The sequence below is a fragment of the Salvelinus fontinalis genome, chromosome 3, assembly GCF_029448725.1.
Source record: "Salvelinus fontinalis isolate EN_2023a chromosome 3, ASM2944872v1, whole genome shotgun sequence".
In the NCBI taxonomy this organism is placed as follows: Eukaryota; Metazoa; Chordata; class Actinopteri; order Salmoniformes; family Salmonidae; genus Salvelinus; species Salvelinus fontinalis.
In genome coordinates, this window is record NC_074667.1 from 9,231,597 (window position 1) to 9,302,985 (window position 71,389).

Here is a 71,389-nt window from a genome sequence, read left to right on the forward strand (position 1 = left end):
CACACAAGCCTCTCCCCTATTTGACCTAGATAGTTTGTGTGTATTCATTGATATGTAGGCTACATGTGTCTTTAAAAAAATGTATGTAGTTCTGTCTTTTAGCTGTTCTTGTCTATTGATGTTCTAGTGTCATTCTGTATTATATTTCATGTTTTGTGTGGACCCCAGGAAGAGTAGCTGCTGCTTTTGCAACAGCTAATGGGGAACCTAATAAAATACCAAATGTGTGCTACAGAAACACCTCTAACCAAACAGTGCTAGGTGCCTGACTGAAAGACCAATATGGGCGTGACTGAAAGACCAATATGGGATTGATCATGTTAGGTCATTCAGAGTGTGTCACTGTTTGTCATAGAATTTCTCGCACATGGCGCCTTTCCTTCCGCAGGTCGAGCCAGTTGGGATTCAAACTTTTTTTTATATAATCACTTCTCCAGGCACCATTACACCACTGGGACACCCTATTTCATTGAGCACATAGTACAGGAATTTGGGGTGGCAGTCAGGAAACGTATTACAGATCATCTGGCGGTATATACGGCAGAGCTGATGGCCATACTGGCCTTGCGGCGGGTGGAGGAAGTTAAGCCAGACCGTAGTTATTTACTCTGATTCATGTGCAGTGTTTGAGTCTGCAGTCCTTTAGTACACGTAACAGACAATACCGGCTTTATGCCGTTCTACAAACCCATGGTAGGGTTAGACAGATGGGTATACAGACAAGATTGACTTGGGTCCCAGCCCATGTGTGGGTGAAGGGGAACAAGGCAGTTGATGTACTGCCTAAACAAGAACTTAGTAGTGGGGATGTTGATGTTTAGCTTTCAAATGAGCAAGGCAGAGGCAAAAAGCCTGATGTGTACAGTGGTGGTGCAGAGATGGCAGGAGCAGTGGAATAGAGATACTAAGGGTAGACATTTATTCTAAGTACAGAGGAATGTCGGGAAGGGGAGGACGGCAGGAAGAGACAGGAGGGGGCTATTTTTTACAAGATTAGGGGTGGGACACAGCCGGTTAAATAAGACTTTATGGGAAAGCATCCAACAGGAAAGTATGATTATTGCCAGGAAAAATAAACAGTGGCGCTTGTATTGACATAGTGTGGGCAGTATGAGTGGGGAAGAGGCTGAGATCCAGTATGAGGGAGAAGTGGATACAGGAAATTAGTTTAAAGAGTATACTAAGTAGAACGTCATTATATACAGTCTACATTTTTTGTTGTCTTTAAGAGAAACGGGCTGACAGGTAGAATTTTGTTTCGCCCAGTCTCTGGCCCACACTCCAGTACAGTAGGCGGCGGTAATACACCATAACGTTGGTAGCCAACTGCCGATAAACCCCACCGAAGAAGATTCCATAGGAACGCTCAGCAGAACTCGGATAAATCAGGGGACATACGTAGACTAGTACGGTTGTCAGCTGTCAGTGCACTTTACAGCCTGGTAAGTGTGATTCCGTTGCCCACTTTACTTAAAATATCATGGTTCAGGTACATTTTATTTTAAAAACACTAAAATCATGAATGCCTAATTGTTCACTCAAACTTTTCAAACGGGGAAACGGTAAGGTTAGATTGAAAATAAAGTAGATAATGACTATGCGCAAAGATAGTATCTTCAAAACCCAAATATTCCGTAGCTGCACCACGGAAGCAAAGATTATCAATACGTTTCGTTTTGCTAATGCATTTTGTTTCGCCAGTGACGCACTGAAACTAGATTACCGTTGTACTAGCAGCAGGATTTTTTTCAAAATAAGAGTCTACCTGCAAAGACATGGAAAGCTGTGACTATCCTTTTGTTTAACACTAGTTACGTACAACTGTTTTTCAAAGTATTGCAACCACCTTGGACAAATAACCTATTTTTTATATTTTATACCAGCATTTCATTTGAAAGTTTACACAAATACTGCTATGTTAATACAGTGTTGCTGGCCTTTTACTCCACCCATTCCATTGGCCACAATGCAATTTTTAAAAATGTTCTTTAAAAGAGTAATTGAACCTTTATTTAACTAGGCAAGTCAGTTAAGAACAAATTCTTAATTACAGTGACGGCCTACACTATATGAATTACATACTGGTTTATAGAGAAAAAAAACAATTTGTGCCCGATGTTCACAGTCATTGTAAAGCCCTAGTTGTTGCTTTTGTTAACCTGTGTGAAATGGCTAGGTAGTTAGTCGTTGCTCGCTAGTAGTGTTTCAAATCAGTGACCTCACTCCCTCAGACCTTGAAGTAGTTATTTCCCTTGGAAGTAGTTATTTCCCTTGCTCTGCAAGGGCCGCAGCTTTTATGGAGCGATTGGAGAGGGGCGGGAGCAATACTGTTACACTGACAGTAATTTCTGAAGATTAAATAATGTAATTAGAGACTAATTTGAAGGAATTAAACATCTGTCCAAGATTTAAAGGTCACACTTACGTTAACTAAACTCTCATTTTAATATGGTGAAGCTATTCCTGGAAAAGTTTTAATTGGACATTAATAGTCAAATCAGTGTAAAAGCAGGTGAGCTGGTTCTACTCTTTTTGGCCATTTTCTTGTGCTTTGTGGCGGGAAACTGAGCGGGTCAAGAACAACATGTCAAACCTGCTACTTTATTTACAGTCAACCCTGTTACTTTATGTACGGTCAACCCTGCTACTTATTTGTCACCCCCAAAAATATTGAAGGGATTGGGAAAACTCTTTTTTTTAAATTAGGTTGAACATGTGCGTTTTGACATGTTGAAATTCAGCTAAATAAACTTTCCCCCACAAAGTTGCACTACTCCTAAGGCACCTAATTGGTGGAGCTACGCCAGTATTGTGAGCATACCAATAGCTATACCAATTGGTCTTAATTTTTTTACTTTTTTTACAAAACAAAAAAGACCTTTCATATACGCACCATGTAAATAGCAATTGATTACAATTTAATATCTTTAGAATGAGTTATCAACATCGCAATGTTTTGAAATGTGGGCTTTTATTTTGAAGGTTTCCATAACGGTGATGTCATTTCTGCTGATGTCATTTCTGCTGTTTGTCAGAATAGTAGTTTGAACAGAATACTTACAGACAACACAGCAGCAGACAGTTGTAGTTCCATCATGGCCGACGATATGTTTTCCCTCATGAGCCTCGAAGACGAACTGAGCTGTAGCATCTGCCTATGTCCTTTCGTCTGTCCGGTGACAATTCCATGTGGACACAACTTTTGCCAAGAGTGTCTCCTAGAAACATGGAAAGACAACTACAGCTGTCCACAATGCCGGACCCACTTCACCACCAAACCAGAGCTGAAGAAGAACACCGTCCTCAGCACTGTTGTGGAAACGTTCAAAATGAAGTCGAATAAAAGCGACCTCCCCAATGAGATGGGGGACTTAATCATGTGGGATCCGGTCAAGATGGAGCCCAAAGAGGTGGTTATCTTGTGCGACACCTGTATGGAAGCCAAAGCATTCAAGACCTGCCTCACCTGTATGGCGTCGTTCTGCCTTGAGCACGTGAGGCCTCATCATGAGAACCCAGTGTTTGGCGCGCATCAGCTGAACGAGCCTCTGGGCGACCTGCGCGACCGTATCTGCCCCGACCACCACAAGCTGATGGAGTTCTACTGTGTCCAACATGGCCGCTGTATCTGTGGTGTCTGTCTGCAGCAGGTGCATAAAGGCTGTACCTTCTCCAACCCTGATGAACAACGGGCACTGCAAGAGGTGAGTTTACAATACATTTTAATGCACCCCATCCACGGTCAGGCATAAAGTAGTGTTGTGCCAGCCCATTGCACCCATGTAGTGCATTACAATCTCTGTCTAGAGGTCTGAACCTTTTTATGAGGGAAAGGGGATATACCAGAGCCTGTCGGTTCAATGGGAGCAAATTAATCAGTGGGCAGACCAAGCAAGGAGGTGGGCAGAGCCAAGCACGAGCTAGTGAGATCCTATTGGCTCGTTCTAGCATTTATTTGCATATTTCCATTATGGAACGCCTACTCTGAAGTGTGTGTGTACACTAACTCAATTCCCCCTTGTACTCCTTAACGCAGTTAAGAAACTGTGGCAATAGTTAGTCTACAAAACCCAGTCCACTCTTACAGATTCTAGTTTTGTAAATGGATAAGTGAATGTTGGCCAAAATACTTCTACCACTGGGCTTCCTCTCCTCACCATATTTGGTAGTGAGTAGAAACTAACCTGATGCTTCACATTTATACATCTGGTAAAATACCTAGCATACTGTTCTGTGGGGATACCTAGTAAGTTGCTTGCACAACTGAATGCGTTCAACCAAAATGTATCTTCCGCATTTAACCCAACCCCTCTGAATCGGAGAGGTGCGGGTGGCCGCCTTAATCGATGTCCATGTCATCAGCACCTGGGGAGCAGTTGTTAGGGGTTAACTGCCCTGCTCAAGGGCAGAACGGCAGATTTTTCCACTTTTCCGGCTCGGGATTCAAACCACCTTTCGGTTACTGGCCCAACGCTCTTAACCGCTAGGCTACAGGTGTAAGGTCACAGGTTCAAGCCTCACGACTGACCGTTTACCCTATTTTGCTACAGAAGTCATGTGATTGATCAAATCACTAATCCTAAAAGAAAACGAATTATCCCATCTTAAGAGTTAGAAATGTTTGATTTATTTGGTTGAAGATAATATTCATTCATGTCTCATTCAGTCTGATTTGAGGGGCAAGTTGATTCTGCTGGATGGAAAGATTGACAAGAACCAGATGGTCATCTCTCAGATGAGTGACCAGCAGAGCAAGTTGAAGGTAAGCGATCACTTTTTAAACAAATGACTTAAGAAATTGTCTTGACTACTGTATTCAGTATATAAAGCAGTTTGTAAGCTTTGAGCACCTGGAAAAACTAAATATCGAACAGTCACCGTCAGAGCAGTGTGAGATGCTGTGAGAAATATCAATTTGAGAACTCCACGTACACTTTGTGTCCACCTCCTCCAGGACTCTGCAGCCAGCAGGAAGAGAGCACTAGAGGATGACTACCGTCAAATCCGGGAGCTGCTGGACCGTGACGAGCGCGAGGCTCTGAACACCGTGGACCGCGAGCAGGAGAGCGGTCAGACCAAACTCCAGAACCTCATAAAGAAGTTCAACCAGAACATTGCGAAGCTTAGCGAAGCAAAAGATGGCGTCAACAGCCTGCTCAGTCAGACTCAGACCGTTGCTTTCCTACAGGTGAGTCCAGTGTAGCGGGTTGGCTTCGGTGATCTGCTCTCACTCAGGTGATGAGCAACCTCACCTGGAATCAGAAGACTTGCGTCAGCTCCCGACCTTAGCTCAGTGGGCTAACAGTCTTGAAATTACGATATTGACTATAATGTATCTTATTGTTGGTTTTTACATTTCCTTTGGGACAGGCCTCAGTTGACATGCCGGCAGTGGTGGCCTTTGACCCCTATACCCCGAAGGTGAACCTGGACTCTAAGGCCGTGGCAGCCTGGCATGCCTACTCTGCAGTCCTGAGGGAGCATCTTACACATGTACTGAAACAGCCGGTAGAGGCCAGACTGCAGATACTCAAACCAGGTGTGTGTGTGTATATAAAACATGCTTATGGGCGGCATTTGTATGATGCCTTGTGATATTTAATTCCAAAACTTTGCATGGACATGTTCAACAATGGTGATTTCTATATTGGAGAGCAATAAGGGATCAAACAATGAGTCCAATCAATCAATAATTCACAATCCAACATCTTATCCCTCAAATTGGTTAGCAATCTGGTGGTTTGAGGCGTTTGCGTTCCAGATTCCAATTATTATACTTAGGTATTCTAAGTGAAATAGTCACCACTAGCCGGCCTCCACCCAGTACCCTGCCCTGAACTTTAGTCACTGTTACTACACGGCTACCACCCAGTACTCAACCCTGCACCTTAGAGACTGCCGTCCTATTTACATAGTCATTGAACACCTGCCACTTGAATAATGATTACATACCGTTTTACCCACTTCATATGTATATACTATAAGGCCTATCCTATTTACCTACGGCTTTAAATACAATTTCTATTCATAATGTGTGTGCACGCCATCATATATAGTGTACAAACCATTAAAAACACTTGTTTTTTTTCCATGACATGGACAGACCAGGTGAATCAAGATGAAAGCTATGATCCCTTATTGATGTCACTTGTTAAATCCACTTCAATCAGTGTAGATGAAGAGGAGACATGTAAAAAAAAATGTTGAAGCCTTGACAATTGTGGCTTGTGTATGTGTGCCATTCAGAGGGTGAATGGGCAAGAGAAAATATTTATGTTCTTTTGGTAGTAGGTGCCAGGTGCACCAATTTTAGTGTCAAGAACTGCAATGCTGCTGGGTTTTTCACAGGCAACAGTTTCCCATGTGTATCAAGAATGGTCCACCACCCAAAGGACATCCAGCCAACTTGAAACAACTGTAGGAAGCGTCAGCGTCAACATGGGCCAGGATCCCTGTGGAACGCTTGACAACTTGTTGAGTGGGGATTTGCATGACATCAAATCTCTTATTTTTTTTTAAATACTGTGCTACAAAGTACCAGGCACATCTTTCTCCATGGCGGCAGACAGCAGGTAGCCTAGTGGTTAGAGCGTTGGACTTGTAACCGAAAGGTTGCAAGATTGAATCCTAGAGCTGACAAGGTAAAAATGTGTCGTTCTGCCCCTGAACAAGGCAGTTAACCCACTGTTCCTAATAATTTCTTAACTGACTTGCCTAGTTAAATAAATAAAAATGCTCACTCTCCCGCCAATTCATACGTATTAATTGATTTCATGGTGTGAATAGCCAAGTTTGCCAAGTTTGGTTAGAGTAGCCTAGCTGTCTAGGCGCCAGCCGAACTGAAGCATGCTGACGCCTTAACATAGCCCATAGTTTCCGTTACTGATTCTCAAATAGCAATCTAGGAATTAGAATGTGTCTAATGGTTATGCTCAATTATTCATGGTTGCGCACTGTTGGCATATAGATAAATGCACACATTGTCCAGTGTATTTTAATGATTATAATTTTTTCATTAGAGCCCTCAAATTATGCGAGTACTCATAACAGTGGAAAAAATGTCAAATGCCCATCTCTATTCTAGAGTCCATGCCCCGACGAATTGAGGCTGTTCTGAGGGCAAAGGGGGAGTGCAACTCAATATTAGGAAGGTGTTCTTCATGTTTTGTACTCAGTGTATTCATTTATATTCCGGACTCTGACATCGCTCGTTATTAATTCTGTTTTTTATTGTATTGTTATAACTGCACTGTTGGAGCTAAGAAAATAAGCCTTTCGCTACACCCGCAATAACATATGCTAAATATGTGTAAATAACCAATAAAATGTGATTTCTTCCCAACAGCTGAGAGGTTTGCTCCTCCTCTGCTGCCAAACTTCTATGAAATGGGTGAGTGCCGTTATGCCCCCTTCTTTATAACTACGTAACTCCTGCTGGCATACAGTAACGGTTGTAACTTTCCAGAAACGTAGGGCTAAAAATTGTACAGCCATAATAATTTGTGAAATCAGTAATATACTTGTTGTGGTGGTCACTCATAGCCTAATCACAACCTTGGGCACTGTATTTACTTTGATACAGTGTGACACCAAGTTTCATCTGGTCTTTGTTTCAGGAGGCATGCCACCACAAGGTCATCCGAGAATGCCTAGATCCCACAGCCCAGGAGCTCCCCTCAGGGCAAACCAGAAGAAGCCTCCACAAGATTCAAACCGAGAAAGAAGTAGGCTATTACAAGATGGGTTCGTTGTGACCGAGAGAGAAGTAGGCTATTACAAGATGGGTTCGTTGTGGCCTTGTAGCCTGATAAAGATTCCCTTTTTAGTGTGTCTAGGTACATTTTACCAAGACACTACATAGAATACGATACACCGACTAGGTTTTTCCGTTTCCTTATCAGAGCAGAAAAAACAGGACAAATACAGCTTGTTCTCGTCAGTCAGAAACATCTGTGACATGAATGGTTCATAAACCAGATAGCAGACTGTTATACCGTCAGTAAAGACTTACTGCCAATTCTACCACTCTATTTACACCTTGAAAGGGTCAACTATGACCCTCGGTTACTTTTTTGATCCTACAACTCTCAACCATTTCTCCCTTTCAGAGTCAGACAAGAAACGAGATCACAAGGAATGGAAAGAACATAAGGCTGACAGTGAGAACTGATTTTTCGGTGTTTTTCTGTGTGTTTACTTCAATAACTGCCAAGCTCAGATAACAGGTGTGCTGTGCATGGCATGTGTCAAGTAACATCACAAGTTAAAATGTTATTCGTTTATGATCTAGTTTAACAGGCTTATGGCGGGTTCAGTCTGTTCTGCAAACCTTAGTTGGAGAGGGCGCTTAAAGGGATATTTCGACATTGTCAAATAAGTCAATTTTGGCTAGATGCTTCCATAGACTTCGTCATTGCGCTACTACCAGTTAGTAATCGCATCAGAAACCACCTTCAACTTCCTTCAAACTGCACGCAGAGACAAAAATGGTATCAATGAGTTCATCGGACTCTGAGTAAGTAAAACAATTTATAAAAAGGGGCTTAATTGTCAGTCTATCCCTTTAACCTACATAGTGTAACGACCCTGGGTTTATAAGCGCAGAAATCGACTGCCCCTCGAGCATGCTTTTGGGGCACAGTCGATAGCGCGCTGGACTTCGGGCTAGAAGGTCGAGGGTTCGAGACCTGCTCCCTGCCTGTTTCATTACATTTAGGCAGCAGCTGACTCATACAATATATTGTGTAAAAGAACTGCCTGCCATCATTGGATATGAAAATATAATTGTTTGTCTTCCATCAGAAAATCCCCAAAAGCCACCTAATGCTCGCAGAGAGTCCGCCACTCCTGTTCCACACACACCAAGGGACCACCTCAGAGGACAATCAGCAGAACCCAGACCCAGGAACAGGGAGGACCGAGGTAAATGTTGCTTAAAATTATATTTTCTGCTCATGCAGCTGAATACCAGAAGTGAGCCTCCAATGACAAATTTGAATGCAATTCTGGATACTTGTCACAACTGGGGGGTAATTCTAGCAAGATGGTTTAACATATTTAGGATTCCCTGAACATATCCAGCTTCTCTTAACCAGATGAGGGAGTCTGATTTCTTGGTTCCAGAACGTCTGCCTCTCGTTTAAGTAATTGTGCTAAGCGAATTGCAGATTGGTTGATCCGACAACTGGCGCGTGCACGCAACATTCAAAAAGGGCCTCATGTCGATGACCGAAATAAACTACAATTATGGAGTCAAGACACAGTCCAATATTTCACAAGTCCAGAACAAGAGATTGTAACATACAATGAATATATTCGCATATTTACCAAAAATGTAAGAGGCGCGGGTGCAAAAGCCAGAGAGGTTGCCGGGCAGATAATTGCAGACCGAGTAAATGCTTAAGTGAAGTGGCACAATTCCAATATCCTAATAGGCCTAGCTTACACACATGGGTGATTAGTAATGATGCTTTCACTTCAGAGACCACTGTTATTGCAATGCTGGTGATATTCATGTCAAGGCTATGGCCTATGTCACAATTGCAATGGTAGGCCCATTCCATAGCCTATGTAGGATGAGTAATAATTTGAGTGCTTTTCGTGACAGTGTGTTCTAAGTCGTAACGCCAATGATGTTTGCAAAATCTGCGCTATTTTAATTAGGCTATTTATCATTTATCATGTTGCTTAGGTTTATTCATTTGAGATTAGCAAAGCATCGCAGCCTACTGTACCTGCAATTCTGTAAAAGACCTCCTTGATTATACAGCTTGATGGGCAGGGAATGCAACAAAGACAACAACAAAATCTCTAATGCAAGGCCGACTCTTCTTACGGCTCTCTCGGTCAGCGTCGCCCTCATTGTACGGGAAACTTCCAGTGGCCAAAACATTGCTACGTAATGCAGAGTTTGTAGGCCTATAGCAGTAAAGGAGAAACCACGTTGGATTACATTGCCTATGTACAGGTTGAGTAAGTTGGCCAGATATGAATGATTGTGCGGAAAAACGATAACGTTCCAAAAGACAATCTTCTGAATGATTTAAAGGATATAGTCAAGTTCCAATCATTTATTCCCTTTGTAATGCACGGCAAACAACGAAGGCTCTGATGTCAATTGGATTTTCCGCAGAGGGACAGGCCATAGCCGACGGACACCAATCTTATTGGCGGAGAAGCCCCGTCTTTATTCACCAGGACATGCAAAGATTCGTTGCTATGGTTGATCAGGCTACAGGTCAAGCGCTCTTTCTGGAACCGGAAATTCGGAATTTGCTCAAATTCTAGTTTGACAGATCTCGCCAACTCACTAATCTGGCTTTCAGGAATACCCCTCTGGTTTATCAAAGTCACCTATGCACTATACTAAACTAATGGCATGGTATTTTTCTTACAGGACAAGCAAGTGTTCCCCCAAGTATCACCTCTGCAGTAAAACGAAATGACCTTCTACAATGTAAGTTCACAAGTGTTACGAAACCACGTAGCTAACCGGCTCGATCTAGGGAAGCTAGGAAGTTTGCCAAAAGATACTGACCCTACCGTTACACTTGTTTGCACTACTGGGGGTCGGAGCTCAATCATGGTTACGTTAAGACACCATGGAGCCGGCGTGAGATATGGGACGGAAAACATACCTTGATGCAGGAATGGGATATGCCACTGTACTCCAAATTGTACTTTTCATCCACACTGCTCCATCGGAATCTTCTGGCAAGTCTGTAACCTGAGTGTGCGTTCAACATAAGTCAACAGGGTGTTGTAAGTGTCTCTAGGGGAGACGGCTCATGTTGGTTATTGATGTTCATATGATGACAAGTATAACCATATACAAAAAGGCATGCCAAACAAAAAAGATTGAAACACTCGGCAGGAAATCCCCATTGGCTTGGGATGCTGCTCTTGATCAGCTTCTAAGATTGTTACAGTAATTGCCACCCAATCACTCACACCTGTGAGCAATTACTCAACCCTTAACCCTGCTGGTAGTCCTAGCACCTGGTCTGGCAGCTGCTGCCAGCAGTGGAGGGATGTCTGTAGTGGAAATAGACTGTCTGTGGTCTAACCACTTATCTACCTGTATTCCCAACACTAGCTTGTAAACAAGTACAGCATTCTGAAGGAACTTTTATAAAAGTGTGTGCATGGGTGTGTTTGTGAGAGAGAATCTTACCTCCTGTCTCTCCCTCACCAGATGGCACGGTTCTCACCCTTGACCCCAAAACGGCCCACAAGCGCATCTCCCTCACAGAGAACCTGACCATGGCCTCTGTGTCAGACGAGCCCACCCCTTACCCCGATGGCCCCGCCCGCTTCTCTGTCTGCAGCCAGGTGCTCACTTCCAAGGGCTTCTCCCGCGGCCGTCACTACTGGGAGGTCAAGATGAGCAGCAACAACTTCACCGGCATCGGCCTGGCCTACAACAGCATCGACCGGAAGGGTCCGGCTAGCCGGCTGGGGCGTAACGCCCAGTCCTGGTGCGTCGAGTGGTTCAACGTCAAGCTGTCAGCCTGGCACGCCAGCAGTGAGACTGTACTGCAGAACCCGAATCCGACTCGCGTCGGCGTGCTGTTGGATTGCGAGGAGGGAACGGCCACTTTCTATAACGTTCAGGACCGGGCATACCCTTTCCATACGTTTGTGTTCCAGTTCGCCGAGGCGGTGTACCCGGCGTTCTGGCTCTTCTCCAGCGGCTCGTCTGTTAGCCTGTGCAAGCTGCAGTCTTAAGAAGTTAACACAACACACACACACACACACACACCACACACACATTGTTCTCCCTCACAAATAATTATAATGTACAGCATCTGGGTCAATAAATGACTTAATCATACTGACATTGGGAACTTATATTGGAAATGTACCTTTTAAAGGTTATTATTTGGTTGTAGTCACTAACTTTAGTAATAATGCAGTGTAGGTCATATCATTTTGGACTTTGGTCTCTTGTAACTACAGCAACCTCTAAACAGGCAGCATTTGTTAATCAGTAACTAATGAAAACTAAGCACTTGGATACAGGTAAAGAAACATTACAAATGATTATACAATATTATTGTATTGTCAAAAGCATGATGACATCCTTACTACTTTTGTTTTACAGCTGTTGTGATGTAAGCAGCATGCCGTAAAGGATTTTAAGTTGATTTATTCCTTAATGGTTACTCTGACATAGCGAGTTCCATTGGCTGGATAGAAGGAATTATCTGACATTGTGATCATTCATGTCTGGTTCGCAAATGGTTACGTGTTATAGGCAAACACGGCTACTAAGTGGTATTTGAACCAGGCGAATGAGTTCTTTCTCCTGTTTTGTAGTCCTGGCTTAATGTCTTGATCATCTAGTTTATTTACAGATACATTTAAGTGGTCTGTGGGTAGCTGTTTCTAGCCTGTTTTATCAGAGCTTATGATCTCTTGGCGTGGGTCTTGGTAGTACACAGTAATCACATATAATATACACAAAACAACACGAATAAACGTGTCTAACATGTATGTTATCTACTGTATATGAACAGTACCACACTGTTCAGAAGGCCATGTACTGGCACACCTATGCAATGCTTTTGCTGGTGTCAGGCATTCCGCATTAGGGAATGTCATATCCAATAACACCACTGGATATAGAGACGCAATGAATAGAAGAGAAAAGCATCCACAATATGCTTGATACCCCCAAAGGAAAAGTGGGTATCGTTCACTTTTTTTCTTGATCTAATACATTTTCGCTACAGTGTCTCACGCAGAGCCTGTAAGTGAAGGGGGTTTCCGCATGGTGCAGTGGGAGGATGTGCTGAAAGCACTTCCTGACACTGCTACTACAGGCTTGATAGAACCTAGCCTGGTTGCCAGATCTGCATTTGGTTTAGAATTACAGTGAACAGGGCAGAGGATTTGGTTGATCTGGCAACCAGGCTAGATAGACCCAGCCTGGCCCATAAGAACAAGCAGAGGTCATTTAGACCCTGTGAACAGGAGTTTTTCCAACTCTGGGTTTTGTAAATAGTGATGATTTAGGGCTGGTGTTTTGCCTGTCCATGTGACCAGACAAAGGAAAAACCCTGGGCCCAAGTTATAGCTAATGTAGCTATAGCCCATACCTAGGGCCTTCTCATGTCCTAGAAGGGTACATATGTCTGTTGGTGTTAGTTTGGACATCTGTGGGTGTCACATTGTCTGTGACGTGACTGCATGCTTCTCATAATGTCTCTTGTTGATTGGATCTTTTCCATTTATGGATATACAGCCATCGCTACGATCGGAGAGCAAGTTGAGAATTGCACGTGATAGATTCATTTTACTTTGCAAAGCCTCATGCCAAATGAATAGTTGGTGTCATTGCCTTCTCCCTCTATAGAAACACTAGTTTTCCTGATTTAACGGATTTCTACTGTTAGTGAAATGAAGGCAAGCTGATATTTAAAGGCAAAGATTGATTCATTTGCCAGATTTAAGCCATTATTGCCACTTGCTTTTTAAGAGATCTCGAAAGGTTTGGACAAAGTTTGAACGACTCGCGTACACAACGCCAGATAAAGCGCAAAGATCAGAGGGCCATAGTCATGGTCCTTGTGTGTTAGCATGTTATCCTCTCTGTCCATTCCTTCCATCTAATTAGCATGGTTCTTAATTAATGTGCTAATGGTGTAATTCGTGTTGGTTTGGTTTACTGACTTTCAGTTTGATTGGGTCTTGTGTTTAACTGAAACCAAGATATTTGAAATTGTTGATTGTGTTTTAAAGGGTAAGGTATTGATTCTGTTTGTGTATAAGGGGTTTAATCTTGTTAAAGACAACTTGATAATGTCCCCTCGTGATTTACTATTATAAGCTATCTGTGCTGATATATTCGTCCAAAAATGTATCACATACAAATACATATAGTTAATGAGGTGTTTGTGGCTTATTTGTTCCTCAGACACACACATAGCTATATATATACACATACATACTGCATTTGGTATTCATATTACTTCAAACTGCTCAGGAGTAGACCTATTGCAATATTATATACTTGCAAAACTAACAATGAAATAATATGAACTTATTAGAAAACAATGAAATTCAAAATACATATGAAAATATTTATTATGGGTGTTTTCAAATTCTAATTTACATTGCTTATTACATTCAGTGAAATTTTCCGTTTCAACATCTGTAGTAGCAAATTCAGTAAAGCCAATTATTTTCATATTTGTCTGTTTTTAATTGCTTTAAAGTGATTGTTTGCTTACAATAGTCTTATTTTATCCATCTTTTCTTTTTAAATGGCCAGGAAGAAGATGGTAAATTTCGTACCATTAGATGGAGAATAAAATGGAGTCATATGCGTTCCATTACATTACATCAGTAAAGTGCTGTTATGACTGTTTTCTTTGACACTTTCCACAGCAATCTTGTGCATTTATGTACAGTGGTTTGACTGCAAAAACTAAATGTGTAGCTAAATATATTTCCAAATATACTGTTCCTATTGGTACGCTGTAAATTTCACTCAAAACTTTACAGGAAAATGTATCAGCAATAGACTATCACACGGTCTCCTTCCATCGTTAAGTGTAGACATAAGCTACCAAGACTAAGATGATCCATTACCATTCAATATCTGAAGACAATCTAGTTGAGAACAATCGGTGGCATACAGTACATGCTCTTCTCCAGCAATGCAGTTACATTTCTATAAAACCTTACAGCCAATAGAGTACCACAGTATGAGTCATAATACCCATAAAACCTAGCGGTCAAATCCCATAGGGGATTTTAGAAACACTTAAAATAAGGGTTGTGTTTCGTGTAGACTTACCCTGGCGTGATGTTTTGATAACCATGTAAATCTCTCTAGGAAAAGGTGACCTTTATAAATAGATTTGCCTGTATTTACCCCCCCAAAATGAAATGTTAATTAGCTATTAATGTGGCTATCATAAAGAACTACAAATGCCATGATCTGGACGAGACTGTCGAATTGAAGGACATGTAAGAATCTCTGGTTTCATTTATCTAATTTTAGTTAAATGTAGTAATGAGTAAATTGGCAGAATATATTTAAATGGACAGTTCTGTGAACGGTCTTGTGCAAGTTTTAAATTGACACAATACCTGTTAGCAAAGGTGTCAGCTAGAGATGCCGTGCAGGAGCTTGCAGGGATTTGTAGTTTTGCATGTCTACTTTGACTCTAATTAGCATTTTTGAATCTGAGATTAAATGGAGCTGAATATATTGATGTCACCTTGCCCGAGAGAGATTTACATGATTATCAAAACGTCACGCCTGGGTTAGCCTACAGGAAACACAGCTCTTAAGTGTTTCTAAAATAGCAAAAATGAATGGTGGAAAAACAATTGGAACCATTTCCCTATTTGACCACTAGGTTTTATGGGTATTATGATGCCTCCAGTGTGGGGCTCTATACCCCTTAAACTCAACTCTGGACTTTGAAGCCAGTTCAACTGCATTTTTTCATTGTTCCCCTCTAATCAGGGACTGATTTAGACCTGGGACACCAGGTGTGTGCAATTCATTATCAGGTAGAACAGAAAACCAGCAAGCTCCGGACCTCGTAGGGTAAGAGTTGAATACCCCTGACCTATACAGTTTGAAATAACATTTCTGTCCACAGTTAAGATGCTCAGACCTGTTTCTAGAACATTCAGGTTTGTTGTAAACACAGTAGAAGCGCAGATACACATAAAATGGGTGTCCTCAAGCAACGAGACGATTACCCAACGGCTTAACACACACAAAGGGAATGTAAGCACTTGTATATCACAAGCATTGGCATTATATTAATAACTATGGACCTCCGAAGCTTTAAATGAACATTGACAATCCTCCTGTTATACAGTTGATGCCAATAGTTGGTTCTGGCTTAATATCTTAAGCACCGAGACTTTTAGGAGACGTTCCAGGTCATTTTTTTGCAGTCACGCTGCACAGATGATTAGGAGTGCTGATCTAGGATCACTTTTCCCTTATAGATCACAATGAATAAGAGTATGTGGACAGGGGGAGGGGGGGGGGGGGGGGGCTGATAACCTGGTGGAACCAATCTGATTGCTGTGTTTACCATTCTGTTCTACTGCACGTGATTTGAAATAGAATGGCAAACGCAGTGATCAGACTGTTTCCACAAGCCTAGGGACCTGCAGAAGTGCTTAGGGACAGGTGCGCAGTGTGACTACATAACAGACAACCTGGAATGCCACCTATAACTTTATATTATGGCTGTAACAAACCTGATATCTCAACTTTGACCTCACTAAAATGACATAACAGCATGACATTATTCCTGAAAGGTGACGGAGATTCAGAAAAACCCCAATCACAGATCATTAAAACATTCAGTGGTAACAAACAGACGGTTGACACACCATAGAAATAGAATGGCTAGATGCTAATCTATTTCTATGTGACAAACATAGGGTGTCACCTAGCGGTTTGTCTAGTGCTAAGCAGCATGAAGACAAAGTGTTTGAAATAAACAATCTTTCCATAGTAGACAACAAACAAAATAGATACTGACAGAGTAATATCATAACCATACTTATGAACACTGAGCAGTCGGTTTTGAGGGACGGTACAATTCTAACTACGTCCTACGGTGTAATTCCTACAGTGCAACTAAGTGCCCAACACAAAGAGAGGTCTAATCAAGAAAGGGACAAAATATTGCAACAAAAAAAAAGTAGGAGTACGTTAACAGACTGAGTGGATTATCGTGGTAGACATTTTGTCTCCAAAAATTACAAGGTCGAAATGATCAAACCTGTGAATAAATCCTTCATAAGCAACGGATATTTCACTAGGAACGGTTAACTAGGAGTCCTAATAAACAAATTTTAAGAAATATAGTCAAGTAACATTTTCTTAAGACTTAATAACCACTAACTAGTCTGTCCAACATGGCAATAACAGTGCATCATCATGAAATAGAGTAAACAAAACAAACGTTCAGCGATTGACTTGCTAATATAAATATATATTCTATCGTAGGAGTTGGAGTGTCGAGGTCAATGCTTCCTCCTGAGTCAGGTACACACGGGGTCCATGTTGGGAAACACTGCCAAACTATTAAAACTATAGAACTGTTATAACTATAGAACAAGGGATCAGTGCAAATATACAGCCCATCCTCCACTGAAACATCTCCCTCCCTCCCTTCCTTCCTTTACCACGAGGCGGGAATATGCCTGAGCTCTGGCTTATATCATCATCTGGGGAGTGTGCAAGCGTGGCATTATGTCATCAGCATTTACTACAACGAACAAAGGAGGGGTATGGATGAAACATTGAGGTGGTGGAACTTGGGGGCTCAGGCACGAGCAGAGGCGGGACCTGCTGGCTTGGGAGAGTCATGGGGGGCGGAGCTCTCAGCCTCGGAGGTGCTGGATTCGTCGTCGTCGTCCGTCTGCTCGGCGCTGTGGTAGAGCATGAAGGCCTGGGTCTTGTGGGTGATGGTGATGGTGCACGGGCCCTGGGCCCACGGCTCCCCGTCCACCTGCATTGGCATCCGGGACGTCTTCAGCACCAGCTACAGAGAGATAGGAAGGGAGAGGTGGTGAGAGATGGGCGGAGAAAAGCGAAGAAGGAAAGAGAGAAGGTTCATTAAAAAAAAAAACTTTGGAAGAGCTGAACAGTGATGAGCAGAGTAAAAATTTTAAGTACATTGACATTTACTGTACATGAACTAACCACTTTTAAAAAGACAAAACTAGCAAATGACCCCGTTACTTATAAAAGATGGCCATTCAAACCGGTACTGTATCTATTCAGCTAAGGTCAAAATGACAGAACCAGAATGGACACACAGAATACACAAGTGTGTCCAGTACACCACTGCGGTCCTCTCACACTGTGGAGATAAACAGCAAGTGGTGGTGATGGTGCTGTAACCTCACCCTGACTGTGTGGGCCTGGCCTAGCCGCACCGGGTTGGCCATCTTGACTTGGATCTGAGCACAGTGGAAGGAGCCATACACACCCACCACCTCCAGCAGCCCGTCATCCAGCCTGGGAGAGAGGACAGGAGAAAGAAAAACACTTAGAAAACAACACCTTAGAAAAGCTTTATAGAGCATTCATAAAGGCTTCATAAGGCCTAGATATATGCTTCACCAATCACCCTTTAGATCGCATGACATTAGCTTATGAATGATTTCTGAAGCATCTCTAAAAGGTCTAATATAGAGTATATGAAGGCTTCACAAAAAAGGACAATGTGATCTTGAGTTATGCTTTCAGTGATAATACACAAACAACTTTTCAATGGACATAGTCCGTCTGATGGTAGGGCTTTCGAAGCCTTTATTGTCTCCATTTCTGTATTGTCTAAAGTCCTGTGTGAGCCAGTGGTGCTCACCGAGTAGGGGGGTAGGGCTCGTCCCCCATGCCCTCCCACAGACGACAACCTCCGCCCCAGTAGCCGATGTTACACACGATGATGCCCTCCAGACTGGGCAGGGCCACTCTCTCTCCATCCAACTCCAACTGTGGGAGCACACACACAATATTACTAACTTATAGGAGTATCCGCTAGTTCAAGGAGGCATCCAAGGATTATACAACGCACAAAGAATGCTTGAGTTCATTTTAAGTTTGTGACATTTACCAAGGCAACGGAACATTCTATTCAATTCTTCCAGAGGCATAGAGGTGAAAGAGTGCACAATAGACATGAGAGTCGTTCCCTGAGGCCACTGTGTGTGTCTGCCTGTGTGTTATTTGTGTGTGTCTTTGTGCACACCATACCTCAATCCTCTTATCCAGGTCTTTGCATTCTTGAACTAAGCAATCTTTGGTGCCATACATGAAATATACAGCCTAAAAGGAAAGGTAACAGTTTGACCGTTATAAAGGGGAAAGTAATATGGACAAAGGACACGCGTTATCAAAAGCAGGTCACGTTTGAACGAATTCAAATATTTATTACACTTTCACCCAAATAACCACTCCTAGACTATTCTGAATCAGCCATTTATAGAACAACTAACCACATAATTAATATTCAGTAAGTAAAAGCATTTCCAAATGCATTTGACTAAGAGAGAAAAGTAGCATTAAAGAATTCTTTCCAAATTGATGCGTCGACCATTACACTCAAGCAACCACCCTGTATATTTCCTCTCATACTGTATGTAAATTCAACCACGTGAAGACATTTGCATATGTTTGTGAATATTTTCAGACGCGTCTTTGGCCGACTGACCTTGTTGATGATGCGGCTGGAGAAGAAGGAGGGAGTCTTCTCACGGTGGGTGTGGAAGTTGAGAGCCATCAGGGCATCCGGGCCCACTGAGAAATAGTTATTCATGGACAGGACCTGATGAGAATAGGACACACGAGTTAGGAGGTCCTTTAGTGAGCAAATCAAGGGTATAAACAGTGAATAATCAATCACGTAGGCTATTCCAGTAAGCAGGATTATGAAGTCAACCAGCTAACGTTTGATAAACAACCATAGAACTTGTTTTTCTGGTTAATTAAAAAACGCTGAATTTGTATATTGGTTGTTGTTTGTCGAGTCAATTATACCTCGTCAATTTTAAGTCCTTTTTCATAAAAATAAGTTGTTTCAAGCAATTTTGGACAGTTAGCTGGTTTACTCATTGATACAGCTTTCTGGAACAGCCCCATGATCGCAATGGATCACTTGGTTGCAGCATGGTTCTGGCAGTGGCAACACCAGAGTTATAGGTGTGATTCCTGTATGGTCCACACACTGAATATAGTATGTGTTGCTGAATTATATCAAAATGCAAGGCAAGTGGACAAGATCAAAAGAGGGTCTTAGAGAGGGTGAAATGCAACTCACCTTTGGCTTACGAAAGTAGAGCCCCTTTGAGGCTACCTGAACTTTCCACCTGTTAGGACATGTGGAGATAAAAATGTCATACTATATCATTTACAACCATGTTACAACACAAATGGAACTAGGGATATTGAGCTCTGCAGCATTAGCACAGAAGGCTACGTTACATGAGCTTCGTAGCATTAGCACAGCAGGCTACATGACTTGAGCTTCGTAGCATTAGCACAGCAGGCTACATTACTTGAGCTTCGTAGCATTAGCACAGCAGGCTACATTACTTGAGCTTCGTAGCATTAGCACAGTAGGCTACATGACTTGAGCTTCGTAGCATTAGCACTGCAGGCCACATTACTTAAGCTTCGTAGCATTAGCACAGCAGGCTACATTACTTCCTCTGGCTCGCCACTGACCTGTCCATCTTGACCACCTCTGCTTCCAGGACGTTCCGGAGCACCTGCTCCACAGGGATCTCCCCGGCGTAGCCAGACCCCCAGCCCAGGGAGTTGGACAGGTCGTTCCCCGTACCCAGGGGCAGGATCATCACCCTGGGGATGAACTGATCTTGGCCCTGGAGACCAATACACACATGTGAAACATGGTGCTGCTAAAATATCTTCCTCCGCTGTCCCTGTCCCCATAACGGGATCAAACCAGTGATCCTATTTCGCCTCTATGGCCTATTTATTGCCTTACCTCCCAACTCTTCTACATTTGCACACGCTGTACATTGATTTTTCTATTGTGTTCTTGACTGTACGTTTGTTTATGTGTAACTCTGTGTTGTTGTTTTTGCTTTATCTTGGCCAGGTCGCAGTTGTAAATGAAAACTTGTTCTCAACTGGCCTACCTGGTTAAATAAAAGGTAAATAAATAAATAAAAATCCTCTGCTCACAAACACACGTGACAGCCCTCCTTCACAACGTACCAACCGTTTGAGCTATCAAAAAATATCTAATGCGAGATAGCTCCATCGGAAACATTTCAAGCTAGCTGAAAATGTTAAAACAGGCACGCCATCTACAGACGTCTTATTCAATAATAACCAACAACAACAGTAGGTACGACGGTCTGGCATAGAGCTGCACGACTCATCTGCTCCTGCCACTGTCATGTTACACACACACACACAGCTTTACCTTGAGCTTCATGGTGTCGATGGCATCCAGCACCCAGCCCACAGTTCCGTCCCCCCCACACACCAGCACCCTAACACTACCTGGAGGCAGCAGGGTGCACAGCTGCAGGGCCTTGGAGGGAGGCAGCTCCGACAGGTCAAACACCTGAGAGAGGAGGGGAGGAGAAAGGAAAGGAGACAAGTAGAGGAGAGAGGAAAGGAGAGGAGAGAAGAAAGGAGAGGATAGCAGACAGAAAAGGGATGATATGGGAGGAAACAAAGTGGAAAAGGTGGACGGGAGGGAGATGTTTATGCATCCCACCATCACCGCACCGCCTCCACAATCACTTTAACTCGAAAGATTGCCTAATGTGCACCAGTTCAATTTGACCTAGACATCTTAATAATTCCATAATATGCTCCTACAGGATGCTACACAGAGGACTGACTGACCTGGACAGGGTTGAGGATGGTGCGGAACTCTCCAAGCAGAGCCTCCCCCATGTTGTTCCCACTGCGAGTGTTGGCCAGGACCAGCACTGGAGTCCAGCTGCTCCCGCAGGCAGACGCCAGCTAGACACACAGTTACATTTGTTTAATTTAACCTTTATTTAACTAGGCAAGTCAGTTAAGAACAAATTCGTATTTACAATGACGGCCTACCGGGGAACAGTGGGTTAACTGCCTTGTTCAGGGGCAGAACGACAGATTTTTACCTTGTCAGCTCAGGGATTCGATCCAGCAACCTTTCAGTTAAAATTAAAGTAAACGAAACCTGTTTCAAGCCACAGCCCAGTCTTCTAACCTGACTCTAGAGGGACTGGTAGTCGCTAGTAATGCAACCAAACAGTCGGTCCCGATCCACCATTCGTGACACCCTAACCCCAGACACTGACCCCTCCCTGGGTGTGACCTATGACCTTGCTGTACTCATCGGGGTGCCTGCGGCGGAGCTTGTTGACTTGGTGGAGGTAGTGAGGGGGGATGATGAGGCTGCGGAACTCGCCCAGCTCACAACGCTCCCCGTCCGGCAGGCTGGCCTTGCAGTCGTCGTGCACCATTGTCTGACACCACACACACCTGCCAAGGGACAAACACACACCCATCAGTGGATCAAGCACAATTTATGTGGAGCTCACTGTAATGTCAAGGCAAAAGGTGGACAGAGAGTTGGTTAAGAATTGTACGTGAAAGGAAAAGGACATGATATTAATTCCTGTCAATTTGTAAATAAAGCAATTTCAGCTTCCCCATGATTGAAACATTACAAATAGCACCCTCTCCGTCTTTCGTGCCAAAACCAGACAAAAGTTAACGCCTTCGCATCCCGCTGGGCTTCACTTTGGTTAATGTGGCAGACATTAACTCGCACACAAACGACAGCCTAGAAGCCAAATAATATTACCTGAAGTCACACAGCTTCGGTTGGTTCCCACATTGCTCCTTGCAGACCGCACAGACACTACAGAGAGGGACGTTTCCCCGGACCCAGCGGTGCTCTAGTGTCCCATCCGTTTGGGACGGAGCCATAATCTCTTTGCAAACAAGGCTCCGGTCGGCCCGACGCAGGCATGTCTCGTCGGCGCACACTCCGCAGCAGTCGCAGAACGCCCCTTGTAGAATGTGTTGTTGGCATACACAGCAGTAGATGGGCTTGTTGAACAGGTCGGTGCAGTGCCAACCGTGCTTGCTCTTGCGGAAGAAGTCTTTCATGTGTATTTTCCGTTTGGAGCGTTGGACACTGCACCACAATGTTATGATCACGGGCACTACGACAGCGAGAGAGGTCCAAAACAGGAGTGTCCACTCTTCCCGTGACGATTGGTCACGGTTTCCCTCGTCCCCCTCCATAGACATCCGAGGAAGAGTGGTTGGTATTAACGTGAATAAACTAATCAAATCATAGAATATCACGAGAATTCACCGATATAAACATTGTGCGCAGGGCGCGCGCATCATGATGTCCATGCAATAGCTACCAGAAAATGACAACCTTCTCGTGTTGCGAAATAACCCACAAAATAAGGCTCGAGCGAGATTGTAAACAATGACTGCCGTGATTTTTTGTGTACAAAAGACGTAGCTAGACGACGACCACCAACATTTGAATGATTAGCTTACTGTTGTTGTTATCAGAAGCTATGCTAGATATAGTTACTGGGCACCTGATGTGCTCCGCACCTCTCCAGCAATGACTACATTAAAAGCTAATAATACATAGTCTGTAAAAAAAATAATAATAATTAAACACCGAAACGCATGCACAGGCATTTATAATATTAAAGGTTGCATTGACGTGACAGCTTCATTACTATATCAATAACACGACTAAACAATAGATTCGTCGATAAAACATATGTCCAATTGCAAACAGTGGCCTTCCCACTTAATCGCAGTGTTCAAGCGCGTCAAAACCGTGTTGTATCATGGGTACATTTTGACTGACTGATCTGCAAACAATATTGAGCAGTTATTTACATAGAGATAGATATAGGACTCAAATTTGTATCTGTGCTATTATAGCGTCTGTGCCAACATGGGCAGCGCCATTGAGGCTATCTCCATTTTGAAGTAGTCCATTTTCTTCTTCCCGAATGGCTGATCCCCCCTGATGACCCGGTTGGACATAACTCCAAAAGGGTCACTAGGAGGGATGAGCCAATTAAGTCCCACCCACTTGACTACATTAAAATGGTGGAAGCCCTCAATGGCGCTGCCCATGCTAATAGCTCTTTGCCCACTAGAAGCCTCTATCAGTCTCTATGGTTATTTATGATGCAATGTGATTTGTAGATCAGTCATTATCGAGTCGTCTGTAAAGCGGGCTGCAATGTCGAACGCGCTGATCATTAATAGTGTCGTCAGTTTTAATTGGCCAATATGCTAACGTAAACCATGACGTACGTTTTTACGTGGTGCTCAGCTGACTCTGGCAACTGAATAACAAAAACAGTTTGTTGAGGGGAAAGATTTACAGCTTTTCTTTTTCTTTTTGATTTAGAGCTTTTTGTTCAGTATATTAAAATAGTATTACTAACATTTGCCTTAAAGGCATCAAGACACATCTACATAAAATATTTATATTATAAACGCAGACAGAGCATCACATTCACTGATAGTCCTATTAGGCCTATAGGGTGTTATCCGTCAATTCTTACATCTTAAAATTTAGGAAAAGCAGACACGTTATTTCTGCATTTCTACATGATGATAGAAAGAAGTTGAACAATAACTTTATTACATTACATTTGGCTGGAATGACTGTTAAAAACTAGGTAAACTGTCATAAAATCTTGCAATCCAAACAGTGATAAGGCCAAAACACTATTTTCACGGCACTTCGATACTGAAGCAGGTTTGGATAATTTACGAAGGAGGTTAGGATACTGAGGTTAAGGTTGGGAAAGGGTTATGGTTAGCGAAAATGCTATTCTAACCTGCTACGGAAATCACTTTGTATTGAAGGCACATGGCCTAGTTTCCGAAAAACCAAGGACAAAACAGAAAACAGCCTTTAAAAAACCACTGCCTTGCGAAAAACACATCCATTAATCCTTGACAAGTTATCTCTGTATAAAATGAGTTTTGCGCGCCATCTAGTGGATAGAATCAGCCTTGCAAATTTGAAATCATGACGCTAAAACTGCAACGATACAGATGTCATGCTAAAAGAAAAATCTATTTGAGTACGGTATCAAAGTTCAAACTGATGAAAAACAAGAACATTGCATGCTATAATCACCACCAAATAAATATACAAATAAATAAATGTATCATGCCAGAACAGCAGGCACAGTGACACTCAACAGATGTTTTCACAGTTATGTGACCCAGTTTTGTAATATTTGGATTGGGGAGGTGATCGGTGACGTAGAGGAGAATTTACCCCCTCGTCTCCTACGGACTGGGGTCTCAGTGCAGAAGTAGCCGGGCAAGTGAGCTGAGACCAAGATGAAGAAGTTTGTGGCATTTTCCCTCTGTCTGGTCCTCTTGACCATCTACACAGCAGGTAGGCTCATTTTGAAGAGGTAAATTGCCTTTAGAAAAATGTATTCATTAACCTATTGGTGGCTTGTGAGTCTTTTAGAGGTCTCTGATAAAAGTGTATTTTTGCATTTGTCCCTCAATTTTAATGCAATAGAAATGTTGTTTTAAGAAAATGTGAATATGCAGTTGTTATGTAGTAATTAATGCTGTGATTTATATGCTCAAATAATTACATGCATAAAGAAAAGTAATTACTGCATAATTAAACTCACAAAATAAAAATGCAATTCAGTCATGCACAGAAAAGCAAATATTGTGTGGTGTCATTGTAACTAGTAAATATTAAACTAAATACATTTCTGTTGTACGAAGACATTGCATGAAAATATGTAAATAAGCTAAACAAATAATTGTGCATGTAAAACCAAACAAATATGACATCATTGTTTTAACTGCATGCACATAGCTCATTTAAATACTGTATTGATCTGCCCCCTATTACAATATCATGTACTTCCGTTTTTAAGCTATTATCAATGCAGTTTCAAAATCATCGCAATGAGCCCTGGGTGGTGCTTTGCCACGTCGCTGTGTGTGCCTGGCGCTGTTGACAGAGCCAGCCAGGTTCATTTTTAATACCCCCTCGCAGGTTGGCCTTTGGGGGTCACGTGCTCCATGGGCTGGCCTGGCTCTCTGGAGAGTGGGGGAAATGAATGGGTACTTTGTTGCTCCACCAAAAAACAGCCTCCTAATGATATTCTGCTGCTGCTGGGGGACAGACAGAGACAGAGCTCTATGAGACTAGGGCTGCATCTCAAATGGCACCCTATTCCCTATATAGTGCACTACTTTTGACCAGGGCCCAGTGCACTATATAGGGAATAGGGTGCCATTTGGGATGTAGAACAGGGGCTGTTGATCTGCATCCTCAGCCTGGTACATTAGAGAGTACACGGCTCAACATGTACTAGCCAAACAAACAGCAGCTTCTCCCCTATATCCTGCACACGCTGGGTGTGTGATGAGGGGTTTGTTGTTGACTGTTCGAAATCGAATGCAAGTTTTTCTTCCTGTTTAATGGCTGCAACTGAAATGGCAAGTCTGGAAATGTAGGTTAATGTTGTGTTTTGAGTTATAAAAGTCAAGAGCAACCAGATAGATACAGGAGGAAAGACTGGGTGACAAATAATGACTGATTTCAGGAAAATGACAAGAATATTGTTTTTGGTATATTGTGCACAAAGTACCCTATGTCACTGATGGTTGCAATATTTTCGTTTGAGATAGATGTAGCCAAATGAAGGTTGACGCTCATTGTCATGAATCTTGCCCTGGAGGCAGAACTGAGCAATTTTCTGCTAGATGGACCAGCTGCTAAGTCAAAATTGGCTTTAAAGTTAGGGTTAGCGGTGTGGTTAAGGTTATGGTTAAGGTTATGTTTAAAATCCAATTTTGGGGGGTATTTGGAATTTATTAGGATCCCCATTAGCCGCTGTAAAAGCATCAGCTACTCTTCCTGGGGTCCACATGAAACATGACATTATACATAGTACAGAACATTATTCGTCAAGGACTGAAATACATACATTTAAAATGTCACACATAGCCTACACATAGCACTGTATGTGCCTTTGGAAAGTATTCAGACCCCTTGACTTTTTCCACATCCAGAGATGTTTGATCGGGTTCAAGTCCGGGCTCTGGCAAGGCCACTCAAGGACATTCAGAGACTTGTTCCAAAGCCATTTCTGCGTTGTCTTGGCTGTGTGCTTATGGTTGTTGTCCTGTTGGAAGGCGAACCTTCGCCCTAGTCTGAGAAACTGAGCACTCTGGAGCAGGTTTTCATCAAGGATCTCTCTGTACTTTTCTCCGTTCATCTATGCCTCGATCCTGACTATTCTCCCAGTCCCTGCCGCTGAAAAAACATCTCCACAGCATGATGCTGCCACCACCATGCTTCACCGTAGGGAGAGTGCCAGGTTTTCTCCAGACGTGACGCTTGGCATTCAGGCAAAAGAGTTCAATCTTGGTTTCATCAGACCAGAGAATCTTGTTTCTCATGGACTGAGAGTCTTTAGGTGCCTTTTGGCAAACTCCAAGCGGGCTGTCTTGTGCCTTTTACTAAGGAGTACATTTTTTGGTACCCTTCCCCAGATCTGTGCCTCGACACAATCCTGTCTCTGAGCTCTAGGGACAATTCCTTCGACCTCATGGCTTGGTTTTTGCTCTGACAACTGTGAGACATTATATAGATATAGATTTCTCAAAACATGTTTTTGCTTTGTCATTGTGTGGTATGGTGTAGATTGCTGTGGAAAAAAATATTTGATCAACTTTAGAATAAGGCTGTAACGTAACAAAATGTGGAGAAAGTCAAGGGGTCTGAAAACTTTCTGAATGCACTGTATCAGTACATACACACAATATATAGGTCTAATAAATAGTACAGTGCAAATTACAATACAATATATATATATATAAAATGACTGTGTCGATTCACAGTTCCCTTTGTGCAGTAAGGAGTCCTTTTATCTGTTTTTTGAAACGGGTTTATTGCCAGCTTGATTTACCTGGGGTGGCAGAGAGATCCATGTAGTCATGGCTCTATTTAATACTGTGTGTTTCCCAGCCTCTCTTCTGGACCTGGGGACCGTGAAGAGACTTCTGGTTGCATGACTTGTGTTGTACCAATGGGTATTCGAACTGTGTGCCAACTGCTTGAACAGACAGCTCATTACCTTCAACACATCAATATCTCGCACAAAGACCAATAGTGATGCAGTCAATCTCTCCTCAACTTTGAGCCAGGAGAGACTGACATGCATGATACTGACACTTTCCCTCCGTGTACATCTAAGTGCGATACGTGCTGCTTTGTTCTGGACCAACTGCAATTTACCTTTGTCCTTCTTTGCCGCACATGACCACAAAACCATGACTTTGTATGACTTTGTGGCTCTGCCAGCTAGTGACCACTTTGCAGAGCTACCTCCAGGGCAAAACGTATGACAATAAATGCCAACCTGCGTAGGCAAATAGTGATGCTGCACAGTCAGCTCTATGAAAACGAAGGGATATGGATGTCTTGAAATGCTTTCTCTCTCTATCGCCAGATGCAAACCCAATCATCAAAGAGAGCTATGCTAAGCAACTTCTGCGGACCAAGAGGCAGAAGCCCGGCCACCCCGATGAGCCAATGAGGGTAAAGTTCAAAGTGGAAAGGGCACAATTAGAAACCCTCAGCGGTGTGCTCATCCTTCTAAGAATCCATAAAAAATAGTTCACTTAACGGTTACCCTGTAATTTCTTCTGTTTTGATATGATAATGAGAACTGCTTACGGCTTGATAAATGAACGTCTCTCTCTCTCTCCCCCTCTCTCTCTCTCTCTCTCTCTCTCTCTCTCTCTCTCTCTCTCTCTCTCTCTCTCCCTCTCCCTCTCCCTCTCCCTGTACAGGAGCACTTGCTCCACATGCAGGTTCTGGATCAGAGGGCCCAGGAGACCAACCTGGAACACTGGCTGAACCCCCACTGCTACCCCCGCTGTGACAGGAACTACGGACACCCTGTCTAACCCCCAGTGACCTCGCCTTGACTCCTCACAGCCCAGGTCACTGTCTGTCCGGCACAACCATAAAACATGCCTGCTTGGGTCCCCCGGGTCATGTTCAGTAGGGAACAGAGTAGCAAAATGCTGTGTAACAAAAAAAGTACTAGAAAGTACATAATATCACTACATTTCGGACAATATTCTGTTTCCTGCCTATTGAACACAATGTCCATCACCCATAATTAGCCTATAGGATGAAGTTGCCTTTTGGCGCTGATCAGTTTTGTATTTCCCTCCTGATTGGTTATAGTTAGAATTGGGATTAGGGTAAACTGATTCTAGATACATTTTTTTTGTCTACAGGAGAACAACTTGTGGCGGAGGGCGCTGACGGCAAGAATGATGTCGACAATGATGATGATGATGATATGAGGGTGAAGCTCGGAGTGTAACTCTATCACATGCATTTCATGATGAAGCCTCAGCAGGGAATATTAGTGTCCATCAGTAGAGATGTCCACAGCTTATTCCAGCAACATTAGCGTATAGGAAATGTATTAAATGATGTGAACATCATAGAGGATACATGATCCGTTTATATGTTGATACAGTTATGAGACATTATACATTGTATTATGTAAAACAATGTTTAAATAACAATAATTGAATAAATAATCTAATCAAATTTTAAAAATGCTGGAAACGTGGTGTGTTTTTCTTTCTTCAGTTTTGAAGCAGGACTTCAGTTGGACTTCTTTAGATAAAATAAAGACTAAGAAAGAGGAACTGTGAACTGGTCATGTGGGTTGACCCCGCTGCTGACCCGGGGTTACTATCGTAGTTTACTGATGTTTGGGCAATTTAAGACAGTGCCCTTCCCTCGAGTTCACTGTGTGACTCTGCTCTGTGCTGTTACTTTCTCGCGCAGGAGGCTCTACAGATGAACGGCATACTATTGACCACAATGAATAACAACTTGTGAAAGGAAAGAGGGGAATTATTTGATACAAAGTATTCAACGCTTTATCGCAGCTAAACTGAATAACCCGGAGCGCTAGGCTAAATCCTACGCAGTTTTGGACGTGTGAAGGGAGTAAATATATCCAGACAATAACAAATCCAGTTATTCTCCGAAGTGAATGTCGTACAAATTATTTTTAACATTGCGTAATATATCATTAAGCTGATAATATATATGGCGGTATGCGACTGAACCCGCACACATTTTACCCGCAATTTAAGAAATGTGCTATTGATGTTTAGGCTGATTGATTGTCAAAAATATCGAACAATTATTGATGCATTTGGTCAAATTTGTTGGAAACTTTTCTTTTATTGTATTATGTCCCCGTGATTCAATGACAACATCTAACACCCGACGTGTGTTTCATCTGGAGAAATTGCACTGTAGCCTATCAATAGTCAGATTGTTCAATTACTATCTGCATGTGGCATGCGAGCATCATCGAATGATTCTGCAAAACGAATGCACCGATAGGCGTACAAATAGGTCACTGGAACCAACCAAGTCAAATAAACAGAGTAAGCACGCAACAGTCATGCAAATTGATCATACAATTAAACCATCGCCTATACAGAAATGACCAGAGTCTTTTGTCAGGCAGATGCATTCCTGTCAGACATAAGGGTAATAGCAGGTTATAACACATGATATATTTCGTAGGCAATCTATTATAGTTCTGATGACATGTTTGGTAACACAGGCCTACCTACCTTGTGTCCCCACACAACCAGCGTGTCCATTCCGCAGATACCGATGGGCGCTCGATTGCATTGGTTTACGATTTGAGAAAAGTTGAAGGCCAATATCATTTTGCAAAAGTACAATTAAAATCTTCCTGTAGGCCCAATGTCAACCACTTAAAATAATTGTAGGCTGCGATTTTTTCTGTGGAAAGATTACAGGACGACCTCTGAGGACAGCACAATTACATTTAAATAGAATTCAATTTTTAAAAAACTCTTATTAAAATGCTTTATCAGCTGTCTCTGAGTCCCAACTACCCTATTCGTTTAGCAATCTTTGTCATTTTAATAAAAACAAGACAGTGAAGTTAGTATTGTATTTTTAATGAACGCAGATAGGGCTATAGATTTGAGTTGCGTCCTGATTTGTTTTGGAACTATCTGAATCATTACAAAATATATAAATCAAGGTCTAGGCCTTTGTGGACCGTTGCCAAAACACACTAATCTCAATGAAAAATAGGACCTATTTCTCGGCTATAATTGACATTACCATATTGCTAAGAAAATGTCATTACGAACCACGGCAAAGCCTATTCCTGCAGTTGGCCTATAAATCAGAAATATGGTCAAAGTTATTCTTTACACTATTTGAAATTAAGACAACGGAAACATGCAAACTAAAGCAACTTCTTAAATCAAAAAATCCCATGTCACCAAAAGATCTCTGAAACCTGTAATTCCATTAAAGCACATTTGCAATTACCATCAGTCCTTTTCACAGCCAAGGCAAACCATGAATCTGAAAATCGGAAGGAAGAAATCATGACAACCGGAAACAGAGACAATATCAACGAGTTTACTGGAAAGCATCTCAAAAGCAAACTATGACATCAGGTTGTGATCATCCTGTTACATTGAAAGCACTTCATGTACATGTCCAACACAGATGTCAACAGAAAGACCGTATGTATAATATGTCAATATACGTTCTTCGACCAAAGACGGCGTCATAAACATCAAGCACCTTTCCCATTTTTATTAACAGCTTATCAAATCTGGAAACAAGACCCGACATCTGCTGGCCTATAGCATTGTAAAGGCTCCATAGACTCTTATAGAGGACATGTAGGTCAACAAGACAGATTTGATTCACTTTTTATTAAATCTTCCAAAAAAGTGCTTGATAAACGTTTGAAATGAATAGGGTAGAGCTACACCTCAAACTGAAATGGCATGACTTGGAACTAATAGTTCACACTATAAATGGCCTAGGATTTCCCCATATTTATTTGTTCGTCATTGGACATGTGAAATCGAATGACAAATGCGCCCACATTATACCTCTAACATTTAAAAAGGTACTAGCTTGACATAAATATAGCCTGTCTGACAACGTATACTGTTAGTTCAAAAGTGGATCGTTGAAAACTGAAAGCTATTTGTAAACAAGTAAATGCTGTACACAAGTCATGCAACTCTTTCAAATAGCCTATGGGTGGTGATTAGCTTCAATGGACTTCCTTTATTTTGGTCGTTACTTTTAATAGACTTCCAACTATATTATATTTATACACATCTGCACATACAATCCTGCAATTTTCTTTTATACATTACATAAAAAATCTGACTGATAAATGACACTATAAAGTCTGGACTTTTCCAAATAATTTGATAGAAGATTGACAGAGAGAGACAGCTGAAGACAATTCAAATCAGAGCCAATCATCTTTTATCTTTGAAGAATCCTTGATCTGTGCTACTCTCCCGGATAGTCACTGTCAAAAAGTTTGTGGTCACATCAGTCACCAGAACCTTCTCCGCGTTGTTCATGCAAGGCTTCCAAGTCACTTCGTCTGTTTGGCCCAGGATCCGTGACACAGGGATTTTGGCGATGAGTGAAGGCTTCCCCCTCTGTGGAAGCTCTTCGCTGGGTTGATGCACATTCTTTTTGGATAGGTGCTTTAGGTGTGGAGGGGATAAGTAATTTGAGGGGCATTCTTTAGTCCTGCAGGCCTGGGAGTCAGAGCCTATTCTGTGTGAGTGCAACAAGCCCCTGTCTGGGCCGTAGTGCTGCTGTGTGCTCCCACTAGCCACGGGCCTCATCTGCTTGTGGGGATAACCACCCAGCTCCACCTGGTGCCTGTGGGCTAGTTTAATCCCCCTCATCTCAGACCCCCTCTCTTCACCACCAGATAGGCCCAGCTTGGCCAGTTTGAGTGGGCCGTATGTCGCCTGCTCCTCTGCCCTCCTCTTGTGGGGCTCTGTGGCGGCAGAAGTAGCATTGAAGGGATTGTCCTTAAATCGCAGCTTGGGTTTGGGCCCTCTCTTCTTGGGGACAATCACAAAGCCATCGGGGCCTGGGGGCCTCTGGAGGACTGATTGACGGTGCTCTCGGACTGGTTCTGGGGGCCTGACCCGCACACTCTCACCCCTGTTGACGGTGCTGGGTGGAAAGATGGTGGGGACTACGGCCCTCAGCCCCTCTCGGGCTCTGGGGGTGATGACAGGCTCTGGGGTCGGGTAGGTGACGCGTATCCCCCGGACCGCATCGCTCCTGAACTCGTATGATTTGGCTTTAGCTTTAGCTTGAGCCTAAATGGGGAAGGAAACCAGAGAAGAACCACTTTTGAATTGGGGAAAATCTTATCAACAACAAAGATGGAAAATTGAAAGTAGGCTATTGCTGATGGCAATATGGGAAATGTTTTTCCACTGCTCCAATTTCAGTGGGTATAATGTGCTCTTTCATAAGGACAGATTTAAAATGCCAGTTGAGGATACTCTTTATTTGTCATTATAGATCTATAATACGAGTATGCCAGCAGCTTTATAATGGCTTAATAAATAATGTGCACTTGCAATTAGCAAAACAATGTTATAACAAAGAGTATAATTGTAATAATACATGTATACAATTATAAATGAAGACAGTAGACAAAAGACAAAATCTTCACTTGGCATAATATCCCCTGAAGAATTTACATGCTACATCAGTTTGTTAGCATTTTTACATTTTCACAATAATTACTTGTTATAAATGTATTTTCAGCTCAGTTTGAAAACAGCTATTTACAGGCCTGGGAGAGAACCTGCACTCTAAATAAGATGCTGGTATTAAGTCATTTTCATAGTCGGCTCTCGGTAAAGCCTGGTGCATTCGTTTGATGACGTCTTCAGAGTTTAAGATTTCATTCAAAACCAATCTCATACAAACGTTTGGTATTAGCTATAACGATTGCTTTACTGATTATTACACGTCAAAACGTAATAACTTTTAACCGTGCCGAATAATCGATGCACGCCTGAATAGATGAACCCTCGCTTTTATGAGCACATTTTATGTGCCACACGTGTAGGCCTACATTGAGTTCATTTCGAAATATAAACAATTAACCTGGCATGTTTATTGATCAATTTGGCTACATGTCAATCCAAAACAATTTACCATGATTGGGTTCAATTAGGGTAAAACAAAATCGAGGTCCATTAGCACCAGCTTAACTAACTAATTTCCCTAAATACACATTCACACCTCCACAAATACACATCCAGCACTAAATATGATTTTGCCTTAATACCAGTACACAAAAGGTGATTCTCGTGGGAAAACGTGACATGTGGATCCTTCAAACTTGCACATTCACGTGTCAGTGCAACAACAGCTATTTATTAATTAACCAGATGAAGACCCTGTGGATACATAGTGGGTGGAGACTGGTATGTTTACATGCCACATGCTAGAAATCGTGTCCAATCATGCAGCCATAAATTCAGTAGATTTCATTGCGTGTTGGATGGATTATTTTCAACAATGCATGCATATCAACATAGCTACCTTTAACAGGAATGTCTTCGGTTTCGGGCCTCTCTTTTTGGGCCCAAAGAGTTCCCTTTCGCGCTCTCTGAAACAGCAAGACACCCATTTTGAGTATCAAGAGAGCGAAGTGCAATAGGCGACTTGCGTGACGGATGCATTTTATTTTGCTGTGCTGCTAACATTGCATGCAATGAATGTACAACATGAACAGGCCCATATCCATACAATTTACCTCTCTTCGAAAGCGACGAAGAGGCGGGAGTCCAAGATATTTTCCTCCGGTTCCCAAGTGCTGAATCTATGGAGAAAAATACAATTGACAGGGGTTAGTTTTCCACCACATTGGGAAAGCAAGCCTAGATACGGGCTAACGTTAGCTAGCTTGCTAACACTGCAAGCGTGCTGCGCTGACTTTGTCACTAGCATATGGCACCTAGCTAGCAAGCGAACGCTACAGCTAGCAGCCAGCAACATCCATGTAGAAGCAAGGTTCTCTAGCATTAAATTCAACGCAACTTACTTCGGTGACCAGCCCTTCCATTTCACAAGGTATTCCATTCGACCCTGCGTGTCATCAGAAATATAGAAAAGAACGCTTCGTTATGGAACAGCAGTCAAAATAGATTATGCAAGTTAGGAAAATGTGTTTCACATACTCTCCTTATTCGGCGTTTGATGATAGATTCGGCTGCGAAAACCCGTTCCCCAACTGCAGACAGCTCCATGTTTACTTCAATCCAGCTACAGTTAACTAAAGCTTGGTGGTGAACGCTAGATATTTTTCTCCGCTGTCTCGCAGAGTGAATTCCAGACAGCCCATAATACTCCTGCACAGAAAAGACGTCATCAAAGAAATCATGCGTTGCCTAGGAACCGCAGTCAGTGGAACCATTTAGAGAAAGCCCATTGGGTTAGCCGTTGCTACGTACCCGCGGTTGCTAGGTGAGTAGGAGGAGCGTCCACTTCTGAAAATTCTTGAGGGGAAAATGGTGGCTTTAGCGCGGTGGATCAATTACTCGGATTATTCGGTCTTTAAAAACATATGTCGCCAGATATTAAACGCAGAACATGTGCAGAATGAAAATAAATGAACAATGGGAGCAACGTTGCTCAAATGTAATACGCCAAAGAGGTGAAGGAAAGCAGATTGGATGTGTGCACATTTCAGTTATCAGCTGATCTGTCATACAATATTTCAGTGTTAAAGTGCTCTTAATCAATAGCCTAAAGTCATGGTAAGGTAAATTGTATGAGGAGACTAGGAGACAATATAGGCCTAAAGGAAATGTCCTATGTCTAAATAGAACATAGTCTATAGATCACATTCATGTGCAATAGTTTATCCTAGTTATCTTGATCCCTACAGCGTCATGTACGCTTGTTTATTCCATGTGTAACTCTGTGTTGTTGTTTGTGTCGCACCGCTTTGCTTTATCTTGGCCAGGTCTCAGTTGTAAATGAGAACTTGTTCTCAACTAGCTTACCTGGTTAAATAAAGGTGAAATAAATACTAAATAAAATACAAATGGCTGTTTTAGTTTTGTATTTATTTCTCTTGAAATAAATGGTGTCAATTATAGTCTCCATTCAGTAGGCTATTCGTTCAAACCTAAGCTACAGTTTCCATACACGTTTGACTTCATTTAACGAACACAGTCGTAGATGTCTGAATCTGGGATCAGAGAACACATTGCACCGTTAGCCTAGTCATAAGTATTTACCTCATTTATAGCCTTTAAAGTGTTTGAGTCGGCGATTGCCATCAAATTGTTAGGTAGGACCTCAAATAAAATGAATTAACCTGAACATGAACTTTATACTAATCGGAAAATAATGTAATTATAGCCAACCAAAAAGTTGAGCAAAACAGAAATGGACCTATTGTTTAAGTTAGGGTATGGAAGTAGGCCTATGTAGTCTAATTCATTGAGTAGGTCTAGGCTTCATATAGAAAAATAGAAGTTTAGAATAGAGCTTATAGGCCTATGCATGGGCCTCAATTAATCAACATATTTTCATATTTTCAACACTCAACAAGGGATATATTTAGGTCTATAATTTCCACGAGTCTGTCACTTAAAACTAACCGTAAAATATTGTCCTTTGTGGTCTCTAATCATTCAGTCTCGGAAAATGTGGTCGCTGACTTGAAATAGGTGCTTTAAATAATTAGCTTACTTTCATTACGATCTGCTCAAATAATTAGACACGTGTAATAAATCACGCCATCCTGTTGTTTACACATGCAGCATAAATCAGTCAGCTAGGCCTAATGCGTTTATCCACGTTACAGCAAGTGAAGGGGTATGTGGACAATATAGGCCATTTGTAAAAGCAAGAGGTTTGTCAGACCAAAATAGATAAAATAATAATACTAATATCCTTGTATTTATCATTATTGTTAATTGGATAGGCCTAGATATTTATTGTAATTATTTATTTAATTATTAATAATAATAATAATTATCATATCATTATTATTGTTATTATCTGTATTATCATTACTATGCCAATATTATTTCTCTAAAATAAAATGTATATGGCATTGTAGCACAGATTGAAATGAACAGCATACAAAGACTTGTCGGATCAGAAAAAGGTCAATTTCAATAATGTCCCGCGTGTTGGACTATTGTCAAACTTTCCATTCGATTTTTTTTTTGTCAGAGCATTAATTTGTCTATACATGAATTTGCAATGCATTCAACTAAAGGTTAAACTCACAACAACAATTGATTGGCGGCAGGTAGGTAGCCTAGCGGTTAGAGGCGAGCAAGCAACTAGAGGGTTGCCAGTTAGAATCCCGGGTCAGGCGGGAAGTGAGCTAGCAACCGAAGGGTTGCTGGTAGGCCTATCAAATCCTAGATTATATTACCTGCTGTTGTGTCCTTGAGCAAGGCACTTAACCCCCCACAACAACAGCTCCCCGGGCGCCCAGTGTGGCAGTCCCCTGCACCTCTCCACAAAACCTGAAGGCCTATATGAAGGGTTTGAGTTAAAAGCAGAAGTCACATTTCGGTTGGACCTTGTTTGCGATTGACCGATAAACTGATTTTCTTAATCTGACAGCTATTTGGCTGATCACATATCTACAAATCATTCGCAAATATATTTAATTGAGGAATAACAATAAGATAACCATATCCTCTTGAAACGTCATATTAATTCAGACCTCGTCGCCAAGTTCCCTTAAAGAAAACAAACTCCAAAAGTTAAGATTGATTACCCAAAACGTTTATAGGCCTACATTATGAACTAAATTACACGAACAAAAAGGCATTCATTTCACACAAACATTCTTCCATTTAAGAATATAGGCTTAAATGAATGATGAGGTCCTAATTAGGTTGATTTATGCCCATTCACATAAATAAAGCTATATCAGATAGGATAATCAATCGGATAATATTGCTGTTAAGGCCAACACATGAGTTGAGATGGACGCACAACTATTTGACAAAAAGTATATTGATTAAAATATATCTCAGATCTCGGCCTTTATTAGGGTTAAAGTGTATTTGCACATGTGAGGAGCGACAACGTTTCCTACAACTTTGGTATTGGCCTTGTCTCATTTCAATACGTGTACATTGTCAAAGCTTGCAAAGATCACGAAAGCCTTCATCTTATACTTCTAGACTATAGGCTTTTACTCCCTGGGATCATTTGGTCCTCGTGAGCAACTAGTTTAGTTTAGGAGAACTCATATAGGCCTATTACAACATTGTTTCCCTGATAGACCCAGCCATAATATATTTCAAATCACAGATCTTGACTAATAAACAATACTTAAATACCCTTTTCCGATTGCTCGACAGGAAGGGAGAGAAGAGGTAGGCCTAACGTATAATTGAACAACCTAACTGAGACAGCCTAATGGTTGTTCAGTGTAGCATGCATGTCAATTTTAATTCATAGCGGACCACCCCAAAGCATAGAGACATGCAGGTCCATGCAGCCAGTAACACAAAGCAAATCTCAAATGCGGACTGCATGCCTAAACCACGGAACAGACTCCTCATTGCTTAATTAGACGCCTATAGGTCCATCCTGATCCATTGGGAATGACAATAGGCTAATGGCAATATTGCGCTGACAGGCTGCAATGGATAAGCTGCAATGGATTTGGTTGAAACAAAGGATCCCCTCTTTGCCAATCAATGCATGTTATTGCATTGTTTGTTATGATATCAATTAGGCCCATGACGGCATCCATGCAAACACATCAACATCTAGTCAATTACAAGCCATGTCCTAATGTAAATGCTCTCAAAATCCCCGTTGGGATAGAAGCAGTACAGGACAAAGACATGCAGAAAATAGGCTAGATGGGCTATTGAACCGTCCCTCGTGTTATTATTCGTCATATACATTATTATTAGGTTTTCATTTTGTCTCTTGTTTTTTTTCCACAGGCAAACATGATGCCAGGAATGGTTTTTGTGCATCGCTTTACGGGAGGAAAACGGGTTGCGGGACTCTATAGGGTAAGCATTGGTATCCGCGCGACTGGAGTGCAGCAGTGGTTGCAGCCATATATGGGTGCATGGTCGACCTGTTAGAAGATTATTGGTTCGCTCGTATCTGGGCAACCGCCATTACCCGGCGCTCTGCAAAGCTGAAAAAACGAACAACATGCAAAGGCAAGGACATAATGTACAAGGGGAAGAACGAATCTTAATTTCTCGTCTTCTATGCAGACACGCGAACACATACTTGCCACAAGCGCGCACGCACACACGCACTCTCTCTGTCTCTCTGTCTCTCTCTCTCTCTCTCTCACACACAAACACACACACCATCACACACAGGTATCATGCATTTCAAGTCCTCTGCGCGTATCAACTATTTTTGTGAGATTTGCATAACAACACAACTTCTTGGGGCTAGTTGTCTAAAAGCTTGGCCAACAGCTGTCACATTTAGCATCGGACATAATTAAAATGTCACCTTTATTTTCGTCCGGTTGGTCATTAAAGGACGTCACATCTATAACCAAGACCTTCAAGCTCTTTTCATTAGGCCTTTAACCGAGATCACATTTCCGTCCACACAATTGTGCCAACACAAAAGTTCAATGTTACATTTTTTGCTGATAAGGAGGAGGGATGTGGAATATGTGCGCAGAGGGAGGGAACGAGGCATAGGCAACTTCTGTTTGTTTCGATAGAGCTTAATTGTATAAATTACAAGGCCAGCCAGGGTATCTCTGAAAATAATCAATGGTACAAAATGTCACTGAGTTTCATTTGATTTACAAACACATTAACTCCACAAGACCCAGCGCGTTACCATAGACTAGCATATTCACAATGTCAATCCTTTCCAAACATAATTTAGAACAATATAATTCCCATAGGAACAATTTACAGAGAATGGAATGTATAGGCCTAAATTAAGTAACATTGGTTGCAGAAAAACAACACCATGTGTGAACATTTTGAGATGACTGAAATAGACCGCCAAAAGTGATCACCGCTCTCGCGGATAGGGGTGTGGAATTAGAACACTATTATAAAATATATCTATATCTCCATGGTTGAAGGCAACAAGAACATAATTTATCTAATAATGTAATATAATAAAGCAAACGTTCATAGTTTTGTTATATTGCCACATAGCCAACACTTGACAAAATGGGTTGGGTTTGTTCCGTTGGCAGGCTGGTAACATTTTTTACTTTATGGTCTCCAGACAGTTAGGCTACAGATATTAACCTCATAACATTAAGCTGTCTCGTTTATTTAATTGACATCCGTTTCGGTGCTGTCACATGCGCCCATTTTAAAAACTCGATAAAAAAATAAGATGGATAGACTAAAAGAGACAGCCATTTTCTCTCTCGTTCTCCGTGTTTTTTTTATTCGGGGGCTCCGCGGCAATGGAATGAAATAAAATGGTCGAGAATAAAGACTTCTGCACTGCGGTTGTGGTTTATCAAGCCGATGGGTTTTTGCGACACATCATCCCTGAAGTTTCGCAATGAGGCGTAGGGGCTAAGGGCAACTTTTGCTCTCGACTGTGCATCTGCGACGACTCTATTTACACTCAGTCCGCCATGTTGATGATAATTTAACTTGAATTCTTCACACTTTATACTGTCCCTAGTTGCGTTTGTAAATCTACTATCTAAAAAAAACTGCATGACAAATAGGGGAAGACGGATGATAAATCGGCCACAGGATGAGCGCATTTGTCATATTTTCCCACATAAATTAGCTTAGCATTGTGGCAAATGCAGGGCATAGCCTATATAGGCTACCATATAAGCCAAAATGTCAACATTTGTTTGCCAACACTGACAAATATGTAGGGTACACAGAAACATTGGCTTTATAGACAAAACAATTACATTTGAATCATGCATGAACAAACAACCAGGAAATACACAGCAACAGCTGATGGATTTATGAATGAGAAAACTTTTAGTGCCATTGTAAAATAACAAAACAAATATCATCACTCCAATCCAGTACGGAAAATGCTTCTATAATAAATAGATTTCCTGTCAATCTGCAATTTAGCGTGTGTGTGTGTGTGTGTGTGTGCGTGTGTGTGTGTGTGTGTGTGTGTGTGTGCGTGTGTGCGTGTGTGTGTGTGTGTGTGTGTGTGTGTGTGTGAGTGTGTGAGAGAGAGTGTGTGTGTGTGTGTGTGTGTGTGTGTGTGTGTGTGTGTGTGTGTGTGTGTGTGTGTGTGTGTGTGTGTGTGTGTGTGTGTGTGTGTGTGTGCAGGGCGTGCAGGTTAGAGAGAGGACATGCTTTACTTCAAACAAATTGGACCAAAAAGTATACCAAACTTTTTTTTAAATAGACCTAAGGGCAGGGACCCACGTTTTCATTTTCTGGAGAAATGAATGTCAAAGGTGCATGCGAAGTAATTGCAGCAATCTCTGTAATTCGGAAAAATGATTAGACTTACAAAACATGCCATAAAACCCGGTTTTGCAGGTCACTTTGTAGCTAGATACCCTGCTTTTTACAATTTGTTACCACATTGTCCATGTAACATCAAAAGGTTTCAAAATCATTTATGAGAATGGATTGGCAGGGGGGAAGAGCTGGCATGAGGAGGCAGATCAAGTTGGTTAGTTGAAGACCGAGATAGTTGCAACTGTATAATTGTTTCACCCTATTCATTACCATTATTGTGGGCAATGACTGATTTATGAGGATTGGGATTTTTCAGGGTCATATAGCTTTCTTAGGCCTACGTCTGATCAGCTAAACATTGCGTCACCCCCACTTACAAGGTATAATCTATTTGAGCGTAGCCTATAGATCTAATTGTATCTGCATAGTTTCCAAGGTTAAATTAATTTATGAGGAATTATAGGAGGAGTATAAATGTCTTCCTTCAATAGAAATGGTTCAATGACGCACCATGGTAAATCATCTCGATGGAAATAGGCCTGCAGCCTATAATTATATAGCAATTTTAATAGTTCAATAATGCCATCCATTGAATGTTGTTTTTTGGATTATTGTGCCAACTTCTGCAAGTAGGTTACAAGCCCATGGAGCCACCTGATTGCAACAAAACTAATGAATATGCTTGCAAATTAGCCTACATAAGCGACAAAGGCCTCATTGGCCTTACGTGTGTTGATAAATAGGCTTTCTTTCTTCAGTTGCAAATAGACAACCCGTTTTGTTGGACAGCTTCATCCATGTTGTGAATGAAACCATATGCATCCAAGGTGGATTTCATAGGCCTAGGCTAGAAACTCAGTCATTTACTCACATGTGAACAACAACCATGGATTATGGGGTTGTACCCTGTAAGAAGGTAGCTGACTAAACTCAACTCCATGGTGAAGGAAGTCTCTGATTAACTCCAGCAACAGAGTTGAGTAGAGACCAGGCTTTGTGGAATTCAGCTCTGACTACTTCCATTTGCCCAAGGTCAATACAACACTTTTGCAAATGTATAAAACGCTTCCCTTGTACCTATGTTCGTCGTCTGTAGTTGCATGCCTTTTTTTTGTTTGCTGAACTCCATACTTTTTCAATAAACATTAATCATATACAACTGCAGACTTTTTGCTCATTGCTGTTGCTCTAAGATGGGACCTCAGCACAAATGTGCATGTGCCAATTGAATCCCAACAAGGAAACAGTCCGTGGTTGTATTTGATTAATGTTTTATTCAAAAGTATTGATTTCAGCAAACAAAGAAAGGCATGCAACTACAGATGACAAACATATGTACAAGGTAAGTGTTTCATAATTTAAAAATGTTGAAGTATTGACCTTGGGTGAATAGGTGGAGTTGGTGGATTTCATCAGAAACAACCTTCACCGTAGAGTTGAGTTTCGTCAGCTTGGAATAAGGAATTAGATAAGATACTGTCCTTCAACATTTACTGTATATACACTACCGTTCAAAAGTTTGAGGTCACTTAGAGGTCTGAGGTCACTTAAAATTGTCCAGTATTCTTGTTCAGTTTCTTGTGAAACTCGTCAGTCTATTCTTGTTCTGATAAATTAAGGCTATTCCATATGAGAAATTGCCAAGAAACTGAAGATCTCGTACAACGCTGTGTACTACTCCCTTCACAGAACAGCGCAAACTGGCTCTAACCGGAAATAGAAAGATGGGTGGGAGGCCCCGTTGCACAACTGAAGAGAACAAGTACATTAGAGTGTCTAGTTTGAGAAACAGACACCTCACAAGTCCTCAACTGGCAGCTTCATTAAATAGTACACGCAAAACATCAGTCTCAACGTCAACAGTGAAGAGGTGACTCCAGGATGCTGGCCTTCTAGGCAGATTTGCAAAGAAAAAGCCATATCTCAGACTGGCCAATAAAAACATCACACAATCATGCATACAATAGTCATTTACAACATTAAAAACTTATTCGGGATTGGTGTCCCTTCCACGGGACGGTTGAGCTAACGTAGGCTAATGCGATTAGCATAAGGTTGTAAGTAACAATAATTTTTTCCAGGACATAGACATATCTGATATTGGCAGAAAGCTTAAATTCTTGTTAATCTAACTGCTCTGTCCAATTTACAGTAGTTATTACAGTGAACGAATACCATGCTGTTGTTTGAGGAGAGTGCACAATTTTCAAAATGAAAAGTTATTTTAATAAACAAATTAGGTACATTTGGGCAGTCTTGATACAAAAGTGAACAGAAATGCAATGGTTCATTGGATCAGTCTAAAACTTTGCACATACACTGATGCCATCTAGTAGCCAAAATCTAAATTGCAGCTGGGCTGGAATAATACATTATGGCCTTTCTCTTGCATTTCAAAGATGATGGTACAAAAAAATACAGACAGTTGTTTTTTTCTTTGTATTATCTTTAACCAGATCTAATGTGTTACATTCGACTACATTTCTTTCACATTTCCATAAACTTCAAAGTGTTTCCTTTCAAATGGTACCAAGAATATGCATATCCTTGCTTCAGGGCCTGAGCTACAGGCGGTTAGATTTGGGTATGTCATTTTAGGCGAAAATTGAAAAAAAGGGACCAATCCTTAAGAGTAATGTCGACACTGTATTTCTGATCAATTTGATGTCATTTTAATGGACCAAAAACGTGTTTTTCTTTCAAAGACAAGGACATTTCTAATTGACCCCAAACAGTGTATCTATTTGAAACTGACCATGGATGAGATGTCATCTGAAACTAGGAGAGCTTATTGTAAAAGAGCATGAAGTTAGGTTACTGTGATTGTCCTTAGGTCTATATGCATTTGCCCCAACGCCTTTGACACAACTTAAAGCACTATTGTATAATGAGTGTGACCAACACATATGTCTACAGAGTTCTCTAGCCTGCTGCTAACCTTTGTGCATCAAGAAAGAATCTCAACTCAGCAGGCAGGGCCGGCCCTAGGCATAAGCGACACCCCCCCCCCCCCCATACCTCCCCAATTTTTTGTTTGTTTGGTGAATTAGTCTAGACCATGTATCTAAACTTGTAGTAACCATGGTTGAATTACTGACCAGGCACGCAGGGCACGTGCCCAGGGGACCTGACTTCCAGGGGGCCCCCATTTCTATAGTTATTCACAGTGGTGGAAAAAGTACCCAATTGTCATACTTGAGTAAAAGTAAAGATACCTTAATAGAAAATTATTGAAGTAAAAGTGAAAGTCACTCAGTAAAATGCTACTTGAGTAAAAGTCTAAAAGTATTTAGTTTGAAACATACTTAAGTATCAAAAGTAAATGTAATTGCTAAAATATACTTAAGTGTCAAAAGTAAAAGTATGAATAATTTCATATTAATTATATGAAGCAAACCAGACGGCATCATTTTCTTGTTTATTTTAATTTACGGATAGCCAGGGCCATGCTCCAAACAAAGCATGTATTTTGTGAGTCCGTCAGATCAGAGGCAGTAGCAGGGATGTTCTCTTGATAAGTGTATGAATTTAACGATTTTCCTGTCCTGCTATGCATTCAAAATGTAACAAGTACTTTTGGGTGTCCTGGAAAATGTATGAAGTAAAAAGTATATAATTTTCTTTGTGAATGTATGAAGTAAAAGTAAAAGTTGTCAAAAATATAACTAGTCAAGTAAAGTACAGATACCCCAAAAAACTACTTAAGTAGTACTTTCAAGTATTTTTACTTAATTACTTTAAACCACTGGTTAGTCACTCACTCTCACTCACCAAATTACATTGGAATAAGACATGGCAATAAGCCACAAAAATGTTTTGCCCGCAAAGTGGAGGGGGCCCAACAAAATTTTGCTTGGGGTTCCCAAAAGGCTAGGGCCAGCCCTGCAGCAGGCCAGGAAGCGAGGTTAGTACTGCATCTATTTTAACCTCCAGTGCAAGAAGCAAGTCATGCGGTTTCTACAAGATTGTGTTGCAAGACCGCAGTTCATCGTCTTTTGCTCACCCGAAGACACCCTCGAAACAATGTAGATCTGCATCACCCTAACATCTGATCATGCATAGTCACGTAGCCCAAAAAGAAGAGATTCGGCCCATAACTTTCTTACAATTTTATTCTCGCAAAAACACATCAGAAGAAGCCTTTTCAGTTTAGTCTGCTCACATAAACAACAAAGTCCCTCTTAAAAGCAGTTACAATGCATATTTAAAGAACCATGTGCTGAAAGGGGTTTCAAACAGAACACTGAGAAGGTCCCATTAATTCATGTTTTTTGATGATACCAGAATAGGCTACAGACTAGCCTAGGGTACCATATACCATGCCCTTGAAATGAAAACACTGAACGCAATTGAAATATTAACAGTGTTATAAAACTGTTATAGGCTCAAGTTAACAGTGTTATAAGCCCACAAAAGGCCATAGGCCTATCAAACTCATGAGCATTAGAGTGCAGGCTATGAGAACACCGTTCACAATTACTTCTGTACTTCTAGTCATGACGGAGAATGAAGAAAACGGTGTGAACAAAAGAATAGCCGGACATTTCCTTAAATGCATTGAACATTAAAGACCACCTGTGTAAACTGTAATGTTGATTTAATCACCCATAGTTTACATTCTGAATATGACATGTAGGTGAATTCATCATTACTTCAACAAAAGGTCAATGTGATTGTTAGTTGATGTGCAAGACCTTCTAAAGTTAATACGATATAGATCACTTCCAACTTCCCTTCATGTTTCTCATTAATGGTGAATAGCTACAATAAATAGGATCAATTATAAACATAGCATTATTTTTTTTATTAATAATATCCATGTTATGGGTCTTGAAGAAAGAACTAGGCCAATGGGACTTGAATTGATATTTAAAATGCCACATTGTTACAGCACTACAGGGAATGAATGATATTAGTGGGTATTTCACATATTTACAATAATTGAAACCAGTAATATCTATCTTCCTAAACGTTAACCTCAGATAAGAGGCTAAGGCCACCCCCTTCGCAGCAGCCATTCACCCCCCTCAGCCAGCCTACAACAGTGCAAAGTACATGTTAACTCTAAGCTCCTTCATTGACTTGTGCAGTTTGACCCGGGAGGCCCTGTTTGTTTGGCTCTCCTGATCTGTCCAAGCAATGGACTTCTATCTTCCTTGTTTGAATATGTCCATCTTGCAAACACACACATACAGTACCAGTCAAAAGTTTGGACACACCTATTTATTCCAGGGTTTTTCTTTATTTTTCTCTATTTTCTATTTTCTCTATTTTCTCTATTCTCTATTATTCTATTTTGTAGAATAATAGTGAAGACATCAAAACTATGAAACAACACATATGGAATCATGTAGTAACCAAAAAAGTGTTAAACAAATCGAAATATATTTTATATTTGAGATTCTTCAGAGTAGCCACCATTTGCCTCGATGACAGCTTTGCACACTCTTGGCAGTCTCTCAACAAGCTTCATGAGGTAGCCACCTGGAATGCATTTAAATTAACAGGTGTGCCTTGTTAATGTTAATTTGTGGAACTTTTTTCCTTCTTAATGCGTTTGAGCCAATCAATTGTGTTGTGACAAGGTAGGGTTGGTTTACAGAAGATAGCCCTATTTGGTAAAAGACTAAGTCCATATTATGGCAAGAATAGCTCAAATAAGCAAAGAGAAATGACAGTCCATCATTACTTTAAGACATGGAGCTTAGTCAATGCAGAAACCTTTAAAGTTTCTTCAAGTGCAGTCGTAAAAACCATCAAGCACTATGATGAAACTAGCTCTCATGAGGACCGTCACAGGAAAGGAAGATTCAGAGTTACCTCTGCTGTAGAGGATAGGTTCATTAGTTACCAGCTTCAGAAATTGCAGCACAAAAAAAAACTTCACAGAGTTCAAGTAACAGACACATCTCAACATCAACTGTTCAGAGGAGACTGTGTGAGTCAGGCCTTCATGGTCAAATTTCTGCAAAGAAACCACTACTAACGGACACCAATAATAAGAAGAGACTTGCTTGGGCCAAGAGACACGAGCAATGGACATTAGACCGGTGGAAATCTATCCTTTGGTCTGATGAGTCCAAATTTGAGATGTTTAGTTTCTACCACCATGTCTTTGTGAGATGCAGAGTAGGTGAACGGATGATCTCCGCATGTGTGGTTCCCACTGTGAAGCATGGAGGAGGAGGTGTGATGGTGTGGGGGTGCTTTGCTGGTGACACTGTCAGTGATTTATTTAGAATTCCTGGCACACAACTAACCAGTATGGCTACCACAGCATTCTGCAGCGATACGCCAACCCATCTGGTTTGCGCTTAGTGGGACTACCATTTGCTTTTGAACAGAACAATGACCCAAAAACACACCTCCAGGCTGTGTAAGGGCTATTTGACCAAGAAGGAGAGTGCTGCATCAGATGACCTGGCCTCCACAATCACCAGACCTCAACCCAATTGAGATGGGTTGGGATGAGTTGGACCCCAGAGTCGAAGAAAACCTCAGCATATGTGGGAACTCCTTCAAGACTGTTGGAAAATCATTCCTCATGAAGCTGGTTGAGAGAATGCCATGAGTGTGCAAAGCTGTCATCAAGGCAAAGGGTGGCTACTTTGAATAATCTAAAATCTAAAACACTTTTTTGGTTACTACATGATTCAATATGTGCTATTTCATAGTGTTGATGTCTTCACTATTACTCTACAATGTAGAAAATAGTAAAATTAAAGAAAAACCCTTGAATGTGTAGTTGTGTCCAAATTTTGACTAGTACTGCACATGCGCACACACGGCCCATCATTTTGCAACCTCGCTACACATGTACGCACAGACACACACACGTATTTACTTGCGTGCACAAACACCACACACAGGCAAATAAACCGAAAGAGGGTGTCATTTACCAATAATCAATATATAGACTTTTTCTTTCTCAATATATAGACCTTAAACAAAGACTGTAAAGCAAAACGGATATAAAGCCTCTATAAAAAGTAAATAATTATTTACAAGAGTAAGTGCTTTTTCACTGAGCCCTGATACCATTTGTCAAATAGCATATACTAAAGTAGTTTGTAACTCAATTAGAAGCTTACATCATCAAGTATGACAAGAACTCGGGGGCTCATTTAGAGAATGATAGCCAAAGCTACGTACATACAAATTATAGAAGGGTTAGGAACCCGAAACAAAATGAATCTCAACCCCACTAAATGCAAATTGTAAGGGCTCTTATTTACATTCAAACATCTGAAAATACCAATATGTTCCAAAACACATTTGTACATATTCACACATTTGCTATTAGTCCCTCGTCCTCAGATCGTCTTTTTCAGCTTCGTCACACTGTAACGTATTCCTTAAATGTCACCGTGAGACAGTTTGTTGTAATATCCGTGATGACTATATTCCCAAGGAAAGGCTTGAATGAAGCAAAAGGCTCCTCCTCCACAGTATGTTCTGTTGTGATAGCCAATGGCGGTTTTGTCTGTTCTGCAGTCTTCTCCTCCTCAGCAGAAGGAGCCACCTGTGTCTCTGTGGGAACTGGAGCCTCCCCTCTGGACCTCACACAGCTGAGGTCCATGGGCTCGTCCTGGTTAGACTCCAGGAAGTCATAGTCCTGGTGGCCATTGTGGCTATGGTGGCCATTTTGGTCCATGGAGTTGCTCTGAGGCGGTGAGGACACAGTGCAGGGTGCACTGATACTCCGGGAGTTTAGAAACCGTTTACAGCCACCCCGGTCCTCGCCCTTGTCTGCCTCTGAAAGGTGACGTTTCAGGGCTGGAGAGGAGCCGTTTACTGGCTGGGTCCTTCTATGAACTCCCATCTCAAAGGGCCAAGGGGCAAGGTTAGGTTTGGTGGTCAGCCTCAGGGGCTGCTCTGTCGCACTAAGCTCCATTTTGGGTGAGTCGAACTTCTCAGCAGGACACTTAAATACGTTAGATCCGTTAGATCCTGAGTTGAGGACGTGTAACTTAACGTCTTTGTTGCAGTCTTTCGCGAATCCGTTGGTGAGACCCAGTTTCTGGACGAGCCTCATCTTTTCAAGTTGATTTTCTGCAGCATCATCATCATTGCCCGGCTGCGGTTCGTCAAGGGTTTCCACATCTCCGTTTTTAATCCTTGCCGCCTGCATGCCGTTCTCCATGTACTTGCTCATGACAATGACGATGCGTCCATTCTTGTTTTTGTTCTTGACAATCTTCAGCTTGCTGTCGCTGACATCGTTGGCCTTCAACAGCGGTGCGTCCTCTTTGGCCGTGGCCTTGCTCTGCTCCGATTCGCCACTGTGGTCGTTGAGGTGAGCCGGAAGCTTCTTTAGCTCCATGGTAATATCCTTGACTTTGCTCAGGCAGCCAGAGTCCTTGTCCCGGACCCACTTCTGCTGCAGCGCAGGAGGCAGGTTCCAGCTGTGGTTGGTGGGCAGTTCTGGAGCTTTGGTGGCCTCCCTGGGCTTCATGCACTGGGTGCTGTCGTACATCTTGGGGTCAGGCTGGTAGTGGTGATGTTTCTTGCTGTTGAGCTGGTAGTAGAGCTTCTTCTTTCCGTTGGCCTGCTGCTCGGCCTCCCTCTCCTTGGCCAGCAGGGGCTGGTACTGGTGGTGCTTCTTGCTGTTCAACTGGTACTGCTGGGTCTGCGAGCGCAGTGTCTGGATGGGGTCCACTTTCTGCCGGTTGTCCTCGTCCAGGGTGGTCTCCTGAAGGCCTGAGAGAACGCTGGATCTCCGGGCAAAGGATGGGACCTGAGAAAAACACAGCTGTTAGTTAACTGATAGAGCGGACTTGTTGACATGACTATCTGACTGACTTTCTCTCTGTAATGAAGGTTAGAAAAATGCCATCATCAAATGGTGCCCTCTAGATGACCTTTGAGTGAGTCCTGAGCCCTAAACTTGTGTTTAGTTCTAAACTTGTGTTTAGTTCTGTGAGGGCCTTTCATACATATTTTGTCAGCCCTCCCACCCTCCTGGCCACCAGAGTTACATTTCAGAGTGGCTCCTATAGCCACTCTGACCTCAGCTCTGAGGAATGCCATAGACTGCTTTGTGCCCCATCACTGACTTCCTCCTATGTGTTACCACCAACACCGCCCTGAGAGGAAAAAACACTACCTGGAGGGGGTTCCTTTTGCTCTTTCGATTTGTGATTGATGTCTAGATGTACTTTTCAGTCACTGCTTTAAGATTGAAGAGATTTTGGAGACCTAATCTACCCAGTCTATCAACAGCATGTGCCCCTAATCTATGTGACAGTCATTTAGATTTTAACACCTATTCTGTAGTCTTATAAAGGACTTAGAATTCTTATAAAGCCCGTCTCAATTAAAGAATGTGTTGGTCTTAGTGCTGGATGGCAAAGATTTACTCGTAATCTCTTACAGTAACATTAATAGTAACATGTATTTGATCAAATGTATAGTGATCAAGGAGTTAATTGTCACCCTCCAAAATATGTGAAGACTCACCTGGCCGATCAGGTGCTTTGGCTTTGGCCCTCTTTTGCGATATCCCATAAGCTGCTCGTATCTCTCCCTGTGAAAGTCAGAAAACACCAGCATGTCACTCAAACCATCCACAATAATACATGATTTAGTAGTTAACAACATAATGTAACAGAGTTAGGCAGCAGGGGGGGGTTCATTGATATTTCAAATCTTATTGGAATTTAAACTGTATTTAGGTCAGAATCCAGTACTTTAACTACAAAAAGGGGACTACACACACAATAAAGTACTTTCATTGCTAATGCAATGATGCTGTACTAACAATAATGAAATACAGTAATGCAATGCAGTCATTTATGGGAAAATCCCATGCACAATTTAATCCTAATTGGTGACATGAAACATCAGTGGAATACCCCTCAGTCATATCCCCATGTTTACCACTAGATCCTCTAACTGAACCCATGAGACACGAATTACAAATATCATACTTAATGTAGTGTAGCGTCTACAGGCATATAACCTTATTACTTGTTTACCAAGCGTTGCTGCATATCAAAGTCCTTCTCATGTCAAGTAATGTATGGTTTAGGCCGGACTAAATCTGCATTACTCCAAAAATAATTTCCACACGGAATGAATAGTTTTCCAGTTCAACATTCAATCCATATAAGGATGGAATAGATTCAGGGTCTGAATGAACTACACATCTATAGACTAAGTAACTGGTGGATAGGATACTTTTCCTATAGTCCACTGTTTTCCATGCTTTCTCAAGAGCAGTAATTCAATACCCAATGAGTACTGCTGTCAACCCACCCCCCCCCCCTTCCTCCTCGAGCACATCTAATTACCGTGGCGACTCAGTATATTTTCATAGCCTGGTACTCTGCCCGGTGAGGCCCCTGGAGAGTCACGTAATTAGCTACAATAAAAACTCCCCCGTTCAGAGACAGAGATAATGGCGAAAACAGACACCGCCCTCCGTCAACATTTTCCCTACTGATTGACCGGTCTCTGTTAAAAGCTGGTGTGCGCACACGACGGGAGAGAATGACAGCAATCCCGACGACAGGCCGAGTCACTGCATGGTTTTTGCGCCATAGTGCAGTTGTAGTTGTGTGTTCACGTCCAGAAAACCCCCACGGGAGGTTTAGCAATTACCGGTTAACAGTAACGCCTGTCCAGCAAACAAGGCATCTTGGAAAGGCACAACGGCGATTTCAAGCGGATGCTTCTAAGGTTGTTACAGGAATATCGCCTATAATTAGAAGCCTAGGGCGCTTTTTTGTCTAATGTTGTTCTCAGTGCCTTCCTCATCCAATACATGGTGAGCTGAAGCGGGGATGGGGGACAAGACAAAGCATGCTGTCAAGGAATATTTGGCCCTGGTGTCTGCATAAGCACACAGCCTGTGAAAGATGATAGCCTATTGTGGTATGGGCAAACTAAAATCAATCAATCTATTATTATAGGCCTAAGAATATCACATAGGGACAATTCATTGTCCAATATGGTCGACCACGAAACTGTAACAGTCATACGCAATCTTTCCAGAATGTTTTCAATCCGATTTGTGTGGTCACTGTGTAGGCCTACTGCTATTGTAGGCCTACTGCTATTGTAGGCCTATTGAGATAAAAAAAAAAAAAGGTTTTTACTTGTGATTGCATCATGCCCTTTTTAGAGATTTGAAAAGTTTTGACATGGCCATAGGAAAATGTAATTCAATTAGGGCACATTTTACGCACACCACGGGATAGAAGTGGTGCGCTGTGCGCGCACAGGCACAGAGCAGCGCCCCCCACCCCCATTGACTACACAAGGTCGGCACGTCAAATCGAGTCTGTCAAACTCACCTGTTCTGGAAAGCGTCAAGCAGTCGCGGGTCGAGAATGTTTTCTTCTGGTTCCCATGTGTTATATCTATTAAGACAGAAAGTAGGACAGAGAGACAGAGAGAGAGACAGAGACAGAGACAGAGAGAGAGAGAGAGAGAGAGAGAGAGAGAGAGAGAGAGAGACATTAATATCAACAGAGGTCGCCTTCTATCAACCAAACTACAACCATATATCAAATGTGGCCGTCATCTGTTTGGTCGCTGACGGTAAAAGTAGCTAGGCAACTTCTGTAATCAGGTTAGCTGTTAACAGTTAGCAGTCAGTCTTGACCAAATAGGCCTATATCAAAACCTAAACATTATGCATATTATTGATAGATATGTAATAAAGTAAGAGCAAAGTGTAGCCTATACTCTGGAAATAGGCCATTATAAAGTGTTAATAATTGCTAGGAAGTATATTTCAGAGAGTCAACACAAGCAAATAGGTTACTTTATGGGAATCATGAGGGTGATTAGGGTAACGTGGGGTAACAAGCCCCCGGGGTAACTGCCTCCCCATATATAAATTCAAATTACGTTAGATCTATAAACTTTTTATAGATATACCATTAGGGCAATCATATTGCAAGTCCAAATCATCTACAAATAACTTAATTGATTTACAGTCATTTTCTTTATACTGTAGGATGATTTGGGTGTGATTTTGTGTGAAAATAAAGAGAGGAACCTTAAATCAAAACCTCATCATAGTGGATATTAATAGTGAGATGTGCAATGCCATTTTGCTTAATTATTAGATTTATTTAATTTAAATAAGATTTTAAGAGTTAATTACTAGAAAATGTTCTTGGGGGTTAGTTACCCCACGTTACCTTCATTTTCGCTCAACACATAAATTAGTGATGGCATCCTAAGCGGCATCGATCGAATCAAACATTCGCTTCAACGCGCGCAAAGACGCACACGCCACACACACACACAAACACCAACACACACTTGAAAACTTGAAATATTAATTTGCATTACTAAGGTAGTACTAAAGTAGGCTATAGTATTTTCAAAGCTAACTTACTTTGGAGACCATCCTCGCCACTTGACTAGGTATTCCATCCTCCCCTATACGGAGATGAGAGAACATATTGGTTAATTTGATTATAAGCGGTTCTTTGACATTATAGTCTATCTGCAAAATCACAACAACAACATTATTTACTTCCATCAATTACGCAATATATTGCATAGCGATACCAAATGACCCTGTATGTGGATATTGAGCAATCATATATTTCAAGTGTTTTCAAACCTTTCGATTACGCTTCTTCTCGATGCTCTCCACCGCAAAGACGTGCTCTCCCGCGGCGGGTAGCTCCATTTTCAATGCAAGGGGAAGGTTTCTCTTCCAAAGGCTGTAGAAAATGTCACCCTGCCCGCTTTTGTGCTGTTTTTCCGTCGTTCAAATTGATACGGGAGATTTCCCTTCACTCCGATCTTCCCTCTCTTTCCCTCTCGCTCTAGTCGGAATTCGTTGGCAGCGGCAGTGCGATACGTTTTGCTTTGCACACGAGAAGGGGTTGCAGAAAACAGTTCATGCAAAGAGCCATTGATGTGACGTCAGGAGGGGGAGGCGCTTTTGGGGGTTTCATGCTTTTAGCCCATGGGATGTGTAGGGTGAAATGGAACTGCAAGAGGGTGCTATGAAAAGGATAATAATGTGTTATGATATGTCAAATTGGGAATTGTGACTGAATATTTCCCTTTTACGCAATTACTGCCTTTTACGCATGTCATGCAAATCATGAAAAAAGGAATCAAGGCTGCCATTGCCTATGCTCCATGCCCATTTCCTTCGATCTATTTGAATTAATGTAGCCTATTTGTTAATGTATTCATTAACGTTTTCACAATTGTTACAGGTGTATGCTAGATATTTATAAAGGACACAGCCCTGGTTTCTTTAAAGGCTGAGACCGACGGATAAATGAAGGGAATGTCATTGTGTGAGTGACTCATCATCAATAGGCCTACTGAAATGCAACTTTGGGGTCCCACTCCAAAATAAATATATGTAACAGTTCATTATGGATCTGGTAGGCCTAATGTAGCCCACAACTGAATGATACAGATCAATAAATGGTACCTTGAGCATATAACCCCGATAGAAAACAAACATTATGCACACTGAAACACGATGTGCAGCTAATGAAGGTATAGAAGATCTTATTAATCACTCCCCAATCTAATTTACACATTATACTAATAATAACCATCATCCCCCTTATATGACTGTGATGACTGTAATATGGGTTTCCCATATTATTATTCATCTTTTTCCAAAGACTTCACACAGGGATCTTTGAAAGAAAGTCCATAAACGTGAGCTTTCCTATTCGCCTTAGTGACTTGGCTAACATACCCAAATGGATGTGCAAGGATGCGTCGTGCTGGTAGGCATTTTCCATAAAGATCTACCCTTTCCATCCATATTATCTGTCCTTCTTGATACAAGGTCATATGTGGAGCCATTACCGAGCGCCAGTGTCGCGGTACGGGGCATCTATTGAATTTTCTCTGCACATCAAAGGCCCGTGGTTGTGTCAGAGATATGTAGGTCACATCAGTTGGTCTTAAACCCCGTTGGCATTTCTTCCACCTCGTTTCTTTCTGCCATCCGACTCTGACGGGCCCCAGCCGCTGCGTTATCACTTGGGCGAGAGACGCATGGGCCTACCTCTGGCACATATAAAAAAAAGTGCGTTTGCTTTTTTTGCACCTTACAACAGCACAGTTATTTCCGCTGGTGGTGGTTCGTATGTCTCTTATGCCCGCTGTCTCTTTGACACATGAAAACAGGTTGGACATGTTGACAAGTGCGCTATAGTCGCCGCACACGCACGGTTGCACACGCGCGCGCGCGCGTACACACACACATGCACACACGCACGTATATTTGGCTTATCAAATCTGTTATATTGTATAAGCCTACACATTGTAAAAGTATTGGTATTTGTCTATATTGTTAATTATTTCGTTATATGTTTTCGGTATAAAGGCGCAAGCGTCGAGTATCATTTTAAACGTAAATAAAATTCAGCAGCGCAAGGGTTAAAGGAGAACAGTTCATGCAGGCGGTAATGTTCAGCCTATTGCAGACAGGCACGACTTCCTTTCCTTATAAGGCAATGAGCTAAAAACGCCAGAGAAATATCAAATGAACGAGTTGAACGACCAGATTCACCAGAGTATTTGCGCACAAAATCACTCCCATACTCACGCTGGCTATCAAAACATTCATTATTTTTCAGTAGGTTCAAAGGAAAGACCACAAAGCATTCTCATTGTGGCTCGAGGAGCAAGCTTTGAGCGGTCACAATAAAACAGCAATTCTATAACATTCGCAATCTTCTTCGAAATAATGAGCCATACCGTTGACTGCAAGGGCCACAATACTCAAATACACTTATTTTGATGAAAACCATTTGCGTGGTTGAAACGAAGTTTTGCCTTCTATTTTAGTAGATACGGTATTCTCCAATGACACCTGACCCGTGATATGCGCATGGAATTAATTATATTTATATGTCACCAAAAGGCTGTGACTGTCGTATCACCTATCTTGTTTAGGCTTTGCGTAATATAACAAGTTATGAGCCATACCAGTTAAAGATTTAACAATGGATGTGGTTGGAATGATAAAAAATGGACACCACCACACAATTTCCACTTCACTGTCTTTCAAATTGCGCGTGGCACATGTTACAAAGGTTCAAGGGAACGTGATGCACGTGCAGTCCTATTAATATGTTATCGTGTCCATGGGAACTCCATACATGCTCATTCAGATCGGAGAATAACCCCGACATATGAACGGACCCTTTCAGTAACTAAAAGCTCAATGTCACTTAGAAAAAATTCCAGCAAAGGGAACTAAATGACAAATCTGAGGAACAATTATATCATAGACTAGGCCTGCAGCATGTCATAAATGCAACCAGTCATTCCAAAACTACAGTAATTCGATGTTTATTAGGGACATTATGAAGACATCACATGATGAACCTCTAACCCACAGAGATAACACATGATTCATCTTGCCCTATGTGAAACTCAGGTTCAATGTTTTATTGGAGATTTCCATTCTTACATAGATTGATGACCACACATGAGACTGCAAATAGCCTACACAATTTTCGCTTAACTTTAAATTACAGTTTGCATAAAAGGCTTTCAAAGTCATTCATTTGTCTTGATAGAGAATTATGTTCCTGACAGCACAAGGTATACCAAATAGGTTACAATGGACTGAGGGATCTATTTCATTTAAGCTATAGTTGCCATGGTTGTTGGGATGAACAGCCAGATTGTATAAAGAATTTGAGAAGACTTGTAGTGTGATATGCCCTCCTTTCAAGTACATCCTCTATTATATACGTCAAGCTTTTATAAAACAACTAATTGAATCCCTGACATGTACTTCATAGCCTACATATGTCAAATGGGGTTTCAACTAAATGTATTGAGCAAAAAAATGAATGAACAAAAGTAAACATACCCACTAAAAACAAATGGTTCTATATAGTGCCACATAAGGGTTCTTTGGCTTGTAACCAACCTTTTTTTGACGGTTCTATAAAGAACAATGCTCATAAGGTTCTAATTGGAACCTGCATGGTGCTATAAAGAACCCTTTCCTAAGGTTCTAGAAAGAACCATTAAAAAAAGGTTCTATATAGCACCAAAAAAAAGATTTCGCTATGGTTCGAACTCTTTTTGGGGCTATGTAAAACTCTATTTTTATGGTTCTTTATAGAACCTTTATGGAAAATGTTTTTTTATAGAGAACCTTTCTCAATCATCTCAAATGGTCTTTGTAGAACCATACAGGTTTTCTATCCTGGTTTAATAGCCATATTATCTCGATAAAATTCCAGAGGTTTTATTATTGTGTTTATTAACAAGTTGAATCAGGTGTGTTAGCTCTGGCACGGCTGGCGCTCTGGAACGGCTTTTGAGAAACACACAGACATTACATTTACATTAGGTCTACATTAACGGATCCAATGACGTACATTAGGTATGGGAGAGAGAGAGAACGATGATTTATGCCAAGCAATGGGAAGGATAGGGGACATGGTTGGTCAGAAATGAAAATGATGGCCCTCAGAACAAGGGTAGGGGATGGTGCAGGGTAGGTACAAAGAAGAGGGGGGCATTCGGGTCAGGGGTTTTGAAGGGAATCGTTGCTGCGTGTATGAATCTGTTTGAAGGGATGTGGGCAAGAGAGCAGGGAGAGCTAGGCAGTGTACAAAAGGGGCAGTATGTAGTGACAGGATTGTTTATACAACAGGGCGACATCTGAGTAAGATGACATTTAGCCTACACGTAGGAAATAAACTGACTTTATGTGTGTCAGAGAGAAGAAACCTGACAAAGATCAAATGACGAAGAGCTTAAATTACGACCAAGAAACTCCCGGGAAGTGTATGGAGAGAAGACATGAGGGTTTACACAGGAGGAAGGGACCAAGAATGAGGAATTTATTGTCCAAACATGTAATGGTGGAGAATGATAAGAATAATAAAAGGGATTTGGAACTGAAAGGGACTGTACAGACAGGTAAATCAGGAGGAGTCTCAGGTGGATGCGACATATGGGGGAAGGGATGAAGAAATGTTTGAGAGTTGAAGCAGGAGAACAAAGTCTTGGCTTCGGCGTTGACTAACTGAACTGGATAATATAGCATAGTATTTACACAATATTTGCACCATTTATATGCTAATTTAGGTGGAATTAATGACACCTGTTAAACTATTATAAACTATCACAATTTGGAAGATCAAACAAGTAGCTGCCAATGGAGTTCTTTGTCATTCAGATCAGTGACTTTTATTCAAATCTATAATTGTAGTCCTTCACCCACATAGTAATCCTTACTTTCAATTGCGAAATTAATCATTTCCTGGTTGGGGAACATTCTTATGGGAAAAAGACTCAAATGTGCCACTGTGACTGATGAATATCTCTATTGACCCTTCAATATTCTGGTTATTCAAGAAACATCGGCTCTGATATTGAGTCATTCATAATAGGGACCATCACAAAGCTCTCAAATGAATAAACACATATGACTCATTCATAATGGCTTTTATGCCAGACGGCAACAGCAGCCTTCACCAGTCACGACGCAAGTCGTTCACGTCTCTCCACACATCAGGGGAGAGAGCCACGATGACTCAACACTCTCCTTAGAACAGGCAGTGTAATTGGTTGGGAGTCTACGGAGCAGCTCAGGACGTCAGAGGCAGGTAACAGTCATGACTTTTGAACAGTCAGCTGACTCACAGTTGACAATGTTCTATTCGTGTTTTTCTTATTTTTCCCTCCCACTCTCTCCTCTCTCTGCATCTGTCTCTCTCTCTCCGTCTACCTCTCTCATCTCACTCTACTCTCTCTCCCTCTCTGACTACACGGCCACACCAGATTAGACCAGTTCATCAATCTGAATATTGACCGCGCCTTTCGCGGTTTTACGACCCCCTCGCTCTTCGTGGCGTTCAAACGGCTTCTTCTCCTTCCATGGTAGCTCGGATCCTTTAAGCACCAGAACAATACAAGCAGGAAATATTGTGAGCGTCAACTGTCAGAGCAAAAATAAGACTATAAAAAAGCTCCCTTTGGTCTATTGTGTGGACGTATGTGATCGTTTGTGTGATGTATTGGTTCACTGGCAGCCAGGTGGGGTTAGTTGGCAGAAAGGGAGCGACTCCCTGGTCTTGGTACGCTATAATATCGCACCTCTGATGGCGAATGTTAACCACCCCTAATCATGTGTCTGGCAGGGAGCGCCACAGACGCCATTTGTGTTGCCTGTCGGGGTCTGGAAGAGGCCCAGTGAGAGAGTGGTGCTGGTGATAGAGGGCCAGACGGGGTGAGAAGAACAGACCGGGCATGGCTGGGAAGACAGACAGACTGGGCAAGGATGGGCAGACAGGCTGGGTAGGCAGATAGACATGTTGAGTGAGCAGACAAACGGACAGACTGGGAAGGCAGGCACACTCTTCGAAAAAAAGGGTTCAAAAGGGGTTATTCGGCAGACCTTGTATGATAATCCTTTTTTGGTTCGAGGTAGAAGCCATTTGGTTGCAAGAAAAACCATTTCACCTAGCGAAAAACTCCCAAAGACCTCTTTAAGAACCTTTTTCGGACAAGGTGACAAACCATACAGTATCGACAGGAGAATGAGGATTATTGAGCTCTGTGGAGGTTTCTAAAATTATCTACAGAGGCTATTCAAGTTCTGCATGATCTACATGGCAGAAGGTAATCTTGGCCCAGGTAGAACCTTTTTAGAAATAGGAGAATGAACAACTGGAAATGAGTATTACATTAGTACACGAGTGATACTCCAGCCTGGACATATATACAGTTGAAGTCGGAAGTTTACATACACTTAGGTTGGAGTCATTAAAACTCGTTTTTCAACCACTCCACACATTTCTTGTGAACAAACTACAAGTCGGTTAGGACATTTACTTTGTGCATGAGGCAAGTCATTTTTCCAACAATTGTTTACAGACAGATTATTTCACTTATAATTCACTGTATGACAATTCCAGTGGGTCAGAAGTTTACATACACTAAATTGACTGTGCCTTTAATCAGCTTGGAAAATTCCCGAAAATTATGTCATGGCTTTAGAAGCTTCTGATAGGCTAATTGACATCATTTGAGTCAATTGGAGGTGTACTAGGGATGTATTTCAAGGCCTACCTTCAAACTCAGTGCCTCTGTACTTGACATCGTGGGAAAATCTAAAGAAATCAGCCAAGACCTCAGAAAAACAATTGGAGACATCCACAAGTCAGGTTCATCCTTGGGAGCAATTTTCAAACGCCTGAAGGTATCACGTTCATCTGTACAAACAATAGTACGCAAGTATAAACCCCATGGGACCACGCAGCCGCCATACCGCTCAGGAAGGAGACGTGTTCCGTCTCCTAGAGATGAACGTATTTCGGTGCGAAAAGTGCAAATCAATCCCAGAACAACAGCAAAGGACCTTGTGAAGATGTTGGCGGAAACAGGTACAAAAGTATCTATATCCACAGCAAAACGAGTCCTATATCGACATAACCTGAAAGGCCGCTCAGCAAGGAAGAAGCCACTGTTCCAAAACCACCATAAAAAAAAGCCAGACTACGGTTTGCAACTGCACATGGGGACAAAGATCATACTTTTTGGAGAAATGTCCTCTTGTCTGATGAAACAAAAATAGAACTGTTTGGCCATAATGACCATCGTTATGTTTGGACGAAAAACGGGGAGGCTTGCAAGCGGAAGAACACCATCCCAACCGTGAAGCACACGGGTGGCAGCATCATGTTGTGGGGGTGCTTTGCTGCAGGAGGGACTGGTGCACTTCACAAAATAGATTGCATCATGAAGAGGGAAAATTATGTGGATATATTGAAGCAACATGTCAAGACATCAGTCAGGAAGTCAAAGCTTGGTCGCAAGTGGGTTTTCCAAATGGACAATGACCCCAAGCATACTTCCAAAGTTGTGGCAAAAGGTATTAAGGATAACAAAGTCAAGGTATTGGAGTGGCCATCACAAAGCCCTGACCTCAATCCTATAGAAAATTTGTGGGCAGAACTGAAAAAACGTGTGCAAGCAAGGAGGCCTACAAACCTGACTCAGTTACACCAGCTCTGTCAGGAGGAATGGGCCAAAATGCACCCAACTTATTGTGGGAAGCTTTTGGAAGGCTACCCGAAACGTTTAACCCAAGTTAAACAATTTAAGGGCAATGCTACCAAATACTAATTAAGTTAACTTCTGACCCACTGGGAATGTGATGAAAGAAATAAAAGCTGAAATTAATCATTCTCTCTACTATTATTCTGACAATTCTCATTCTTAAAATAAAGTGGTGATCCTAACTGACCTAAGGCTGTCACGCCCTGACCATAGATTGCTTTGTATGTTTCTATGTTTTGTTTGGTCAGGGTGTGATGTGGGTGGGCATTCTATGTTGTATGTCTAGGTTGTCTATTTCTGTGTTTGGCCTGGTGTGGTTCCCAATCAGAGGCAGCTGTCTATCGTTGTCTCTGATTGGGAGCTATACTTAGGTAGCCTGTTTTCCATTGTGTGTTGTGGGTGATTGTTTCCTGTTTTTGTGTTTGTGTCACCATTCAGGACTGTTTCGGTTTTCGTTATATTTCACTTTGTTATTTTTGTATTTTGTAGTGTTCAGTTTATTATTAAAATATGATGAACACTTACCACGCTGCATATTGGTCCGATCCTTCATACTCCTCAGACGAAGAGGACGAGAATCGTTACAAAGGCAGGGAATTTGTACTAGGATTAAATGTCAGGAATTGTGAAAAACTGAGTTTAAATGTATTTGGCTAAGGTGTATGTAAACTTCCGACTTCAACTGTATAGGCTAGACTGAGAGTTTAGACATCCACCATTGGAGATCCCCCAACATCCCTCTAGCCATGATGGCATCCTAGTGAATCCAGAAGTGACAGAAAGAGAATCCAGAAGTGACAGAAAGAGAGAGAGAGAGAAAGTGAGAGCGAGAGAGAGGAAGAAAAACAGAGAGAGAGCGAGAAAGAAAATGAAGAAGAGAGAGACCCCGATAGGCCCCAGTGGTCATTTACGAGTGAGAGAGAGCTAGAGAGAGAGAGAAAGAGAGAGGGAGAAGGAGAAGGGGGGATCTCAAGCCGAGGAGTGAGGGTCTTGGAGTGTGTTCGATGTGCCTGTGAGTGTGTCTAAATGTTAAGAGCGGCCTGCAGCCACCCTGACAGGGCTCGATGGGGGATGATTAGGCTGTGCCATCACACTGGCTACCCAGCCAGGCCCAGCCGAGTGCTGCGGACTGAAACTACTGAGGAAGGATTATTATTAGCCCAACACCATGATTACCATCCGGGTTAACGACATGCTGCTTTCATTTTGGGGGAAACTCATCCAAGATGGATGACCTGGGGCCGATTTGAAATGGAATATCCTTTCGGTTTAGGGAAGCTAACAGGGGAAGGTAGCTTGCTAGCTGGCTAACGTTGGTTACTGAGGTAGAAGGAAATCAACTGAGTCCATTACATGCTGTCCTACCTGGATATGACATTAATGTGAACTTATCCAGTATGTTTTGATGCAATGCTTTAGATTTCCATTTCCATTGCCATGCTTTGCATTTGAAATGTCTTTTCTTTTGCCAAACCAGAGGAGCTGGTGCTAAAATTGATGTACAGAAAATATGTAATACGGTAACTAGATACAGCTGTTTTGATCATATGGTTCTCATCTAGGTGTTGTACTGTATTCTGTATATTACTTCTATTTTATAGATGAATTGTGCTGTGGTGCCATAGACAGTAGTGAGTGCGGTGCTTAGCAGAATGAATGGCAACAGTGGGGCTGCGTTTTCTGGCTCACTGCTCCGAAATGGTTCTCCTAGTGTCATTGTCACCGTGACTGCGGTGTGTACGGAGTCTCTCTCTCTCTCTCTCTTTCTCGCTCTGTCTCTGTTCTTCCCTCTCTCCACGTCATCGCTTCCCTGGAGCTGGGAGTGGGGGATGGGAAGCAGGGATGGAGAGAGGGAGGGAGGAGGGGGAGAGGGAGGTCGATAGACAGGCTGCCAGGCTCGTAGGGAGGCGGCGGAATTCTGCAGGTTGCCACCGTGAGACAGTCGATAGCATATTGAGCACTTGGCTGCCGCAGAGCGGGCTGGAGTGGAGGAGAGGGAGAGAGAGGGAGAGAGAGGGAGAGAGAGAAAGAAACCATGTGTCTGCCCTTCAGTGTCTGTAGCAGAGCACACGCACGCATATACGCACGCCCACACACAAACACACACACACCATTCAAAATCCATTATCTGCCCATTGCAGATATGAACCAGACCACATCAGCCCTGCTATAAGTTGGATTAAAGCGCAGCTCAATGGAAACTTATGTATGTGATCGCTTCCTTTCCTGGAGGTGCCAGATATCCTCTGTGTGTGTGTGTGTGTGTGTGTGCGTGTATGTGTGCGCGTATCGTGTGTGCGTGTCTGTGTGTGCATGAGCCTAACCCCCTCCTGTGTCATGCAAATTGTGAGTTCCTGGTCGGTCTGTGAGGAGGGAACAAGGCCATTGATTGGAGTACCTTACGCCGCGGCGCACGTTCCTCTCAATGGTGTCCTGTGGGGGAGCAAATTTGCCTATTTTGATTGAATTTTAATTTTTCGGAGGTGGTGTAGAGAGAGAGGGAGGGAGTAAGGCGGCTGCCTCCTCTTCTGCGGCGCAGGGAGTGGATTCATGAAAATGATGTTTTATGGAAAAAAGGATCATTATCATTCCATTTGGCAGAGTTGTTTTAAAATGGAGGGAAGCGGTTTGGCCAATTTTCAAACAAAGAAATAAGAAGTTGCCTATACAATGCCTGGTTTAAATAGGACAATAGACTGTATTTGCTATACACACTATATTCTGACCAATAAAATGCTCTATTGGCTATAAGACTATTATCTATTGCCATATATGGGAAATGGAAGACCTATCATTTTACTTGTATTATATTTGATATCATTTAACACTATATATCAGAGTGGAAATTGAATTATAGTCCACTAGTGCATTAACGTTTGGCCTTTATCCTGGCTTTTTCTCATAAAATCCATACATGTGGATTATATTGCATTTATTACATAATGACAATACATGTTATTTTCATCATATATTTTTGGGTAATAACATTTTTAACTGAATTATAGAGCACAGTGCATTAGGGCTAGCTACTGAATAGTCCACTTCCTTTGGCCATTATCCTGGGTTTTTCTCATTGATTTTAATAGGACTTCCTTTGTTTGAATCTGCCCTCATCCCAGCCCAGGGATCTGGTCAAAAGTAATGTACTATCTTTGGAATAGGGTGCCATTTACGATGCAGCCTTGGTATTCATCTTGACCTTATTCTTCTCTTGACTTTGCCTGCCTGCTTGGCTTTCCAGCTCTGGGCTTTTGACATGTGGCCACATTTTCTCCACTTTTCATCTCTCACCCTGGGTTACACAGTGGAGAGAGAGAGTCAGATAGACAGAGACAGAGACAGAGACAGAGACAGAGACAGACAGAGAGAGAGAGAGAGAGAGAGAGAGAGAGAGAGAGAGAGAGAGAGAAAAAAAGACAGCGAGAGAAAAAGACAGCGAGAGAAAAAGACAGCGAGAGAAAAAGACAGCGAGAGACAAACAGCGACCGAGCTCTGTGGATTGCTGAATGAACCATCCCATGGGACACTCCTGCACACCACTCGATGCCAGAGAACTGTCCCTGTATCCCTCCATTCCTTGTATTCCTCTCCACGGGTCCCATCCAGCCTGTCCAGTCCCTCTCTCTCTGCCCAGTCCAGTCTGTTAAAATCTCTATAAATAACCAAGTCCTGCCGTCTCTCACAGACAAAAGAGACAGACAGTTGGTGTTGCTGCTTCTGCTGGTGTTCCATTTCAATGCCTTCACTGCCCACTCACTCCCTGCCAGAGTTAGTAGGATGAAGGGGATGAAGGGACCACGAAACATCATTGAACCAATGGGTTCCTTTGATGGCTCGTCTGTTGTCTCCTGACCCCGTCTGCCCCCATTGTTTGTCCGGTAATCACGTTAACCAACACAGGCGCTGGCCCCAGCACGTTTCCCCGACAACAAACAGGTGGTCATTAGCAAGGGTCAAACTCGTTATGAGACGGCTGGCTTGTAATGACGTTGGAGAGTGAGAGGCGAGAGAGGAAGAGACTGGAGAGAGAGGACAGAGGATGGAAAGGGAGAGAGACAGATGCGTGAGTGGCGCAGCGGTCTTAGGCACTGCATCTCAGTGCTAGAGGCGTCACTACAGACCATGGTTCGATTCCAGGCTGTATCACAACCGGCGATGGTTAGGAGTCCCATAGGGCAGCAGACACTTGGCCCAGCGTCGTCCGGGTTAGTGTTTGGCAGGGTAGGCCGTCATTGTAAATAAGAGTTTGTTCTTAACTGACTTGCCTGGTTAAATAAAACATTTTATTTTAAAAAACACACGTAAACGTGAGCAGACAGGGAGAAAAACACACCACATAGGTACACACACGAGCAGACAGATATACATGCACACACACACACACACATACACACACACACACACACACACACACACACACACACACACACACACACACACACACACACACACACACACACACACACACACACACACACACACACACACACACACACAAAAACAAACATATGCACATCATAAACACACAAAACCCACCTACACACACACATGCTTTACCTAACACACACATCTCTCAATGCGAGACCTGTACAAAAGCCAGCTGTAGAGCTGTTGGTCTGGGGCCAGTTGAGGGCTGTCTGCAGAATTATAACTTGGGGGCTTGTGTAAAGCTGTGCGGCCTGGGAGAGTAACACGAGACAAATTTGGCTTGGATAGACAGCGCGCATTCACAGCTCACACACACACACACACACACGCACATATGCATACGCAGACACACACAGGGCTGCACGTGTACACACACACCGTGCACACACGCGTACAGACACGAACACGTAGGCAACACAAACACATAGATACACACGTAGACACAAACATACACACACACACACACGCGGATACAGCGAGATCTGTCCCATACCATAAATCAGAGGCCTCTCAAAGAGGGCCGGAAACCCAAGGACAGCTCAGACACATGGAGCAGACAGACACAGCCAGGGAGGGCTGCTGGTCCCACGCCACTGTCTGGGACAGTGTGTGTGTGTATGAGAGATTTTGATTTTATTTAGCATCCCCGTTAGCTGACGCCAATGGTGACAGTTAGTCTTACTGGTGTCCGACACATAATTACAAACAAAAATACATTTCAATTTATATACATTTAAAAACATGAAGACATTCCAGACTTAAACATTCCAGTGCCTTCCGAAAGTATTCGTACCCCTTGACTTATTTCACATTTCGTTGTGTTACAGTCTGAATTCAAAATGAATTAAATATATTGTTTTCTCATCCATTACACACAATACCCCATAATGACAAAGTGAAAACATGTTTTTAGACATTTTTGCAAATCTATTGAAAATACAGAAATATCTCCTTCACGTAAGTATTCACACCCCTCAGTCAATACTTTATAGAAGCACCATTGGCAGTGATTAAAGCTGTGAGTCTTTTTAGGTAAGTCTCTAAGACATTTCCACACCTGGATTGTGTAACATTTGCCCATAATTTCCCCCCAAAATTCTTCAAGTGCTGTCATATTGGTTGTTGATCATTGTTAGAACCATTTTCAGGTCTTGCCATAGATTGTCAACTAGATTTAAGTCAAAACTGTAACTCGGTCACTCAGGAACATTCACTGTCTTCTTCGTAAGCAACTCCAGTGCAGATTTGGCCTTGTGTTTTAGGTTGTTGTCCTGTCAAGATGGCGCCGACAGACATGGCAGCTCTGCTTCTAGCTCCTAAGCAACTGTGCAGTATTTTGCTCCTTTGCGTGTTATTTTTTACATTATTAGCTCAGAACGTTTTTTGTGTTATTACATAGAGCTGAACAATAAAAAAAATAAACAAGCATTTCGCTACACCCGCAATAACATCTGCTAAATATGCGAACGTGACCAATAAAATTATATTTAATTTGAAAGGTAAATTAATCTCCCAGTTTCTGGTGGAAAGCAGACTGAACCAGGTTTATCGCTATGATTTTTCCCGTGCTTAGCTCCATTGCATTAATTTTTTATCCTGAAAAACTCCCCAGTCCTTAACGATGACAAGCATTCCCATAACATGACCTCCACTAAACTTGAAAATATGGAGAGTGGTACTCAGTAATCTGTTGTATTGGATTTTCTCAACAACATAACATTTTCTATTCAGGACAAAAAGTTAATTGCTTTGCCACATTTTCTTTTCAGTATTACTTAAGTGCCTTGTTGCAAACAGAATGCACATTTTAGAATATTTTTATTCTGTACAGCTTCCGACTTTTCACTCAATTAGGTTAGTATTGTGGAGTAACTACAATGTTCTTGATCCATCCTCAGTTTTCTCCTATCACAACCAATAAACTCTGTAACTGTTTTTAAGTCACCATTGGCCTCATGGTGAAATTCCTGAGTGGTTTTCTTCCTCTCCGGCAACTGAGTTAGGAAGGACGCTTGTATCTTTGTACTGACTGTGTGTGTTGATAAACCATCCAAAGTGTAATTAATAACTTCATCATGCTCACAGAGCTATTTTATGTCTGCTTTTTTTCCCCATCTACCAATAGGTGCTTTTCTTTGCGAGGCATTAGAAAACCTCCCTGGCCCTTGTGGTAGAATCTGTGTTTGAAATTCACTCCTCGACTGAGGGACTTTACAGATAATTGTATGTGTGGGGTACAGAGATAATGTAGTCAACTTATTACATGACTTTTTAATTGTTACTCTTATTTAGGCTTGCCATAACAAAGGGGTTGAAAACTTATTGAGTCAAGAAATGTAAAAAATTAAATGTAGAAAAATATAATTCCACTTTCACATTATGGGTTATGTTGCGTAGCTCAGTGACAAAGATAAAAGGTCAAAGGGTGTGAATACTTTCTGAAGGCACTGTATATAAACAACTAAAGACACACCAATTTCACACATTTTAAACAGAAATACAACCAAAGAATAATAATGTGTGGGTGTGTGTTGAGTGTGTATTAGAGTGTGTGTTAGAGAGAGAGAGTGTGTGTGTCTGTGTGTTTGCATCTATCAGTTGCATATACAGTGCATTCAGAAAGTATTCCACATTTTGTTACATTACACCCTTATTCAAAATTTGATTAAATCGTTTTTTCCCCTCATCAATCTACACACAATACCCCATAATGACAAAGCAAAAACAGGTTTTTAGATATTTTTGCAAATGTATTAAATTAAAACAACTGAAATATAACATTTACATATTCAGACCTTTACTCAGTACATTGTTGAAGCACCTTTGGCAGCGGTTACAGCCTCGAGTCTTCTTGGGTATAACACTACAAGGTTGGCACCAGGGTTGGGTAGGTTACTTTCTAAATGTAATCCGTTACAGTTACAAGTTACCGGTCCAGAATTGTAATCAGTAACGTAACTTGTGGATTACCCAAACTCAGTAACGTTATCTGATTACATTCTGTTATTTTTAGATTGCTTTCCCCTTCAGGGGCATTAGAAGAAGACAAAAATGTTATAGGATAGGATAAATCAATGTTAAAGTTTACATAGCTGGCCAAATATGGATGTTAAATTTTACTTTATGTGTTGGTTATGTAAGCTTCTTCTAACCCATCACTTTCTAATACAGATAATAATAAGATTAAATTATAACTTTACATTAAAAACCAAAGTCTATCAGAATTCCAGTCATTCCAATAAACATTATACCCCTTGATCTTCAAGAATAGAACTTGGAAATATGGATGTATAGATTAGCCAAATTGTTTTACCTGAATATGATCCCAAAACTAAGGACTTATTAGCCAGCCCTACTCTGATGTTTAAGATTTTGTTGTCATGGAGGACTGATTGGGCTCATTGATTTGAGTTGAAAAATAAATGCTGCGCTCATGAAATGGCATACTTTGCCAAGAGTGTGCAAAGCTTTCATCAAGGCAAAGGGTGGCTACTTTGAAGAATTTAAAATCTCAAATATATTTGAATTTCTTTAACACTTTTTTGTTAACTACATGATTCCTTATGTGTTATTTCTTAGTTTTGATGTCTTCACTATTATTCTACAGTGTAGAAAATAGCAAAAATAAAGAAAAACCATTGAATGAGTAGGTGTGTCCAAACTTTTGACGGGTACTGTATATATCATTTATAAGTCCGAAAATAGATGTAGCAACTACAGATTGCCCCTTTAAGTCTATCAAAAGTGTGCAAGTTTGAGCATGTGTCCATTAGGCCTATGGATGTTTTTTTATCAGCATGAATTAGACTGAGAAATAAAAGCCCCACTTTTATTCCATAGGCTTGGATCCGCACTATGCAGCTGTTGCAATAATGCATTTTTCACTGGCTGTCCACCCGTTTCAAAAACATTGATTGAGAGGCAGCTTAAACTTCTTGAATTAAACCATTATTGGGTTCAAATACACATTTATATCTGTGAACAGACAAAGAAATGTTGCAAAGAAAAAGCCATATCTCAGACTGGCCAATAACAAGAAAAGATTAAGATGGGCAAAAGAACACAGACACTGGACAGAGGAAGTCTGTCTAGAAGGCCAGCATCCCGGAGTCGCCTCTTCATTGTTGACGTTGACACTGGTGTTTTGCGGGTACTATTTAATGAAGCTGCCAGTTGAGGACTTGTGGGGCATCTGTTTCTCAAACTAGACACTCTAATGTACTTGTCCTCTTGCTCAGTTGTGCACCGGGGCCTCCCACTCCTCTTTCTATTCTGGTTAGAGCCAGTTTGCCGCTGTTCTGTGAAGGGAGTAATACACAGCATTGTACGAGATCTTTAGTTTTTTGGCAATTTCTCGCATGGAATAGCCTTCATTTCTCAGAACAGGAATAGACTGACGAGTTTCAGAAGAAAGTCCTTTGTTTCTGGCCATTTTGAGCCTGTAATCAAACCCACAAAGGCTGATGCTCCAGAACTCAACTAGTCTAAAGAAGGTCAGATTTATTGCTTCTTTAATGAGCACAACAGTTTCAGCTGTGCTAACATAATTGCAACAGGGTTTTCTAATGATCAATTAGCCTTTTAAAATGATAAACTTGGATTAGCTAACACAACGTGCCATTGGAACACAGGAGTGATGGTTGCTGATAGTGGGCCTCTGTATGCCTATATAGGTAGTTCATTAGAAATCAGCCGTTTTCCAGCTACAATAGTTATTTACAACATTAACAATGTCTACACTGTACTTCTAGTCAATTTGATATTGTTTTAATGGACAAGGACATTTCTAAGTGACCCCAACATTTTGAATGGTAGTGTAGCTAGCTAGCAAGCTTGCAACTTTATCCAGTTAGCTTGGGTGCTTGGTTGGAACAACACATGCATTGGCAGGCAAGCTGCAGAAGGACAAGCAGGGTATTCTCCATCGTTTATCAGTGCAATTTTGACAGCCAACTTGCTGAAAAAAGTTTCAGACGGTTTATCTAATGTTCCTTCATTAGATTTGAGCTAATCTTGCTCTGCCTAGAATTAGTTGTTGATCTTGTTGTTGTTCATTTGCATATAGGGAAAGATAGCCTACCTTTTTATGGTTGTTTGACCAACAGGACTGTAAAGTTCCCAAATGTAAGAGGAATCCCGTGATATTTAGCTATGTATTTGCAGAAATCCATTCAAGTGTATTTTGTGGCTTTTGTCGAATGCGTTCTAATGATCTAATGTAGCTCTGTTGCAACTGCCTATGGTACACCAGTCTGCGTAGACTCCGGTCTTGGATGGGATAGATGTTTTTATCAGGTTTAATTTACTGCAGTATCTATTAATTGTCCAAACACACGGCCACTTTCCCACTGTATATTGCTATAGAATTTTCACAAATATTCTAAGAATCTATGAAAACATGAAAATGACCAAGTGCTCGCTTGTCAGAAAATGTTTTATAAAGTGTCATAATCTTCCTGGGGGTGTATATGAACAGATTATAATAAGATTTCATGTTGCTAAAATTCTGTCAGTTCCACTAAGGCTAGTGGTAGATCATTAGTAAAAATAGAGAACAGTAAAGGACCAAGAGAGTTGCCTTGCGGAATACCACACTTTACATGTTTTACATTAGAGAAGCTTCCGTTAAAGAAAACCCTCTGTTTTCTATTGGATAAATAGCTCTCAACCCATGATACGGTAGAGGATGTAAAGCCATAACACATACGTTTTTCCAATAACAGATTATTGTTAATAATATCAAATGCTGCACTAAAGTCTAACAAAATAGCTCCCTTCAATCTTCTTACTCTCAATTTATTTGAGCCAATCGTCAGTAATTTGTGTCAGTGCAGTACATGTTGCATGCCCTTCTCCATAAGCATGATGAAAGTTAATTTGTTCCCAGAGAAATAGCAATGTATCTGGTCAAACACAATTTTTCCAAAACTTTGCTAAGAGCCAGCAGCAAGCTGATTTGTCGGCTGTTAGAATCAGTAAAGGGCGCTTTATCATTCTTGCATAGCGGAATGACTTTAGCTTCCCTCCAGATCTGAGGACAAACACTTTTCTCTAGGTTCAGATTAAGAT

General features: G+C 41.7%; 5 protein-coding genes across 6 annotated transcripts; 2 read left to right on the forward strand and 3 right to left on the reverse strand.

Moving 5' to 3' along the window:
• Positions 1 to 1,337: 1,337 nt before the first annotated feature.
• LOC129838146 (E3 ubiquitin/ISG15 ligase TRIM25-like) lies at positions 1,338 to 14,191 on the forward strand. Of its 2 annotated transcripts, XM_055904898.1 has the most exons (11): positions 1,338 to 1,442; positions 2,983 to 3,704; positions 4,667 to 4,762; positions 4,955 to 5,188; positions 5,371 to 5,539; positions 7,346 to 7,390; positions 7,617 to 7,724; positions 8,109 to 8,159; positions 8,803 to 8,922; positions 10,397 to 10,456; positions 11,195 to 14,191. In XM_055904898.1, exons 2-11 carry the CDS (start codon positions 3,096 to 3,098, stop codon positions 11,725 to 11,727), a joined length of 2,025 nt encoding a protein of 674 aa, XP_055760873.1. In that variant the 5' UTR covers positions 1,338 to 1,442; positions 2,983 to 3,095; the 3' UTR covers positions 11,728 to 14,191. The 2 variants fall into 2 exon arrangements, with proteins under 2 accessions (XP_055760873.1, XP_055760880.1); XM_055904905.1 differs by lacking the exon at positions 8,109 to 8,159.
• LOC129838156 (diacylglycerol kinase epsilon-like) lies at positions 14,071 to 23,542 on the reverse strand. The gene is made up of 11 exons (XM_055904919.1): positions 22,329 to 23,542; positions 21,844 to 22,003; positions 21,377 to 21,496; positions 20,946 to 21,089; positions 20,219 to 20,376; positions 19,812 to 19,860; positions 19,206 to 19,319; positions 18,749 to 18,820; positions 18,360 to 18,487; positions 17,899 to 18,010; positions 14,071 to 17,531 (listed from the first exon to the last, which is right to left on the reverse strand). The coding sequence occupies exons 1-11, from the start codon at positions 22,778 to 22,780 to the stop codon at positions 17,313 to 17,315; spliced, it is 1,728 nt and encodes a 575-aa protein (XP_055760894.1). The 5' UTR covers positions 22,781 to 23,542; the 3' UTR covers positions 14,071 to 17,312.
• Positions 23,543 to 24,791: 1,249 nt separating this feature from the next.
• Positions 24,792 to 29,155, forward strand: LOC129838169 (uncharacterized protein C17orf67 homolog). The gene is made up of 4 exons (XM_055904942.1): positions 24,792 to 24,932; positions 28,024 to 28,112; positions 28,367 to 28,519; positions 28,823 to 29,155. Exons 1-3 carry the CDS (start codon positions 24,875 to 24,877, stop codon positions 28,481 to 28,483), a joined length of 264 nt encoding a protein of 87 aa, XP_055760917.1. The 5' UTR covers positions 24,792 to 24,874; the 3' UTR covers positions 28,484 to 28,519; positions 28,823 to 29,155.
• A 1,856-nt stretch (positions 29,156 to 31,011) lies between these two features.
• LOC129838161 (chromobox protein homolog 8-like) lies at positions 31,012 to 34,820 on the reverse strand. Its single transcript, XM_055904931.1, has 5 exons — positions 34,643 to 34,820; positions 34,507 to 34,550; positions 34,219 to 34,284; positions 34,005 to 34,071; positions 31,012 to 32,761 (listed from the first exon to the last, which is right to left on the reverse strand). Exons 1-5 carry the CDS (start codon positions 34,709 to 34,711, stop codon positions 31,892 to 31,894), a joined length of 1,116 nt encoding a protein of 371 aa, XP_055760906.1. The 5' UTR covers positions 34,712 to 34,820; the 3' UTR covers positions 31,012 to 31,891.
• Positions 34,821 to 44,949: 10,129 nt separating this feature from the next.
• LOC129838175 (E3 SUMO-protein ligase CBX4-like) lies at positions 44,950 to 53,756 on the reverse strand. Its single transcript, XM_055904956.1, has 5 exons — positions 53,439 to 53,756; positions 53,208 to 53,251; positions 52,153 to 52,218; positions 50,315 to 50,381; positions 44,950 to 49,592 (listed from the first exon to the last, which is right to left on the reverse strand). Exons 1-5 carry the CDS (start codon positions 53,505 to 53,507, stop codon positions 48,192 to 48,194), a joined length of 1,647 nt encoding a protein of 548 aa, XP_055760931.1. The 5' UTR covers positions 53,508 to 53,756; the 3' UTR covers positions 44,950 to 48,191.
• Positions 53,757 to 71,389: the final 17,633 nt, after the last annotated feature.

Coding starts and splice junctions, on each gene's coding strand:
- LOC129838175 (XM_055904956.1), bottom strand. CDS start 53,507: ATGGAGCTACCCGCCGCGGGAGAGCACGTCTTTGCGGTGGAGAGCATC. Junction 53,252..53,438: donor AGAAGAAGCGTAATCGAAAG/GTTTGAAAACAC, acceptor ATCTCCGTATAG/GGGAGGATGGAATACCTAGT. Junction 52,219..53,207: donor TGGCGAGGATGGTCTCCAAA/GTAAGTTAGCTT, acceptor CTGTCTTAATAG/ATATAACACATGGGAACCAG.
- LOC129838156 (XM_055904919.1), bottom strand. CDS start 22,780: ATGTCTATGGAGGGGGACGAGGGAAACCGTGACCAATCGTCACGGGAA. Junction 22,004..22,328: donor CCGAAGCTGTGTGACTTCAG/GTAATATTATTT, acceptor GTCCCTTGGCAG/GTGTGTGTGGTGTCAGACAA. Junction 17,532..17,898: donor GCCAGGCCCACACAGTCAGG/GTGAGGTTACAG, acceptor ATCTCTCTGTAG/CTGGTGCTGAAGACGTCCCG.
- LOC129838169 (XM_055904942.1), top strand. CDS start 24,875: ATGAAGAAGTTTGTGGCATTTTCCCTCTGTCTGGTCCTCTTGACCATC. Junction 24,933..28,023: donor CTTGACCATCTACACAGCAG/GTAGGCTCATTT, acceptor CTCTATCGCCAG/ATGCAAACCCAATCATCAAA. Junction 28,113..28,366: donor ACCCCGATGAGCCAATGAGG/GTAAAGTTCAAA, acceptor CTCCCTGTACAG/GAGCACTTGCTCCACATGCA.
- LOC129838161 (XM_055904931.1), bottom strand. CDS start 34,711: ATGGAGCTGTCTGCAGTTGGGGAACGGGTTTTCGCAGCCGAATCTATC. Junction 34,551..34,642: donor TCAAACGCCGAATAAGGAGA/GTATGTGAAACA, acceptor GATGACACGCAG/GGTCGAATGGAATACCTTGT. Junction 34,072..34,218: donor TTCGTCGCTTTCGAAGAGAG/GTAAATTGTATG, acceptor TTGCTGTTTCAG/AGAGCGCGAAAGGGAACTCT.
- LOC129838146 (XM_055904898.1), top strand. CDS start 3,096: ATGGCCGACGATATGTTTTCCCTCATGAGCCTCGAAGACGAACTGAGC. Junction 8,160..8,802: donor GAAAGAACATAAGGCTGACA/GTGAGAACTGAT, acceptor GTCTTCCATCAG/AAAATCCCCAAAAGCCACCT. Junction 8,923..10,396: donor CAGGAACAGGGAGGACCGAG/GTAAATGTTGCT, acceptor TTTTTCTTACAG/GACAAGCAAGTGTTCCCCCA.